The 72,089-nt window shown below is 34.6% G+C and overlaps 2 protein-coding genes and 1 pseudogene across 2 annotated transcripts; 2 read left to right on the top strand and 1 right to left on the bottom strand.

The window, feature by feature from the left end:
* LOC133325760 (uncharacterized) overlaps positions 1–9,976 on the bottom strand; it is a 58,122-nt pseudogene extending 48,146 nt beyond the window's left edge.
* A 7,004-nt stretch (positions 9,977–16,980) lies between these two features.
* LOC133325759 (protein FRA10AC1) lies at positions 16,981–43,385 on the top strand. The gene is made up of 3 exons (XM_061534483.1): positions 16,981–17,337; positions 18,527–18,601; positions 42,582–43,385. Exons 1-3 carry the CDS (start codon positions 16,981–16,983, stop codon positions 43,383–43,385), a joined length of 1,236 nt encoding a protein of 411 aa, XP_061390467.1.
* Positions 43,386–55,399: 12,014 nt separating this feature from the next.
* LOC133325758 (nucleoprotein TPR-like) lies at positions 55,400–60,076 on the top strand (the record flags this gene model as incomplete). The annotated part of the gene is made up of 2 exons (XM_061534482.1): positions 55,400–55,638; positions 57,637–60,076. Coding segments are annotated over exons 1-2 (2,667 nt in total), but the record flags the coding sequence as incomplete, so codon positions are not given.
* Positions 60,077–72,089: the final 12,013 nt, after the last annotated feature.

The following is a 72,089-nucleotide window of genomic DNA, read 5'->3' as shown; positions in this document are numbered from 1 at the left end:
CATTTTCGATTGGATTTAGCATTGGAGAATAAGGCGGTAAGAATTTAAGGTTGCATATTTTGGATTCGATAAAATTTTTATGTCATGTCGCTTGTGTATTTGAGCGTTATCGATTATCAAGAACGAATTTTCCAACTCTGGATTGATTTTCTCCAAAAGACTTTCTATAAATAATTTAAATCTGTCTGCATTGACACTGGAATTAGAAATGATTGTGTGATGTACAACTCCCGCGTTGTTTATTGCTGCAATTAGAGTGACATTACGACCTCTGACCGTATGCAACACAATGTGTGATCTTGTTCATTGTCTTGAACGGGCTTGTGTTCTTCGTAGATGAATATTAATTTTTCTCGTTGTTGGGGTATCCATTTGTAAAGTCTTGAGCATATTTTTGTCTCAAACCTTCAGCATTTATTCTGGATGATTTGCAGGCATTTGAGATGTGTTTTTGCTGCTCCATGCAATGACACATTTATATAATGAATGTAGTGATAGCTTTTCTGCACGAGTTTTCAATGTGTGAACGGAATGTGAGTTTTTTGTCAAAAATAACGCCGAGATATTTCACTTCATTAAATATTTGAAGTGAGTTGTTTTGGAAAGATACATTTCTACAAGTAACTCTTTTGGGTGATTTATTCCAAGGAAATATTATACTTTCTGCTTTTTGATTATTTATTTTTATTTTCCATTTGAGGAAATATTTATTAATGGAAAATATACTCTTTTCCATTTTTTAAGTAATGCACTCGTAAGTTTACTTGTAGCAATAAGAGCTGTATCACCAGCATAGTATGCCACGTCTATGTGTCTTGGTGGTATAAAATCTGATACGTATATTGAATATAATATGGGGGAGAGGATAGATCCTTGTTATTTATTGAAACCGTAAAATATCTCGCGGATAAAAAATCAGCTACTAAGTGGCAGATATGTTTTGGGACGTGAGCAGATATTAACTTAAATAGGAGCCTATTGTGCCAAACAGTGTTGAAAGCTTTCTGTATATCCAAAAGTATGAGTCCTGTGGATTTATAGCATTTCTAGATTAAATGAAACCTTTTACAAATTAAATGAAACATTTTCCAAATTAAATGAAACCTTTTCCAAATTAAATGAAACCTTTTCCAATTGAAATGAAACCTTTTCCAATTGAAATGAATCCTTTTACAAATAGAATGAAACCTTTTCCAAATTAAATGAAACCTTTTACAAATGGAATGAAACTTTTTCCAAATTAAATGAAACCTTTATTCTTATCCAAGGAAATATAATATTTCCAGTAATTTTAAATCAATATTTGAAAATTAAATCAAAGAATATTAACAACTATAGTTGTATGGCTATGTAATTAACATAAATATTCTTTAATTCGGTGTGATTTTATTTTATATCTTTACTAAATAAAATTAAAAAAATATTAATACAAACTGTGGTATTTCTTGACATTTTAATAAAAAAATGTTTTAGAACAATTATTGAATACCCGGTCCTAAATGCGAAACACATATTTGAATTAATAAATTGTTGATGATAAGGTAACTGCTTATATTAATGAAGGGGTTCCCGACTTGCAGCTTGTGGGGTTTTCAAAACCATGTAAATAACGTAGTTAGAGTTATCTTGCCTAGTAAGCCGTTGAATACTTCGCTCGATTACATCAACAATGTTATGTTCCATTGAAACGTCACACAGCTCAGCTCTTGTACATAATTTTATTTAAAAAAAGCATTTTCGATTGGATTTAGCATTGGAGAATAAGGCGGTAAGAATTTAAGGTTGCATATTTTGGATTCGATAAAATTTTTTATGTCATGTCGCTTGTGTATTTGAGCGTTATCGATTATCAAGAACGAATTTTCCAACTCTGGATTGATTTTCTCCAAAAGACTTTCTATAAATAATTTAAATCTGTCTGCATTGACACTGGAATTAGAAATGATTGTGTGATGTACAACTCCCGCGTTGTTTATTGCTGCAATTAGAGTGACATTACGACCTCTGACCGTATGCAACACAATGTGTGATCTTGTTCATTGTCTTGAACGGGCTTGTGTTCTTCGTAGATGAATATTAATTTTTCTCGTTGTTGGGGTATCCATTTGTAAAGTCTTGAGCATATTTTTGTCTCAAACCTAATGTTCTGGAGTCATTCATTCGTTCTATTTCACTAGAGGCCATCTTCAACGTAATTTTTAATTTCCGTAATCCATTTTCTATGCAGCTTGTGGAAATATTTATATCATTTTCTCTCAACAGTTTAGTTTTTATGTCTTTGATGGTAATTCCAGGTTGACTTTCTAGATATAACTCGATCAGACTTTAAACTTCTTGTGTCAAAAATTTAGTTCTATTTCCTCCACGCTTATTTTCCTTCCAGAATTTCTTTTTGTATCTTCTTATTAATGCTTTTGCTGAACTTACTTTTATGCAGGTTAAATTTGCAGTCTCGGAAATTGTTCCACCCTCTTCATACAATTTACATAATAAAAATTGCATGTCTTTTATTATTTTGTTATACTGACCCAATTTGTTTCGGGGTCTTGTAGATGTAGCTTCGGTAGGTTCTGGAGCATTTCCACTTGCAATACTTGGCGAGGTTATAGATTCTTCTTCAGATTCCCAATTATCAGAGGTTCCCGAGCAAAAATCAGGTTAGCTCATAATTATTTAATTGTGTATGGCTACCTATACAAAACTCTACTAAATGAATGAACATTAGGTTTGAGACAAAAATATGCTCCAGACTTTACAAAATTGATACCCCAACAACGATCAATGAATATTGGGGATACCCCAATCACACAATAATTTCTAATTCCAGTGTCAATGCAAATAGATTTAAATTATTTATAGAAAGTCTTTTGGAGGAAATCAATCCAGAGTTGGAAAATTCGTTCTTGATAATCGATAACGCTCAAATACACAAGCGACATGACATAAACAATTTTATCGAATCCAAAATATGCAACCTTAAATTCTCACTGCCTTTTTCTCCAATGCTAAATTCAATCGAAAATGCATTTTCAAAAATAAAATTATGTGCAAGAGCTGAGCTGTGTGACGTTTCAATGGAACATAACATTGTGGATGTAATCGAGCGAAGTATTCAAAAGCTTACTCGGCAAGATTGTTCTAACTACGTTATGGACATGGTTTTGAAAATCCCACAAGCTGCAAGTCGGGAACATCTTCATTAAGATAAGCAGTTACCTTATCATCAGCAAGTTTTTAAATCAAATATGTATTTCGCATTTAGGACCGGGTATTCAATAATTGTTCTAAAATATTAATTTATTAAAATGTCAAGAAATACCCTAGTTTGTATTACTATTTTTTAGTTTTATTTAGTAAAGATATAAAATAAAATCACAACGAATTAAAGAATATTTATGTTAATTACATAGCCATACAACTATAGTTGTTAATATTCTTTGATTTAATTTTCAAATATTGGTTTAAAATTACTGCAAATATTATATTTCCTTGGATAAGAATAAAGGTTTCATTTAATTTGGAAAAAGTTTCATTCTATTTGTAAAAGGTTTCATTCTATTTGTAAAAGGTTTCATTTCAATTGGAAAAGGTTTCATTTAATTTGGAAAAGGTTTCATTTAATTTGTAAAAGGTTTCATTTAATCTGGAAATGCTATATTTAAACGCTTGTTTTTATATATGATGTTTTTGATTCTGCTCACTTGATGGACTGTATAGTTGTTTATTGAAACCAAACTGTTTTTTGGATATAATATTATGGTCTGAGATCAATTCTGATAATTCTGTTGCTCAAGAGGCAACAGAACAGAAATACTACCAAAGGAATTTGCTAGTAATTCTGTTTTGTCGATATCAGTGATTATCTTTGTATTGTTATCCATCAGAAAATAAATATTTTGACGACGTTTGCCTCTTAACGATCGACTTATTTTCCAGAATTTTTTATCCCCGGGTTTTAAATTGTTAAGTATGTTATTCCAATTCTTATTTCTTTCCTCATTGATTTTTCTGTCAATAATATGTGTTAAGAAATTAACATATTCTTTATAGAAAAGTTTCTGTTGGATGTTGCTGGAACGTTCTTTTCTTTTAAATTTTCTTCTTTGTCCAATTAAACGAATTATATTATAAGGTGAATGGTTTTCTTCTATTACTTGAAACTGTTGAGATGAGCAAATCGTTAAAACAATCGATTTCAAGATCAATTGCTAACTTGGTCGTGTATAATTCTGTAGATGGTACAATGCTTCTGTTAATTATAGTTTTTTAATTATTCCATTGAATTTTCTTTTTTGAGGAATAGTTCGTATTATTAGATTGTAAGGAAGAGCATCGAATAGTACATTCAACTGGCCGGTGATCTGATGTAAGCTCATATTGCAGTGTCTCTAATATAAGAGGAAGAGCTACATTAGTTAGCATTATAGTTTGCATGATGAGGGTATAATGTGTGTTCTCTTGGATGATGGATAAAAAAGTTTGAATGATATTGCATATCATTTAGGACAACTCTGGAACGATTATTAGTTCCACAATTCCAGTTGACATGCTTAGCATTAAAATCACCGAGCACTATAAAATCTTTGTAACATAGTGTCAAAGCCGAAATACCATTTTGAAAGAGCCTATTATATTTGGGAGAGTACGCTGAGGTGGCAATTACATGAGCTCCATTTATTATATCAACAGAAATATTCTCGATATTAGCTGTTCTTGTAATAGGAAGGAGCGTATGTTGAAGTGTCTTTCTTACGATAATAGTGACACCTCCCTCTCTGCAATCTAATTTGTCATTACGGTAGGTAAAGTAACCATTAAAATAGGTTTGGTGATTCTTCTCGATAAAAGTTTCATTCAAGCAGGCTATGTCTATACATTAGGAATGTAAGAGATTTTCTAATTGTTTTTGAAGAGCGAAAGGAGTATTGCCATTAGCATTTCAATGAAGCGATTTAAGTTTTTTCGACTTACCGAATGTCATGGGCATGTTTTATAAGAGACATAACAACATGTATTTGTTGTGTTTTAGTGATACATCTGCTTAACTCATCGAGAGCAGGCGTAAATATATTAAACAGTGTATCAATATCAAAGAGAGAACTGTTCTCATTATGAACAGCATCTGCATAAAAAGTGTTCCCACGTCGCTGGTATGTTTTGTTGTTTGTTAGAACACGGGCGGCGGAGTTGGATGGGGGATCGTCATTTTTTGTTCTCCAACCAGAAGTAGCATTTGATCTAATTTGTAAACAATGAGAGGGCATCGGGCAATTAACGTCGTTAGCCGAGTGATCAATTCTCTCATACCCGTTATTTCTGCAATTAAAGCAAGTAAATACAAGAGGTTTCTTATTGTTTTGCGTGAATGCAATCCTTAAATAAATGTGGTGTAGAGAGATTATCTTCTTTCGCATTGAATGTATGAAACTCAATTTTTGCTTCTTTTAACGAATTAACGCAGAACTCAAATTTGTCTTTATAATGTGAAACTTTTGCAATAAATGGCAAGCTCTTGTCGTTATGTATATACTTTATGTATTGAATTGTTTTTGGAATTTGTATTAATTTTGTTTGCTACGAATAATTGAAGAAACTGTATATATTGTTAAAGGAAAATACGAAGCAGAGAACACGTCCACTCGCGATCAAAGACAGTACGAGACTGAAGATAAGTATGTAGAGTTAGACCATGTTATCTGTTATTTGGTTTCATAAATAATGTTCATTACTTCGTTATTATGTATACTTAACCTATCTACAAACTTCTTTAAATTGAAAAAATATTGAACTCCGGCTATATTATAGATATAGGTTTTTTACTTTGTTGGGAATTCATAATTCCGGCTGATACATTTCCTCAGGATCTTTCTCCCAAAAACGTCCAGTTCGTTGGCTACTACTGGAGAAATAACAAACCAGATTGGAAAACCGCAAAGGAGTATAGATCTTAAACGGCATATGCATTAGAGCTTTTTACCGGGTTAACCTCCTTTATGAGGATTTATTTGACATATATGCAAAGGAATTGACAATTGAAACCCACTGGGTTAACGAAATCCGGTTAAATGTAAACGTACTATTACAGTCACTTTGTAGAGAGGTAATTTTGTGTGTTTGAGGAAGATATTTATTGTTGAAAAGAAGCGCGAATCGCCCAGCAATACGTTTTGCTTTCTGAAGTGATAATCGTACATGGGCGTTAAATTTCATTAGGACGTTAAAGTTGATCCCAAGGTACTTAAATGTGGAAACAAAAGGAATCTCCGTTCCATGTAGCAACTTGCTCATAGGAACAACCGTTCTATGGTACTTTCCTGATGCGTTTCGTATACAAATATCTGTACTTTTGGCTGCATTTATTTTAATTCCCCATGTTCTATAATAATCATCAATGGTTGCAAGATGTGATGCTGCTTTTTTGTAGTGCTTTATCTGGTGTCATATCATCAGCAAAAATCTAGCAACCGTCAGCATATAGTATTGCCTGGGATTTGGCCGAAAGATGGCATAGACTCTTGGATTTGGACATTAAATTGTCTACTGTGGAAAAAAATCTGTGTCAGCTTTACAATGTATAGATCAAGTCAGAAATCTATAAATTTGTATAAGATTCCTTAATGTGACGCCGAGTCGATATTACATATAGCACATTTTTGATGATGAAGATTGTTTATGACGTCAGTATGAAACTTTAAATGTGTTGTTTAATGCTGTGTTGAGTGAAAATTTTTTGAAAGGAAATTGGAAATCAGATATTGGCTTAATTATTAAGTCTTTTTAAATTTTTTTCTTTCAGCACCATCTCGAAAATATTAGACAGGAGTGATATTGGACGGAAATCGGAAACAATTTCGCTATTTGGCTTTTTTAATTGGAATTACCTTCACCACTTTCCAATCCGAAGGAAAATATCCGTTATTGTTGCACTGATTGAAACAGAAACGTCGTGAGTAGTTTTACGGTTGAGTCTGGAAAATTCCTTATGACATAGTTGGATATGACATCAATTCCACTTGTATTTTTATTGTTGATTGTGAGAATTAAACTTTTAATACTTTTAGGATCTGTAAAATGATGTGAGTCTTAACTAAACTGCTTATTGCGTTAAAACTAGCATCAAATGAATAAATACGAAGAGGTATGATCCAAGATCTTCAACTGGACGTTCTGGATCTCTATGCCTGAAGGTTGACGTATAATACTTCTGAAATTCATACGCTATCATAGACGTGTTTGGGATGGAATTATCGTCGTGGAGAATATGATGGCAAAATGGTTGTTCATTTTTTCCATGATAAAACTTTTTTGAAGTCTGTGGGACCATATATTAACATTTTGTAATTTGGAATTAAAGAGGTTTGCTTGCTCTATATTTACAGATTCTTAAATTATTATTTTCAAAAGTTTAATTTGCTGTGATAGCCCTATTTCCAGAGCGGTGAAATATGAGCTTCAGGTATTTTTGTCATCGATGTTTTATTTTATAAAGTTCTTTCAGAAAGTGGAAATTTGCCATCGTTAACGGTAAGTTGTTGAGAGTGAGAATTGTAAATCGACTTAAAAGGATTATTAAATTCACTTATTAAGCCATCTATTTCACAATTTTCCAAATTTCTGCATGCAGTAGGGATGATGTGGCGGGATGGAGTGTCCATGTCGCTTCGAAAGCTCGCCCAGTCTGTATTTTTATACTAAGTGTATTTTCTTGGGATTCTCAATGAAAAATTTGTGTCATCCATATCAATTGATAATTTTAAAGGGAAGTGGTCGGAAAATGTCGGTAATGTTTCCAGATTAATGTTGTTTCAATTTATGTTTAATAATTGTGGACTTAATAGATAGTGGTCCAGGAAGGAGGCACCATTTGGAAAAGAAGGAGACGAATCACATAAACGCGAAACGTCCAACGAATTTTCATCCAGCCAACTAGCAAGAATTTTTCCCGTTAGAGTTGTATTTTTTGCGTTTAAATTACCTCCCAGGATAAATAAGTCATAATTCAAACAAAATTGCAGAAGTTTATCCAGGTCACTACGCATTCTCTGCGCTTGGTAATTGCGAGGGATATATATGTATATATAGAACCAATAAGCCATTTCTGTTGGGTGCCATTGGAAGATGAATCTATGTGAACAAGTGAGCTGCAAATCTGTTAAAAGACGTGTTTTAATATTGAAAACAAGCAAACGAATGAAAATTTTATTTTCTGTATATACATACAAAACTTATGTATGACAAATATTATATCAAAGCATTCTACAATAAATAAAAATAAGGTTTATTTTATCAAAGTACAATCTTCAATCTCAACACCCCCACTAGATTGGTCTTTGATATCAAGTAAATTGCAGCAGTGGATATGTTTAGAGGATGGCAATGCTTTGGTCATCACGTCTGCTACCATACCTCTGTTTTTATACAGGATATCTTTATTTGATCTTCTTCGATTAATTCTCTAATAAAGTCGATGTGTTTAGATCGAGCATGAAACTTGCTATTTCGAGATAGATAAATTGCACTCTTGTTGCCACATTTGATTTCAATAGATTGAAATTCATTAAGCTCTGTGAGAAGTGATTTCAACCACATAGCTTCTTGTGCTGAAGTCGATAGTGCCATGTACTCGGTTTCGGTGGTAGAAAGTACTGTGGTGTGTTGCTTCTTTGAGTTCCAGGATATTGACACGTTTTGGAATTTGAAAACATTGTTTCAATTTATGTTTAATAATTGTGGACTTAATAGATAGTGATCCAGGAAGGAGGCACCATTTGGAAAAGAAGGAGACGAATCACATAAACGCGAAACGTCCAACGAATTTTCATCCAGCCAACTAGCAAGAATTTTTCCCGTTAGAGTTGTATTTTTTGCGTTTAAATCACCTCCCAGGATAAATAAGTCATAATTCAAACAAAATTGCAGAAGTTTATCCAGGTCACTACGCATTCTCTGCGCTTGGTAATTGCAAGGGATATATATGTATATATAGTACCAATAAGCCATTTCTGTTGGGTGCCATTGGAAGATGAATCTATGTGAACAAGTGAGCTGCAAATCTGTTAAAAGACGTGTTTTAATATTGAAAACAAGCAAACGAATGAAAATTTTATTTTCTGTATATACATACAAAACTTATGTATGACAAATATTATATCAAAGCATTCTACAATAAATAAAAATAAGGTTTATTTTATCAAAGTACAATCTTCAATCTCAACACCCCCCCTAGATTGGTCTTTGATACCAAGTAAATTGCAGCAGTGGATATGTTTAGAGGATGGCAATGCTTTGGTCATCACGTCTGCTACCATACCTCTGTTTTTATACAGGATATCTTTATTTGATCTTCTTCGATTAATTCTCTAATAAAGTCGATGTGTTTAGATCGAGCATGAAACTTGCTATTTCGAGATAGATAAATTGCACTCTTGTTGCCACATTTGATTTCAATAGATTGAAATTCATTAAGCTCTGTGAGAAGTGATTTCAACCACATAGCTTCTTGTGCTGAAGTCGATAGTGCCATGTACTCGGTTTCGGTGGTAGAAAGTACTGTGGTTTGTTGCTTCTTTGAGTTCCAGGATATTGACACGTTTTGGAATTTGAAAACATAACCAGTGGTTGACTTTTTTTCGTCCACGTCACCAGCCCAATCAGCATCGGTAAATCCATTTAATTGGATTGAATCATCTTTGCTAAATTCCAATGCATAGTGCTTTGTGCCTTTTAAGTAACGAAAAACTCTTTTGACGGCTTGTCAATGTGCTTTCCCCGGATTTTTATTAAATCTTGAAAGAACCCCCACTGCATATGAGATATCTGGTCTTGTTACCTGAGCTGCATGTATAATACTTCCAATTGCTTCCTGATATGGTACATTTGTCATTTCAATTATTTCTTCTTCCCTTTTTGGACACATATCTTTAGTAATTTTCTGATTGATGTCCATTGGAGTTGAAATTGAGTTGCATTGATCCATGTTGAACTTTTTCAGCATATCATCTATATATAGTTTTTGATCCAACCATAGCTTTCATTTTTCTCTGTCTCTTGTAAGTTTCATCCCCAATATGTAATGCGCCGGACCAATGTCCTTCATCTTGAAGCATTTTGAGAGACTTTGCTTTATATACACTTTTCGTTTTTGATTATTCGAGAAAATTAATATGTCATCGACATAAACTGCAACGTTTGAAATAAATACATGGCTCGGTTTTGGATTGTGTAAGTCCAATTTTCTTAAGTTCTTCGTCCAATTTTCTTAATTTCGAATATGCGATTCCAACTTCATCATTCATTTCGTTTGTCAAATCAGTACATTCTTCAATTTCTTCTTCAAAATTTTCTTAAGTCCAATTTTCTTAAGTTCTTCGTCCAATTTTTTATTCCAAACCCTACATGCCTGTTTCAATCCGTATATCGATTTCTTTAGGCGGTAAACTTTTCGTTTGACCTCTTTGCACCTTTGTGGAATCTTCAAGTATATTACTTCCTTGAGATCACTTTGTAAAAATGCAGTCACCACATCCATTTGATCTATGACCAAGCCGTAACGCACTGCCAAGCTCAGGAGTAGTCGAACTGATGAATAGCGCACAACTGGAGAAAAGGTCTCACTGTAGTCGATTCCTTCTTTCTGTGAGTATCCTTTAGCTACGAGTCTCGCCTTGTAGAGTTCAATTTCACCGTTGGAATTTCTTTTTATTTTGAATGTCCATTTGCTATCAATTGCATTCTTTCCTGGAGGCAAATTTGCTATTTCCCAAGTACCATTTTCAGATAAGGCATTTAGTTCATCAGCGATAGCTCTTTTCCAGTGTTCACTTTTTAGAGCTTGTTTCATACTTGCCGGCTCTTCAGAAGCCCTTCTTAATGGAAGACCTTCTTAATTGCGGATATGTGATTCCAACTGATTCCAACAAATCAGTACATTCTTCAATTTCTTCTTCGGAATTTTCTTCCAGATCAGTAATATTTTCAATATTTTGTACTCCCTGAATGATAGGACTTTCTTCCCCCACTGAATCACATACGAGATCAATTTTGTAAAATGAAAATCCATTTTCTTTAGGTTCCGATTCGTACATGAAATTTGTCTCAAAAAATTTCGCATCTCTACTTATGATTACGTTGTTAGTTTTGGAATCGTAAAATCTGTAAGAAGTCGGATGGTTTGAATAACCAACAAAAATAACCTCTTTGCCTTTTGGGTCCAACTTCTTGCATTTCTCCTTTGGAATTTGAATGACAGCTTTGCATCCAAAAACTTTCAAATTTTTCACATTAGGCTTCACACCATACCAGGTTTCATCAGGACTCTTGAAATTTTGGCTTTTACAAAGAGTACGATTCAATAAATATACTGCAGTATTAACAGCTTCTGCCCAAAAATCTTTAGACAGATTGGAATCTATTAAGAGGCATCTTGCTTTGTCGATAATAGAACGATTCATTCTTTCTGACTTACCGTTTTGTTGCCGTGTGTAAGCCACAGTAGTTTGATGCTGAATACCACTTTGCATGTGATAGATTTCATTCTGGAATTGCAGAACTCAGACCCATTGTCGGTCCTGAGAATTTTGATTGTTTTGCCGGTCTCGTTTTCGACATTGTTTTTGAATACCTAAAATTTCTCAGCCACTTCACTTTTCGTCTTTAAAAAATATACGAAAACTTTTGAAGAAAAGTCGTCAACAAAGATCAGCATGTATCTTGAGCCTGCAAATGAACGGCATTCCATTGGCCCGCAAGCATCACTGTGTATTAACTGAAGGACATCAGTGGTACGATTTGCCGATTCGTGAAATGGATGCCTAGAAAATTTTCCTTTGTAGTACGTAACACATTCAATGTTACATGGCTCACAAGTAATATCAGCGACAGATCCTTCAACCATTTGCTTTAAAATTTCACTACTGACATGTCCTACTCGCTTGTGCCACATTTTACCATCTTGCGGAATTTTGCCCATGTAAGCACCATAATGATATCCAGCTGCAATTACTTCCTTGTCATTGTTGATAACTTTGCAGCCTGTATTATTAAAATGAACTTCGAGACCATTTTGCACTATTTTTGACACCGACAACAGATTAAGGCACAATTCAGGTACCAGCAGTACATCTTTGGGCGTCAAATATATTTTATTTGAAAAATCGCTAACTTTGAATTGTATGTTCTGAAAGATATAGATTAAAGACTGCAATTGTATTAATGTATGTACACAGAGTTGGTATTTACACACACTCCAATATCGGGTCGATCGCTATGAGGCCGCATAAAGTTCAAAGATGTCACATTTAACATAGATGTGCAGGGTATACAAACATTTTGTTCTGATTGTGCCACATTTTACCATCTTGCGGAATTTTGCCCATGTAAGCACCATAATGATATCCAGCTGCAATTACTTCCTTGTCATTGTTGATAACTTTGCAGCCTGTATTATTAAAATGAACTTCGAGACCATTTTGCACTATTTTTTACACCGACAACAGATTAAGGCACAATTCAGGTACCAGCAGTACATCTTTGAGCACAACGCTTTCGGATTGTTTAACCTCACGAGTTGTCAATTCCACATTACCCATGCCTTTAACATTGATTTTTGAATTGTTCGCAATTGTTACTTCAGTAGTCTTGGGTTCTAGCTTCCCATTGAAAATTTTCTCGTTGGCGGACATATGAGCCGAAGCTCCAGAGTCAAAATACCAATTTTCCTTTGCAGTGCTAATTACAGAGAACGAACCAATCATAGCATTTGCCTTCTTCTTTGTATTGGATTTTTTGGACACTTAGCAGCTATATGTCCAAATTTCTGGCAATTGAAACATTTTGGACCTTTAGGTTTTTGCTTCTGACGGCTTGGAAGAGCGAGATTTTCATCATCGCGGATTCGTACATCTGCAAAAGTTTTAGCTTGATCGAATCGCCAGTGATTTTTATTCCTGAACTTTGTACGCCCATGATCATTGGTTTGTACTCCTCTGGAAGACCAGCAAGCATCATGGATCCGACCCATTCTTCATCCAACTTCAATCCAGCACTCCTTAGCTTATGCGCACTAGTCAATATATCGTTTACATACCCTTCAACGGACGCAAAATTATTGAGTTTCGCAGAACAGAACCTCTGGATACGGCCGACTCTTCTTACTAAGCCAGAATCAGCAAAAATATCGTTCAATGTATCTCATATTTCTTTGGCACTGTTGCACTCTCGAATATGAGGATACACAGATTTATCCACTAACATTATTAGTTCTGCTCTAGCTTGGATCTTCTTTTCCGGCTTGGTTTCCGTGCCTTCCACAGACGCCCATAATTCCTTCATTTGAAAATAAGCTATTACGGCAAACTTCCAATCCTCATGACATGACAAATATTATATCAAAGCATTCTACAATAAATAAGACTAAGGTTTATTTGATCAAAGTACAATCTTCAATCTCAACAAAATCCCGACATCATTCAGCACTACCTTGTTAAATTGTATTGAGGATTTGATTGCAATTGCTAGGCCAACGGATATACTATTTGATATACAGTAGTATTCCGGTATTTTCATTCTTCTGTTTCTACGTAGGTGAGTTTCTTGAATAAACCCAATGTCTATTTGGTTTCTCAAAAAATTGTGTAACTCTATTTGTCGACAGTGTAGGCAAATTTAATTCAACCAATCAGACACACATCTATGTTAAAACTATGTGTTGCCTCAAGAGTTTGTAGTCTGATTATCATGATCCGAATCAAATGGTGATTGAAAAAAATATCTTCTGAAAACACAACATCAGCACTATTTTGAATAAACGATTCATTTCATTCTGGAATTGCAGAACTCAGACCCATTGTCGGTCCTGAGAATTTTGATTGTTTTGCCGTCTCGTTTTCGACATTGTTTTTGAATACCTAAAATTTCTCAGCCACTTCACTTTTCGTCTTTAAAAAATATACGAAAACTTTTGAAGAAAAGTCGTCAACAAAGATCAGCATGTATCTTGAGCCTGCAAATGAACGGCATTCCATTGGCCCGCAAGCATCACTGTGTATTAACTGAAGGACATCAGTGGTACGATTTGCCGATTCGTGAAATGGATGCCTAGAAAATTTTCCTTTGTAGTACGTAACACATTCAATGTTACATGGCTCACAAGTAATATCAGCGACAGATCCTTCAACCATTTGCTTTAAAATTTCACTACTGACATGTCCTACTCGCTTGTGCCACATTTTACCATCTTGCGGAATTTTGCCCATGTAAGCACCATAATGATATCCAGCTGCAATTACTTCCTTGTCATTGTTGATAACTTTGCAGCCTGTATTATTAAAATGAACTTCGAGACCATTTTGCACTATTTTTGACACCGACAACAGATTAAGGCACAATTCAGGTACCAGCAGTACATCTTTGGGCGTCAAATATATTTTATTTGAAAAATCGCTAACTTTGAATTGTATGTTCTGAAAGATATAGATTAAAGACTGCAATTGTATTAATGTATGTACACAGAGTTGGTATTTACACACACTCCAATATCGGGTCGATCGCTATGAGGCCGCATAAAGTTCAAAGATGTCACATTTAACATAGATGTGCAGGGTATACAAACATTTTGTTCTGATTGTGCCACATTTTACCATCTTGCGGAATTTTGCCCATGTAAGCACCATAATGATATCCAGCTGCAATTACTTCCTTGTCATTGTTGATAACTTTGCAGCCTGTATTATTAAAATGAACTTCGAGACCATTTTGCACTATTTTTTACACCGACAACAGATTAAGGCACAATTCAGGTACCAGCAGTACATCTTTGAGCACAACGCTTTCGGATTGTTTAACCTCACGAGTTGTCAATTCCACATTACCCATGCCTTTAACATTGATTTTTGAATTGTTCGCAATTGTTACTTCAGTAGTCTTGGGTTCTAGCTTCCCATTGAAAATTTTCTCGTTGGCGGACATATGAGCCGAAGCTCCAGAGTCAAAATACCAATTTTCCTTTGCAGTGCTACTTACAGAGAACGAACCAATCATAGCATTTGCCTTCTTCTTTGTATTGGATTTTTTGGACACTTAGCAGCTATATGTCCAAATTTCTGGCAATTGAAACATTTTGGACCTTTAGGTTTTTGCTTCTGACGGCTTGGAAGAGCGAGATTTTCATCATCGCGGATTCGTACATCTGCAAAAGTTTTAGCTTGATCGAATCGCCAGTGATTTTTATTCCTGAACTTTGTACGCCCATGATCATTGGTTTGTACTCCTCTGGAAGACCAGCAAGCATCATGGATCCGACCCATTCTTCATCCAACTTCAATCCAGCACTCCTTAGCTTATGCGCACTAGTCAATATATCGTTTACATACCCTTCAACGGACGCAAAATTATTGAGTTTCGCAGAACAGAACCTCTGGATACGGCCGACTCTTCTTACTAAGCCAGAATCAGCAAAAATATCGTTCAATGTATCTCATATTTCTTTGGCACTGTTGCACTCTCGAATATGAGGATACACAGATTTATCCACTAACATTATTAGTTCTGCTCTAGCTTGGATCTTCTTTTCCGGCTTGGTTTCCGTGCCTTCCACAGACGCCCATAATTCCTTCATTTGAAAATAAGCTATTACGGCAAACTTCCAATCCTCATGACATGACAAATATTATATCAAAGCATTCTACAATAAATAAGACTAAGGTTTATTTGATCAAAGTACAATCTTCAATCTCAACAAAATCCCGACATCATTCAGCACTACCTTGTTAAATTGTATTGAGGATTTGATTGCAATTGCTAGGCCAACGGATATACTATTTGATATACAGTAGTATTCCGGTATTTTCATTCTTCTGTTTCTACGTAGGTGAGTTTCTTGAATAAACCCAATGTCTATTTGGTTTCTCAAAAAATTGTGTAACTCTATTTGTCGACAGTGTAGGCAAATTTAATTCAACCAATCAGACACACATCTATGTTAAAACTATGTGTTGCCTCAAGAGTTTGTAGTCTGATTATCATGATCCGAATCAAATGGTGATTGAAAAAAATATCTTCTGAAAACACAACATCAGCACTATTTTGAATAAACGATTCAGTATGTGTCGGCATCTTTCAATAATTTCCCTTGATGAATTCTGGAAATTTTGTATGTATATACGGTTCTGGCATAAGTCTACTTCTATTGGTTTTGGTAGTGTCCGGTTTATATTTAGAGGCCACAATTATGACCCAAATCCATGAAATTACGGAGATGGGGATCTGGCCTACGAATTAATATAACTGTTTTCATAATAATCGCTCAATATTTACGGCGTCAAATATATTTTATTTGAAAAATCGCTAACATAGAATTGTATGTTCTGAAAGATATAGATTAAAGACTGCAATTGTATTAATGTATGTACACAGAGTTGGTATTTACACACACTCCAATATCGGGTCGATCGCTATGAGGCCGCATAAAGTTCAAAGATGTCACATTTAACATAGATGTGCAGGGTATACAAACATTTTGTTCTGATTGGTTGAATTATTTATTTACAAACATTAATTCATTTTTTAAGGCGAATTAAAAATTACAACAATTTGTTTTGACATTCAATGTTACAATCAACTGGGTCGATGCGACTACCTAATACATCTACCTTGGGGGTGTTCTTTGAATACGTATAACCTTTCGTTTTTGTGGCCAAATTTTGTGTTTAACTTTTCGCGGTAATTCGTGATCTTGTGCTTTAAAAAGTCGTGTCGCTTTGTTGGGTGTGCTTGCTCTATCGGTGGAGTATCGATTTTCATCTGTAGCGCGAGTGGTGTAGCTGCTGTAAGCGGTTTTCATTTGGGCAAAACAGCCTCTTATATTGATATTTGGGAGTGCCTGTGGTGCAAGGCACTAAATAGAAAAGGAGTTCCATTTGCTAAGAGGTACTAATTTGAAACTAGCCGGAACTATGAAGGAGGCGAGTGAGATTTTTTTTAAAAATGGAGGGTTCGATGTTGGAGGAGATGGAAAATATGGCCGGGGATGGAAAATATGGCCGGCTGTGTTTCTTTGCGCCAGAGGTGCCGAATGCTGGTGTAGGAAAGAAGGTGAAGTCGAAGAGGAAGGTGATGTCAACCATGGAGGGGAAGGCGGGTACTACCGGGAATGATTGGAAGCGTTTTAAGCCCGGATCGCCGATCATCTCGGGTGCGGAGGCTGTTGGAAAAATTGTGAGTGGAAATGTTTTGCAGACGGGCAGTGAGGTTGATGTGCATGTGCATAGCCGTCCGCGTAATAGGAGGCGCTTGGCTAGTGGTGGAGGTGGGGAAGGTTGCATCTCCAAGATGAAGGAGGTGGTGGGCAGGCTGCTGGGAACGGTCCTGGGATGCAGCCTAAGTTTGCCGAGCTTGGATTGGAAGTATCTGTGAAGGAGCAGTTGGGTCCGAAGGTGGTGGTGAACCGGGTCCACTCTGAAATTAACCAGGACGTCTTTATGAGCTTTATAAGATAAATTTCGAGAAGCGATGTTTTCGTGTAGAGTGTGAGGATGGTGACGGCGCCGTGGAAAGCTGGCGCAGGACCGGTTAATGTCGTGTTGGAGTGCACGAAACGTGTGAGCGACGTGTATATATATATATATATATGTATATATCATATGATTTATGTTATACCATATGTTTTATGGTATAGGTTTACAGTGCGTGTGCATGAGGAGGTTATGGCGTGCTTCAGGTGCTTCAGTTTCGCCCATAGGTTTAGGCAGTGAAGGATGACCACTACGATCTGTCGGCACTGCAGGTTAGGTGGCCATAATGCGGCGACTTGTCCGGATCCGGGACACTGCTGCAATTGCGAGTTTAAAGGGCTTCCTGCAGACCACATTATGTTGTCTGCGAGTTGCCCCATATACTCGGCAATGGTAGAGCGTGCAAGGGCTCGCCATTAGAATGGAGTTGTACATTGTACAGTTCAATTGTCAGCGGTCGAGGTCGGTGATGTATGAGTTAGGTCAGGTGCTTAGTAGCTCCAGGGCGTCGGTTGCCCTCCTTCAGGAACCGTATACTAGGGATGGCTTAGTTCGAGGATTGCCGGGGTGGATGCGGGTCTTCACGGACGTGAATGGAGACTCTGCTGTTGTTATTTGTGAAGGGACGTTGACTGTACTGTCGTTAGTAGCAGCCAGTGGAGCGTTTGTGTCCGGATTGAAGGGGGTTTTGGGACGATGCTTCTGGCTAGCGTCTAATGCGGTTCTGCTGCTTGTTAGTGGTAGTCCGCTCATCGCTGCTCTTGATTCTAATGCGAGCTCGCCCATGTCATGTGGCCAGTTTCGGTGGAACTCAGTGTCTTAAATGAACCGAGTAGTGTATATACTTTTGATGGACCCAATGGTGCTAGTGGGGTGTCGCTTGATGTCACTTTGGGTACCGTGTACAAAGTGTGCAGAGGTAAAGGTAGAGTGACCGACGTGACGGCCCTCCAAGGTGGCAATTCATTGTCTTCTTGGAGTGAGTGTATAGGGACTTTACTTACTTCATTTTTCCTGAGGCTGAACGTGTCGGTGATACTCCACCTGTGGTGGAGAATGCTGATACGCCTCCTCTGGATAGTTTGGAGGTGGACGTAAGTATTGGTCGGATCAAGTGTGGAAAGTCGCCCGGTATGGACAGAATGACTGGAAGATGCTCAGGGCCATCTGGAAAACCATTCCGGCCCATATCGAATCAATTTTTGAAAGTTGACTTAGAATAGGATATTTTCCTTCCGTGTGAAAACTGGCATGCGAGTTAAGTAAATTGAAACACAACTTCTTTAATTTTGTCTTAACATATATTATTTATTTATTCTTCAAATGTACAACACATTCCTTTAAACTCCAAACTTGAACTAAACTCAAAAGTTGAATGTAATTCATATTTAAAAAATAATTTCTTTCAACTAAACATTAAACGTAACGGTTTATTTAAAAATAGAAACGATAACAACAAATTTAATTGGGTTAGAGAAAAGGAAAAGTAATGAAGACAAATAAGATGATAATTAAGAATAAAAGAATAACAATAAATTGATATCATAACGAAATATTTAATAAAGAAGTAAAACAAAGTAAATTTAACAGGGAGCAATCCCGCTCCTATCGTGGCATCAGTCTCCTTCCGGAGCTTGCGAAAGCTTTAGAGAGGGTAATGGTGGCACGACTTGGAGAACTATAGGGATGGTTTTGCCACAGAACAGTTCGGATTTAGGCAAGGCAAAGGTGTGGAGGATGCTTGGCTGTATGTTAGTGATGTAGTTAGTCATTCGAACGCCAAGTATGTGTTGGGCATATTTGTAGATTTCAAAGGTGCCTTTGAATATCTCTCTTGGGATAGAGCGCTCACGCGGTTGGAGGAAATTGGTTGTCGTGAGTTAGGTCTTTGGCAGAGTTATTTGAGTAATAGAAAGGCGTGTGTGGTAGGTGCCAGCGACACAGTTTGGAGGCATGTATCCCGTGGGTGTCCTCAGGGTTCCATCTGTGGTCCATATATATGGAATCTCATGATGGATATCTCATTGGCTGTATCTTTTAAGGTGTGTGCGTATGTGGATGACCTCATTTTATCGAAGGCCGGTCTCGTGTCGATCTGGAGAGTCGGGGTGAGCAGTTGGTGTGGAGGTGGCTTCCGACAATGTTCCTTAAAGGTAGATTGTCGCACAGTCGTCCGGCACTCATTCGTTCTGTTGGTGTTAGTATTGGCTTCGTTTCCAAGGTCAAGTATCTTGGGATCATGGTTGCTGAACGCATGAATTTCACTACTCACTTTGATTAAGTTAGAGAGAGGATGTTAGCATTGGCAGAGAGAGGATGTTAGCATTCGGAGCGATTGGGGCTTGGGCGCGTGTGCTGTCCGTACCATATATGGTAGACTTTTTGTTGCTTGTGCAACATTTGGTGCACCTGTGTGGTATAAGTCAGTGACCACTTCGTTGGGTTTGCGCAAGATCCTATCTATTCAAAGGATTAAGCTGTTATGCGAGGACTGTATCTACGGATGATTTGCAGGTTCTGTTAGGGGCAGCACCCCTTGACTTGGAGGTGATGTGTAGAGCTATCATCTTTAAGATCAAGAAGGAACTGCCGCTCTCTGAAATTGATTGGATTTCCACATCTGAGCTGGCCGGGGATATGAGGAGGAACAAGGAACTCGTAAATGAGCGACTTGTGTCTAGGTCGCAGACAAGATGGAATGAGAGTAGTAATTGTTGGGTGACGAACGCCTTTATCAGAGACGTGACCTTTGTACAGGATCGACCAGACTTTGGCTTTGGTCTTAGTCTGTGGTATTTACTGACAGGGCACGGTTCGTTAAATGCGTTTTTGCATAAGCGAACTTTGTCTGACTCTCCGGATTGTGCCATGCACGTACTGACTCAGTGCATGTTTTATGATGACGTTAGAGACTTGGCCATGGGTATTCGCAGTACCCAGGATGGTTGGGATCTAACTGCTTCGGTCGTGGGGAACGAGACATATGTGGCACTTGGCGTGTTTGCGAGGGAGGTGTTCACTAGGAGAAGGACTAGACTTAGAGGAGGTGATCCTCTGAGCTAGCCGTCATCTGGTGTATGGTCCTGTTCATGAGCTGCTTAACGTTTCTCTGTGCCAGCTCATCGTTCGCTGGCCTTGGGGGTAGGCAGTTGTGCGGTATTGGTGTGTGGCTCCATTCTGTGGAACTCATGCACCGACTCCGCTAAGCTGCCGTGGTGAGTGGTTGCTTGCTCGTGGTGTTGGTTGTTGCTGGTGCCTACTGCATTGTCATGCCTGTGGTGGTGTAGTGGCACTTGGGTGATGTGTGTGGTTGCGCTGGAGGTGGTGTTTTGGTTTGGTTTGTGGCTCTTTCTGCGTGTGTATGTGTATGGGTGTGTGCTGGTCGCTTGTGTCTGTTGGTGGTGCCGAACCGTCCGTATGGATGTGTTTGGTTATGGCCATTGGTTCATGGTTTTTCGGGTGTTTAGTCCGACGGGCTGGACATTCGTGAGGGTGTCTAATCACTGTCCTGAGTGTGGTGTGTGTGTTGTGCGGAATGCCCGTAAGGGTATTCTGGTGTTCCGGTTGTGCCTATGGGTTTACTAGTCCCGGATCATGGATCGAAACTAGTAGGGTTACCATTCCCGAACTTTGTAGGCTTATGGAATGATCATTGGGTGAATGATCGCGGGTAGAGCTGTGGCTCGGTGTGGAGTTGCATTACAACCGGGTGCCTGACCCATAGAAAAGCAGGAGTTTTAGATGGGCTCCGCTCTTCACCCAAGGAGATGATCGCGTCCAAATACGTGTGATCGATTGGTACCTGAATGTTGGTGTGGGGGCGTTGGTTGACGCTGTGTATTAACTGGTATTTACAGCACCGTGGGATAAAACCGCAAGATAGGTACCCACGTACTCTAAGTGTCTCTGTCAGGTCATCTATATTTAAATTTTAGGTGATATGACACTTTCCAAACTTAGCCTTTTATGGTCGTTTGTGGCGTTTGCTTGAACATCACCGATAATTGGCGGAGTTAAAGAGACTTCCTCTTCCACTAGATCTACGTCGATGTCGTGTAGGATTGGGCCAGACATCTTAGATGCAAGGTATTGCAAATAGGATGCCGGAAGATGTTTTTATTTATTTATAATGAAAATAATTTCTAAATTATTTGCGCTTAAAATTTTGTACGTACCATATTTTCCAACAACAGTATATGTATTTATATACGTTTGTGTTATCGTTTCCTTGTGGTTGTTGTATTTTCGATAACATATAACGCGACGGATGGCTCAACGCGAGCATTCTGCTTAGCCTTTTAAGGGCGCAGCGTAGATCAACTTCAAGCGTTTCTGGTATAGTTTCCTTATGGTTGTTGTATTTTCCATAACACGTAACGCGAACATTATGCTTAGCCCTTTCCTGAGTAAATGTTATTGGAAATGCAATTTTGTGTGTTTGACTGCTGACAATTTATTATCAAATTTGACACCATTGGTGTTCTGCCGATAATGGTTATCAAATTGAAAATATGTAGTCAGCTGCACATGCGTGAAGTTAGCAACGTTGCTAACTTTCGATAACAACATTTTTAACGAAACGATACACCAAATTGCTCGTGAGGATCTCCTCTTTCATTACCCTTCAGTAAAGGTAGTCGACTCTACGTCGATGAATTTACCGACTACCACAAAAATACATCGAATACCTGACAAACTACCCACCATGCTTTTGATTGGCGAATTGCCTCACCCTTTCAACTACTATTCGTTCATAAAGATATTGACTACCTGGCAAACTACCGACAATGCTTTTGGCGAGTTTTATATGGCGATGGCCGCTTTGTTGATGGCTTACCCTATTAGCTACCATTCGTCGATAAATTCATCGGCAACATTCCGAATGAGATTTCGTCTTTGACAAATCTAATTAAAAATTTATCATTCAATTTTTAAATTCAAATTTTAACCACTTTTAAGTAAAAAGTGGTCTTATTTCTAAACAAAGGCAAAAAACATAAAAAGTACAAAATTAAATATAATGACATAGTTCACGTAATAATGTAGTTGAAAACTTAACTAATAAATTTTTAAGGTTCGAGACACTACTTTACAAATTACCACTGAGTATTAATATAACCGATGTAGTCGATGAAAATTCGTCGTCGATGTAGTCGATGAAAAGTTGCCAGCCACGTTTTTGGAGTACGTTTTTATATTGAAGCTTCCAGATCCAATTTTCTAACCTTAGGAGTAGTAGCCTCCAAATTAAAAATTGGTCATATTTATAGCTGCTTTTACTTGAATATTACAGATTAATCTGTAAATGGATACCATGAAATATATTATACAACAATATTTGCAAATTTGTTCGTTATATTCATTCATAACTTTATTATTAAATTTATTTTTTTATTTCAACGACTTTAAATGGTATCACAGGTACTAAATGTAAAATTTGGTCGTTCTGTGTCACCCTGTAGTTTCGTTAATTAACTAACTTCATGCCATGTACAGACGAGTGTTGTTTGCTCTCTCATTTGTTGTTCGACCCTTATGCCATGTTCTCACGGTCATTTGAACGACGTTGTTCGCTCTCAGAATTACGTACACGAACTAATGTGTTCATACGATACGTTAGTAATTAACTATGACAGTGCTTCTTCTTTCTTTTATAAAATAGATATACACATTTTCAGTTGTGTTTCGAAAATTTCGTTTGGGTGTTAAAAATATAAATAATTTTTTAAATGGACAATTCGAAAAGTTTTAATTTTTTTCCTTATTTTAGGATGTCGAAAAACTCCAAGCCGATGGGATATTTCAAGTGAAAGAGCCCTATTAGAGGTACGGGACTCGTATATGGGGCAGCTCCGCGGTTGCAGAAAAAACACCCAGATTCTGCAAGAAATGGCTGATCAAATGCAAAAAAATAGGATTTATATACTCGGCTGCCGAGTTGAAAACTAAAATGCATAACTTGGCAGCGCGATATAGGCAAGTATAAGTGAAACAGCGTTATGTTCGGCCTAGCCGATTTTTTACCTTATACAATCAGGACTTCATACGCTTTAGACTGGTACCCACATTGCCTCAGTAAATTTAAAAATTATGAGAAAATACAATGATCCCAACGGAACTTTGGAGGCCTATATCTCCGGAAATACCGATTTCCGCAAGAAAAAAGTATACCATTGCAATCAGGGCTCCAATGACTACATGAGGTAAGATCTCAAAACGATCCGTGGGGATATACGGATACCCGTTATATGGGGGTTACCTAAAAGTGAACCGATATGAACAAGTGTATTAATTTTGAAGATATGATGAATACAACAGACGGAATTTTACACTGATTAAGAATATTTTAACAACATTTTGTAACAGGAAAGAAATGCGAAAAATTGGCACCACCGGAGGATCACCATCAGAGTGAGGTCTTTTTAAGGATGTTGAGGTACTGTTAGCAACGTGCAAGACCTTCAACACGGAGTTTCTGGTTATGGATAGCATTAATAGTAAGTACAAACATTTGCAAAAGCTTCACCAAATTTCAATTTGGTAATACAGTTTTGGATATACATTGTTTGTGTCTAGACATCTATGTTCAACTTCCTTTAGAGATACAACATACATCGTCACCAAAAGTGAAATCGGACGTAACTACAGAAAAAAATCGCAAATGAGTTTCTGTTTGATTATTGGTCGTTTAATCATCATGTTCACACAAAAAATTTACACATCTAACTTCAAAAAAGCAGCTAATTAAAGAAATTCACACGGACGTAACTACAATAGCACGTTTTTATTAATGCAAAAAAAACGTAACAGCACTGGTGCAAAAAATCCAACTCGCAATATTGAAGGTAGAAATTCTGAAGTTATATTAGTGTTATTTCTGGTATATTTGGTATAGAAAATGATATATATCGTTCCATATTTGAAGGTAGCCTGCATATAGCGGTACCCCAATCGGTATTTTAATACCTTCCTTCATTTTTTATAACTAATCATGTATAATTTGTTATTTTTGTTTATCAACGATTTTCAGCTCTTCCTGCTAATAATTATTAATATTTGTCCACTTTTTACAGTAGCCCTCATATTCTGCCAGGTATTTTAACCAAATTCAACTACTGTTTAAGTGTGATGGTGTATTCCCTGATGTTATGCAAAGTGCTATATCGTTTGCTATCTCTACATTGAATAATTGGATGTCTCTCAATAAATTATCGGTGAATCCGAATAAAACGAAAGTATTAAAGTTTGGTCCCCGTGATGGGGTTGAGGTAATAGTCAAGTTCGATAACATTGAAATTGAATTTGTGGAGAGCATTAGATGACTTGGTGTTGTACTAGACAGGGAATTGTTGTTTGAGTCTCATGTTAACTTGTTGGTTTCTAAGATAAATTGCATGTTGAGGAAGCTTTATAGTTCTGAGCTTTGTCTTGTTGTTGAAAAGAGGAAATACATTGTGAAAATGTTAATTATGCCATTAATCTTATACTGCATTGAAGTGTTTTCAGGGACACTTGGTTATGTTATCAGGAAGCTGCAGATCGCTTTTAATAGAGTGATAAGGTATATATACTCATTAAAGCGTTGGCAACATCTTACTCCATTTGTCATAGACTTCCTCGGCTGTACTTTGGCTGATTTCATTAGACTTCGGTCCATGCTGTTTTTTTATAAAGGCTATAAAAAGCAAGATCAGTTGTTTTTCATAAAAGAATTTCGTTTTTCCAGATCTCTAAGGAATCCACAGAAACACATTCCAATGTTAACAACCTTTTTGGAACGATCATTTCTCGTCAGAGCTTGCCATGGCTTGCCATGGCTTGCCATTGCCTTTAAGATCTTTTAATTTTTGATTATACACTTTCCGAATGAAACTTTTAGAATATTTTGTATCAAATTATTCTTAATGTTTCCTATAAATATAAAAATATGCCATCCTATTTATCAATTTATGATCAATATTTTCAAAATTTTTGAGTAGTTCCGATCCCTAAATTGTTAATATTTCCAATTAATTTAATTTTTATTCAACAACAACATGTATACAAACTATAAATATGTTAAGAGAGCTAAGTAGTTCCGACCCTTCACATTAAATTTGTACACCTAATTCTGTTTTTACACGAATTATTTTTACACGAATTTGAAATAACACGAGTAAATACGAAAAAATATTTCTATTTTACACGACATAATTTGAAATAACTCGAATACAAAAAAAAACAAAATTACTTTTTTTACATGAACTATTTATTTATTGAAGAAAATTCTGGAATGCTTTTGCTCAAACATCCCTGCCTTAATTAGAGTAACAACCCTGCATGGCATGAATTTCTGATATGGCAACATTTTATATAATTCTGGTGTGTACTTGGCCAGTATCTTTTTTACACGATTTTTTTTACACGAATTTCTCGGGAACCATTCTATCGTGTAAAAACAGAATTAGGTGTATTGCCCAATTTTGAGAAGTTCCGATCCCTAAATTGTTAATATTTCCAATTAATTCAATTTTTATTCAACAACAACATGTATACAAACTATAAATATGTTAAGAGAGCTATGTAGTTCCGACCCCTCACATTAAATTTGTATTGCCCAATTAATGTTAATATTTAAGAAGTTTGAGTAGTTTCAATCCCTCCCTTTTAAATAATATTTTTTTAATTTTATATATTTTATTATAATATTGTTTTGAAAAATAAATAAAAACTTCTAAGGACTTCTTGAGAATCGCCGAGAGCAAGAAAAAAAATTTACACATTTGATAATCATTTAGTAGGAAATCGCAATAACAAAAATGATTGTTATTGGTCCACGTTGCAGGAGTCGAACGAGAGCTACTCTATGATATCCTACATCGCTTTGGGTACATACAATAAATGTTCTTAAGATCGTTATATATTTTAATATGTTATCGATGGAACAGATATAGCATTTTTGTATGAAGCTTGATATGTAATATGTGATTAATATATTCTAAAAACTATGCAAAATTTCATGCCATTCCAGCAAGCTTACGATCTTTGGTGTACTATTAGTACGAAATCGAACAAAAGTATGTGTGAAGCTGTACGAATAAATCTGGACCAATTTGAATAAAGCCTTTCGGCGATGGAGCACAGCTCGTTGTTGAAAATTTCTTCTCATAGAACAAACCTTATTTAGTGCAATATATATATATATATATATATTGGTCTGTTCCCGTACTGCAAGAATCTACTACTTTTTACTACGATAACGAAATTTCCTTTATGTTATCGAAGAAAATAGTAAAATCTAGTAGATTCTTGAAATGTATTCTCTGTAAACAAAACATCATTTTAGACTCAATTTGATAAGTATTGTGTGCACATATTGAATAAAACAGGCAGAAAATATTTGAGATATATCTATATCAATTGTAAAAAAACTCAATAACCGTCATTGTAGACTCCATAACGTACGCTGTACAATGTTCTATCGCAATAGCGAATATATTTTATGTCTTGGTGCAGCTTTTATATAAAAAATAAATAAAAGTGTAGTTAATTTAATGTATTTTTTTAATATTTATAATATTTAATGTGCTATTAACAGTATATATACAGTCTTTAATTTAATTTTTAATTTGATGTATTTTTATAATATTTAATGTCCCATCAATAGTGTATGTCCACTTTTTAATTTAATTTTTTAATGTAATTTTTAATTTAATGTTTTTTTTAATTTTTTTAATACTTAATGTATTTAATTTACTAATAATAGTGTCTAGTTAAATAAACCATATAAATTAAAAAAAATATTCGTAACATCCAAAATGAAACGATAGTTGCTTTTAAGGATATGCTTGGAATCACTTCGGTTAATACATATCCGTCCGTCCATCTGTCCATGTACTTTTTTGAGAAAAATGCAGGTCGCATTTATCATCCAATTAGGATAAAACTTGACAAAGCCCCTATATATATCGTCAGCTAAAATGCAAAAAGGCGTAACTAACAAAAAATTGAAAATTGACTTTTTGAATGAATATTGTGAATGTCAATAAACTACATGTGTTGACAAAGTTTTACACGCAATCAAAAAACAAAAAGACGAAACTACAAGTGGGTTTATTTGATAAATGCAAAAAGGCGTAACTAACAAAAAATTCAAATTTTTACTTAATTTTTATGACTGCCATTAAACTAAATAACTAAATTTGTTAAAAAAAAGTATAGTCCATTATTCGTCATATGCAATAACACCCTGCCGGGCATACCTTTTCATTTCACATGACATGTTTATAGTTTTCATTCAAAACAGTTTTTTGCTTCTCCTACACAATTATGTTTTTGTTAAATACACCTTTTTGCATTTTAGCTAATGTTTAATTAAGAATATTATTCAGATTTTTATTTATTTGTCTTACTACCTTAAATTGCAACTTTGCGCATTCGGGGCAAAGTATTGTTGTCAAAGTCAAATCACTGACGTTTGTTGTTTACGCGCCCGCCTTTGCATCGGTCTGTCTAGAAAAAAGGGTCAAACTACGCTTGATGGATTTCGTCCACTAAGCTAGCACAGAGCACCAACACTAACTGTAATAAAAAGGTAATATTGTTTACGACAATAAAACGCCAATATTCTATTGGACAAATTCTAATATAATTGTGTTTTACTTTATTTGGGTTTTTGTTTTCATATTCCCCACTTAAACATTTGGTCCGATCGAGCCGGATTATACGATTCGCATTATTGCCTTTTCGAGGAACTTAAACATTGCAACAACAAACTCTATCTAACCTTCTACAAGGTATTGTCATCAAAACAGAAAACACTGCGCTCAATTATCACATATTCACATAAAGGTACGTACCGAACTTACAGTGAGTGTTTTGTTATATTTTACATTGCACATATTGAACTTAACCTAAGGTTGTCAACAGCAATAGTTACGCGATAGAATTTACTTCATTTCTCTTTAATAACATTCATTACGTACGACTCTCATCATTTCTTTTCGGGAATTATTTATTTTTATTTATTTATTAAGTTAATTAATGTTTTTCCTGTACAACAAGACAAAAGTCTTATAAGTGGCAGTACAGGATTATATATATAATCACATGTCCATAATTTTTTAATAATAAGTATCTTAGATATTATAAAAGTGGTAAGAATGGAAAAAGGATACATTATGGAAAAGGATACATTATGGAAAAGGATACATTAAGGAAAATAATAAATATGATTAATTGAGTTGAGATAATTTAAAAAAAATTGAACTACAATAAAAAATAAAAAAATGTTTCTATTACAATTGTTAATAAAAAGAACGATTAGTAAATCAAATAAATTGTATGATCAAACCTAACGTTTTCAATTATGAAAAATGTTGTACAAGCCGTTTTTTGAAATTACTTATATTGTTAATGCATTGCAAATCAGATGGTAGAGCATTCCAATCGCGTATCGTGCCAATGTAAAATTGTCTCTCAGAAACCAGGCTCTTCCGACGAAAAGGTATAATTTTTCTTCCCCTATGTGATCTTGCAAATGTAATTTTTTCGAACAGGTACGTTGGTTTTTGTTTGAGAATAGTTCTATGAAGGAGTTGTAGAGATTTGATTTTAAGAAGTGAGTCGAAATTTACTCCATACAGGGATTTAGAATACTGTGAGACATTTTGTCTCTTACTTAGGCCATACACGTATCGTGTTATGCTATTAAATGCGACATTTAATTTATGACGACAGAGGGAATCACAATTGGCAAACAGCTCACAACCATACAATAAGCTTGGAACTAGGAAAGTTTTGGCCAGCAGACAGCGAATATTTGGAGGTGTGTATGAATGTATTAGCCACAGAGCCCTTAATTTTGAGTAGGTTTGTCCTACGATAGCAGTGATATGGTTGTTCCAGCTTAATGATTTGTTACAAATTACTCCAAGATTTTTGGCGCTGGATACCAGCTCGATTTTTTCATTGTTGACAAGAATGTCAGTATGCTGCAATGACATTTTTCTGTTTTTGTGAATGATCAAGCATTTTGATTTAAGCGGATTCAATAATAGGCCATTAGCTTTAGCCCACTCGCATAATCTAGAGAGATCCTGATTAAGAATTTCTACACACTGACTTATATTGTTTAGGGAGCTACTCAAAAATACTTGCACATCATCTGCGTACATGTGTGCTTGACTATGGTGAAGTTGATCAGGAAGATCGTTCGCATATAAGGAGAAGAGGAGTGGACCTATGATGGATCCTTGGGGGACTCCTTTTTTTACAGCCATAGGTTTAGAGATCAAGGTTCCAGTGTATACTGACTGAGATCTATTTGAGAGATAGGACGAAATTAGTTTTGTAGAAGTTGTGGAAAAATTAAAAAAACGACGAAGTTTAAAACACAAGTTTTGATGGTCGACGGTATCAAATGCTTTTGAGTGATCAAGCAGAACAAGAAAACATATCTTATTTTCGTCAATCTCGCACCTTATAGACTCTGAAACTTCTATAAGAGCAGTGGTGCAGCTGTGCCCCGCACGAAAACCAGATGGAACATTACTGAGCAGTGAGTTTCTTTGAAGATATTCGGACATTTGTTCCTGCACGATTTTTTCGAATATTTTTGAAAGGAAGCACAGAATTGCAATTGGGCGAAATTCCGAATTTGATTTTGGTATAGGTATGAATTTTGCATGCTTCCAATGACTAGGAAATGTGCTGGAAGTGAGTATGGAATTAAAGAGATATGTTATGTATGGCAGTACAGAAGGGAGTAGTATTCGTACAAACTTAGGGTCAATTCCGTCAGGACCAATGGCGTTAGAAGTAACTTCTTTAAAGCATTTAAGAACTTCATTATTTGAAACACCGTGAAATTCAAAATTCCCATCACTAGATAGATCATTTAATGTCCCTGAGTTAAATCCATAGTAAGACGGGTCAGTGTCTAGAGAAGGTACCTTAATAAACTTTTCACTGAGTTCGTCCACATCACCATGATACGTTTCGCGAGCCATACATTTTCCTAGACCAATGTCATTGACAACTTTCCATTTACTTTTTGAATCAAGCGCAGATCTAAATTTTGTGTTATAATAATTGGATTTTGCGATGTTAATGCGGCTATTAACTCTTCTTCGGGCGGAACGGAAAACCTCACAAAGCTCTGGCGTTTTAAAACGCTTCCATCTAGAGTAAGCTGTATCTCTTTCGTCGATACATGTTTTAATAGACGAGTTGAACCAAGGTTTTATTTTAGGTGATATCCTCTTAGATATGACAGGAACAGTTTCGTTATATAGTGTAAGTATATTTTCTGTGAGAAATTCGACTTGTTGATCGACAGAAATGAGGCCGTATAAACGATCCCAGTTTACTTGGTGAACTTTCGCCTCTATGTCAACGAAATTCAAATTCCTATAAATTAGTGTGGTGTAAATCAGTGTGGTGATAAGTGTTTTTTACAAAAACAATTTGTTAACAGTGATCAACTACGTTGATCGCACAAAAGAGATAAGAAAAAGCAACAACAATAAATACACGTTGCCGCTGTAATAGTAACAAACATCAACACAACAAAAACCACACTGATTAGTGAAGTCAATTCTTGGTTGTTCGTTACATGAGTAGTCAGTAACCACCAACGCATCACATTAAAGTGGGTCGTATAAAAAATAAAATTTATAATTGAAAATATTTATTTATGAAAAAATACGTGTGTTTTACGACACACTGAGAGAAAATTTCGAAAATAAATTCTTATACTTTTTAATATAATTTCGCGTATTTTTATATTTAAATATATATTGTTCGTGCCGATTCCGATACACTGAAAAAATAGTTTACGGCTCAATTTTGAATATAGTAAATATATAAAAATTTTTTGGATTTTTTACGAAATCGTTTTGTCTCCGCTATTGAAATAAAATAATCTACGTTTTTTAATCGATCAATTAATTATAAAATTATTATAAAACAAACTTGCATTCCGTGCATAGATAAAAATATACAGTCCATTTACGTTTCTATTGAATTGATTTTGATATAATTCCATAAAATGCCGCTTACTCCTTTAGATTTCTTTATCAGAGCCACTGATGCTCTAATTAAATTTGATGCAAATTTCTCTTCTTCACGGGATGACGATTTAGATGTATATTCCCATGAAATACAAGGATCTGAATCAAGAGAATTATGGAGTAAAGTGAAGGACAGGTATGAACATTGTGTGAGTTACCTTAAAACTTCGGATGACGCATGCTCGGACGACATGACTTCAGCTGACAGCAAGTACGATGTCGCCTATAAAGCTTATGTTCACGTGTTGTCATCAATAAATAGAAAAATAGATAAACTTCGAGCTACGCAGAAACCCAACATTTCCGAGCATCCTAACCTCTTTTCAGGTGTTACGCACCAAACAGGAAATTTTGTAGAGATTTCGTCTCCAACCTTACTTCATAGCATAAATCTTCCGCCATGTGACATAGATATATTTAATGGTGATTTTCAGTCGTGGCCTACATTTAGAGATTTATTTTCCGCAGTGTACATAAATAATGCTCGGCTTAGCGACATAGAAAAATTGTGTCATTTAGTAATGAAAACTAGCGGTGAGGCGCGAGATATTGTTTCCAAATTTCCACTCACTCATAAAAGTTTTAATTTAGCATGGAAAGCCTTGAGAGAAACTTATGACAACGTCCGTATTCTCGTTAATAACCAAATCAAGTCTCTTTTTGACCTTCCGGTCATAGAAGCCGAAACTAGTTCCGATTTGAAAAAAATTACAACGCGGAATAAATGGATGCATTTCTGCTATGTCAATCTACGACATTTCAACTGAAAGCTGGGACCCTATTTTAGTTTTTATTTGCCTTCAAAGGCTTCCAAGATGCACTGTTACGTTGTGGGAACAAACTGTTAAAGATAAATCCGCTTTGTCAACTTGGAAAGATTTGGATTCCTTTCTTACGGAAAGAATTCAAACTCTAACATGCCTTCGTGATATAAAAGGCATAGATACCACGAAATTTTAGATAATATTAGTAATATTGCACATACTCCGAATGCTGCTAAATTTAATAGTCCACGTCTTTCCTCTCCAAAACATTGTTTTATCTGTCCCAGAAAAAATCACCACCTACGTGATTGTTCAGAATTTCGTAGTCGAGCTCTCTCCGATCGGTTTTCAATTGGACTTCAATTGAAAGACAAGTTTGTCGCCTTCAAAACCTTGCTCAGTAACAATTTTAGTTGTCTGATTAACTGTCTACGACATTTCATATGTAATCAGTCTAAATTGATAAAACCACATATACGATGGGTGGTATATTTGGCATCTAGGATATAAGGCAATTACTGATTACGTCGAAAAACGTTACGGGTTGTAATTGTCTAAACATGATTGACATTTTGACAGAGTGTGTGGTTAATCCATGACATGTACTTGATCCAGATTGCAGCACTACCAAAAAATCGCCGCTAATACAGACGGCTTATATCGAAGAATTGCTGCTCTAATAGTCTTACAGACAATAATTTGGTTTGGGATTCAAACATTCTACAATGGCCAATAATCAACTATATATTCAGTTCAATCACCTTACGGGTAAAATCCATGGCATATTATTATTGCGATACCATATGTTTTTAAACTGTATTATGTTTTTTTTATAAACGAATGCACGTTTGCTTTATTCATTTGTCTACATCAACTATCGGCACCATTAATAGTCAATCTCCTTCGGATATCGTTTTAGTTGATTTAATCATTATACTTCCGGTATAAAACGCGATATTGGAACGGATGATCTGTGGCACATCGACACGAACAACTTCCTGCCACTTCGTGGTTATTAGGCCGTTTTACAAATCTCGAAATACGACCTGTGGTTAAGTTGTTCCCTTTAAACCTTAAAATCTTTTCTCTTTCTCGTAGATAAGGAAATATAAGTAAGATTTTTAAGATTCCTTACTGAGGATGACGTCCGCAAGTCTAGGAATGAAACAATTTAAAATTATGATGCTCATGGTTTCTCTGGCCGATACCTACAACTAAATTAAGCTGCTGCATATCTACCACCGATTTTCGATACAATCTATAGCTTTGTCGGCGTTAACGGTGATGCTCATAGAGTGAATCGGCTGAATCCTTGCACCTTAAAATATTAACGGTGATGCTCATTGAGTGGATCAGCATGAATTCTTGCACCTTAAAACGTTGTCGGTGATGCTCATAGAGCGGATCACATTAGATCCTTGCACCTTACAATACTATAGATATATCGAAAATTGATTTCAATCGGCAGTCCACCGAAAATTACTAATTTTATGCTGCTTCGAGGTCAATCTTCTATTGTCCTCGCTGCTCTACGAGCGCTAATTTGCACAGCATAAATATATTTGAAAAAATTAAAAGAAAAAAGTTATTAAAATTTCCACTACTGATGGCAACGCCTTTTTATTTCAATATTTTATTAAAATCAATATATTTCTTTGTCTTTGCAACATAACTGGATGTTGCAAGGGCGGCGGCAATGTTTAATTAAGAATATTATTCAGATTTTTATTTATTTGTCTTACAACCTTAAATTGCAACTTTGCGCATTCGGGGCAAAGTATTGTTGTCAAAGTCAAATCACTGGCGTTTGTTGTTTACGCGCCCGCCTTTGCATCAGTCTGTCTAGAAAAAAGTGTCGAACTACGCTTGATGGATTTCGTCCACTAAGCTAGCACAGAGCATACCAACACAAATTGTAATAAAAAGGTAATATTGTTTACGACAATAAAACGCCAATATTCTATTGGACAAATTCTAATATAATTGTGTTTTACTTTATTTGGGTTTTTATTTTCATATTCCCCACTTAAACAGCTAACGATATATGACCCGTTCGTGTTTACACTGCATACATTTAAATTACACTTCCAGGCACATTCATTGTTGTTTAATAGTAAACTTTCCAACCATTTTTCATTAATTACATCGTTATGCTCATTGAGAAAATTATGGAGAGCACAGGCAGATAATATAATTGCGTTTGTATGCCTCAAGGGGCAGTCAATTCCCTTTCTGATTCGCCTAAAACGGGCTTTAAGTTGAGTTGATTTTTTTCTTTTCTTGGACTCAAACTAAAATAAAACATTATTGATAAAATAAATAATATAAAAATTGGACATCTCACCAGAATAACCAGAATAACGAAAAAAACAATAGAAAGCAGCAAAACAAAGCGTTCGTTTTTTTCTTTGAATCGTATCGTATCGATTAAAACACCGATAAATATTAGAGATGACACCGATTTCTTCCTTGTTCAGAGAGTTGTTCGTGCTGAACAATGTTCAAAAATCATCGTTCCCTCTAACAATTTTGTGTGGGGAATCAAGTAATTCGTTCTTAGTTAAAGGTCGAACAACGAACAAAAAATTGTATAGTTTTTATGGCTTGTTCCATCAAATCAAAATACCCCTGCAAGCATTTGTTGCTATCGCTGGCATTTTATGTTTTCGACGATTTTAAAATTTTTGATGCTAAACTTCTAAAAGAAGATGAAGTTCGGGAACAATTGGTAACAATATATATTTTTTATCATAATTTCTGTCACCGTTCTAGATACAAATTTATTACAGAAAAAATTAATAAATCGTGTTGGGGGAAAGAAATGTCATCATTTGATATATTGGCAATTAAAGCTGTTATAAGTGATCAAATAGCAATTGAAATAATATGGCTTGGAACTATTTAAAAAAACAGTTCCAGCGATTTTTTACATATAGTATAATAAGAGGCAAGTCAGCTTAATAATGTTATTTTGAAATTTTTAAAACAAATTTTTACTGTTATATGCCATCCTAAATTTACCCAGACATCGTTGTTGGAGCTAAACAAAGTTTGTCAACAACATATTTTAAACGCTTGGGGTAGAATACACAAAAAACTACCGAAGACTGTAAATCAATAAAATTATTGAAAAATTAACTATTAAAACAAATTAACTAAATAATTTTTTTTTAGCTTTGCTTAGTATTAAAATTATCTTCAATTTTATGTTTGTTTAGTGTTGATTTTTCTGCAAAATATGCGTTGTACATTATTGTTATTGCAATTGCAATTATTCATGCAAGTATTTTATTTACATTGGGTGTCAAAAAATCACTACCAGGCGATATCGTATTTTAACAAATACGGTTATTGAAGAAATGAAGCACGCATTCGTCAAATCTTAAACGTATCTTCTTAGTGAAAGTTGAAAGTAACTAAGTGCGATAATATTTAAGGGAATCCCCCTCCCCCTCTCGATTTTAATTTTTCAAAGGGCTGGTAAATCAATACCAATGCTTGTTAAGGTATGTAACTTTGCATATATATATATATATATTTGAAGATGTAAAATAGAAGAAAAGTAATTTACAAAAAAAGTTTGTTATTGTTTTGTTGTTGTTTTTTGCAATTAAAGAAAAGTCCTTATTTTTGATGGCGGGCATGATAACTCCTCACTGGAACATCGGAATCCGAAAATTCCAACGGTGTTAGAAAGAGTACATGTCTGGCTCTCGTATGAACTAGGATTATGCTTCGCTCTAAAATTAACAAAATGGCGTACCTTTAAAAAAATTTTAGGAAAATCGCCGATTTTTGACCAAAAACCAAGTTAAAAATAAGAAAGTTCTTCACCAATTGGCTTTATCCTAGTTCATACGATAGCTACACACTCACAGAGAAACGTGTAAAAATTTGGAATCGATTGGGTTATTAGTTTCTGAGTTATCGTGCCCGCCATTCGTTTAGAGAAAAACGCGTTTAAAGTTTGAGAAGCCCTTCAGCCTTCAATTGATTCTGACAGAATAAATCGGCTATATCTTCAAGAGTTCTTGAGATTTTCTGTTGAAATTTTGTAGGGACACGGCATATACATTAGAACTTTTTACCGGGTTAACCCATTTCTTCCCAAACGGTATAACTTATTTGTTAAAAATACCACATATACAGGCGAGGGAATAACAAAGAAAGAGGAATAACAACAACACATATACAGGCGAGGGAATAACAAAGAAAGAGGAATGACGTTTAACAAGAATTGTACGACAATAACAAAAATAGAAAATGAAAGAGGAAATGGAAGGATGTAGAAAAATCTATACAGTAGTTGTTGTTGTGAAGTTATTCAAATAAACTGCGTAGTAGAAATTTACGTTACAATTCAAATTCTTAAATTAACGGAATTCATCTAAATTAACTTAAATCTAAAGTTATATTCGTAACATTGCCCCCCGCTTAAGCCTGTTCGTCCGAATAGGCACAGTTCCCGTTCCGTAGGGGGTCAGCCGCTCCAAATGTACAACTTTCATCTTCGACCTGGGACTGTCGCTCCTCTGGATGCGATAAACGACGTCATTTATTTTCGTGACAATCTTGTAGGGTCCTTCCCAGTGCGTTTGCAATTTGGGGCATAGTCCTTTCTTTCGTTGTGGGTTGAACAATAGTACCAGTTGCCCTTCTTGAAACCCATCGGTATTTGCCGCTCGATCGTACCTTGCCTTCATGCGGTTGCTAACCATTTTTATTCGATGTCGGACTGCATCGTGGACTTTACTAAAAGAGTTTTGACTGTCTTCATCTTGGTTCACATCGTTTGGGGTAGCACCGAATATCAAGTCGCCAGGTAGCTTTAATTCATTTCCGAACAGAACTTTGGCTGGGGTCCGGGATGTGGAATCATGAATGGCCGATCTGTAAGCCAGTAAAAACTTGGGAATATGCTCATCCCAGTCTCGTTGGCCACTGTCCACCACTTTCCGTAGATGTTCTTCCAGGGTGCGATTGAATCTTTCCACCATGCCATCTGATTGTGGATGTAGGGGCGTCGTTCTGGTTTTCTTGATTCCGTAGGAGTCACACATTTCCTTGAAGATCGCTGATTCAAAATTCCTACCTTGATCGGAATGAACCTCAGATGGAACACCATAGCGACAAATCCAATTTTTGCTGAACACATCCACAATTGTCCTGGCTTCTTGATTTGGGATAGCATAAACCTCTGGCCATTTACTGAAGTAATCCATGACCACTAAGACATACCGGTTCCCAGAGTCGCTTGTTGGGAACGGTCCAGCTACATCCATTGCTATTCTTTCAAAAGGGGCTCCTGAATTATACTGCTGCATGTAGCCTCGACTCTTCCGTGTTGGACCTTTAGCTCTTATGCACCTTTCACAATTGGCGATCCAGTCGGCAATGGATTTTTGACAGCCGACCCAGTAGAATCTCTGCTTTACCTTTTCAGCGGTTTTTGCTATGCCAAGATGTCCTCCACTTGGCCCATCGTGAAACTCCGACAAGACATCTCTTATTTTGGAGTCTGGGACGACGACCAAGTTCCGGTGAGATTTACCGTCCTCACTTTCCCATTTGCGATATAGGCAACCATCTTTTATAAGTAGGCTGTCCCACTGGGCAAAATAGGATTTCGACAATGTCCGGCTGTAGTACCCGATGACTTTTTCCTGTCCATCGATTTCCTGGGAAAGGACGCCACCGATGCCGCACGCACTTGCGTCTGTGTCCAGAACAAACTTGCCGCCAGGTATAGGGTATGCCAAAATGGGGGCTCTGCATAGCATGTCTTTGAGTTTACTGAATGCCTCTTCTTGGTCGTTGCCCCACTGAAACCTCTGGCCTTTTTGCGTCAAGCGGTGTAGACAGGCGGCGATGTTGGCAAAATTTGGGACAAATCGACGGTAGTAGGTGCAGAGACCCAGAAAGCTTCGCAGCTCATGGAGATTTCGGGGCTGCGGCCAATCTCTGACGGCTTGAATCTTCACCTTATCCGTCGATATGCCCTCCGGCGTCACGTGGTGCCCCAGGAACTTCACCTCTCGTTGGAAGAGACTGCACTTCTTTGGGTTCAGCTTGAGGCCTGAAGACGAAAGCTGCTGTAGAACATCCTTTAAATTCTTGATGTGTTCGTCGAAGTTGCGTCCCATGACTATGATGTCATCCAGGTATATGAGGCACGACTTCCACTGCAGCCCTTTTAACACACGCTCCATCAGCCTTTCAAATGTAGCCGGGGCGTTGCAGAGTCCAAAGGGCATGACATTGAACTGCCAGAGACCCCCATTAACGCCAAACGCTGTTTTCTCCTTATCTTTCTCGGCGATCTCTACCTGCCAGTACCCACTCTGCAGGTCGAGGGTGGAGAACCATGACGTCCCGGCTAATGTGTCCAGTGTGTCGTCGATTCTTGGGAGCGGATAGCTGTCTTTCTTGGTGACATCATTCAGCTTTCGGTAGTCCACACAAAATCGGGTGCTTCCGTCTTTCTTCTTGACCAATACCACTGGGGAGCACCATGGACTTGACGATGGTTCTATTACACCACTCTTTTCCATTTCACTTATCAGCTTCTGGACCTCGTCTCTTTTCGCCAGGGGAACACTTCTTGGAGGTTGTTTAATGGGTCTCGCGTCTGCTGTATTGATTTCATGCTTCACCACTGATGTTCTTCCTTGGTGCTCTTTTGTCAACGCAAATGTAGAGGCATATTTCCATAATAGCTGCTTAGCCTTGTTCCTCTCGGAAGGTGATAATTGGTGTGTCCACTCTTTTATGTAGCCGTCGAGGTGCTTCTTCTCCATGGCTGCTGGCTTTTCGGTGCTAGTTTCCAAATTAACTACAGCTTCAGCTGGTGTGCATTGTCCAACATCGGAAAATTGGCAAATTTGCTCTTGCTTGTTTGACAGGTTCAAAACTCTAACAGGAATTAATCCGTCCTTGTTGCTTTTCACCAGGGCATTCGCTATTAGGATGTTACTGTTTCTGTTTTCTGCTGGTTCCACCACCCACAACTTCTCGGCTCCACAATCTCCATTCATTGGTACCCATATTATTGCTTCGGCACAGGGCGGTATTATCTCTGGATGGTCCGTAGTCAGACGTCTAATGGGTGTACTTTCATCGTAGCCCACGTTTAACGGAATTTCGACGTTAGACCAGGTCATCACACGTTCTTTCATATCCAGATTGATACCGAAGGCAATCATAAAATCTGCGCCTATTATCACTTCGTCTACGATATCGGCAACTATAAACTCGTAATTCACCGATTTATTGGCAATAGTTAGTCTCAGGGTAATCTTGCCGTGTACTGCAGCGGGCTCCCCCGTTGCTGTGCGCAGTCTGACTCCATTAAGTTGCGTTATTTTTCCCTTTACCAGATCTGATCTTATGATGGACTTTGATGCGCCAGTATCTAACGTCAGAACTCGCTTGTCACCATTGATGTACCCAGTTGTTGTTAGGTTGTGACTTTTCTGCTGTACTATTGCTATGGAGATTGTGGGGCCATCGTCAATGGGAGCCAGTTCATGCCCCGCTGGACTGGCTCGATTTAGTTTAACGGTGACTCATTGGTGGACTGTTGAGCCATTCTTCTACCATCTTTCGTTGGAGGTGGCGACGATGACCTGGATCGTTTGCGCTTAGCTCTGCATTCGCGCGCAATATGACCTGTTTTATCGCAGTTGTAGCACCTAACCCTGGGCTTAGTCATTCCAACTAACTTTGTTTCTTCTATTACCCGCCTCATAGCGTCTTCGATCGAGTTAACGAGAAATTTGGGATCGCAACCTTCGGTCTCCAGTTGGCGAATCTTGTGGGTCTGGGGCTTAACAATTATTCTTGCCGTCTCTTGGGCAAGGGCAAACGACACGGTTTCGGCAAATGACGCTTTTGGTGACGCATATGTTGCACATTTAATCTCAGGGTCACGTATGCCATTCACAAAGGTTTCGATTTTAATACGGTCCACCAATGGGTGATTCTCTCCTGGATACGCCATTAGCACCAAACGTTCCACCTCAGCTGCAAAGTCTTGCAACGTCTCGTTTGCCCTCTGCACTCTTCCCCTTAATTCCATAAGGTAGATGTTTTGTTTATGTTCGCCACCGTACTTACGTTCCAGTGCAGCAATAACATCTTCATAGTTGTACCTAGAAGCGACAGGAATACTCTGTATAACATCAGCAGCACTGCCCTTCAATGCCAGAAGTAGTGCAACCGCTTTGTCGCTGTCGTTCCACGAATTTCTAGAAGCCACTGTCTCGAACTGTAACTTGAAAACATTGAATGACGTAGAGCCGTCGAATACAGGAGGTTTGATTTTTAGTGTGTTATCGGGAACTCGCACCGGACCACCTTTAATTTCCAGTTCCGACATTTTCTTCTCCAGATTCGTAACCCTGTGGCCGTGGACCAGAAATTTCTCATCCACAGACAGAATCTTCTCGTCAACCGACTGCACTTTCTTATCCAACTCTTTAATTTGGACCTCCACGGTTTCCACTCTACTTCCAATAACTTCTGTAATGTTCTCGAGTTTATCGTTCATTCTACAATTCTCTGACTTGAGTTCATCTAACTTCCTGGAATTCTGTTCGAACATTCGTCTCGTGTTTTCTACTAACATTCTGGAATTTTCCGCAAACATTTTAGCCAGCATTTCTCTGAAATCGTCACCCCTGGTAGCTACTGACGAGTCTTCTCCACCGTTGGATTCGCCCATTTCCGATAAATCCACTTCATCCTTACTGTCAAACTCGTATGTATCGATGTTCATACCACGGCGCTCGAACTCATCCAACAGACGTTTTTGTAGTTCAGCCTTGTTGCCAGTAGAGGACAATTCCAATTTATTGAGCTCCTTCTTCAAGTCTTCCACTCGTAGATCCTTAAACTTCATCGTAGTATTATCGTAATCTCACTTCCGACACCAATTGTTACGTTCTTGGATTTTAGTTAATCCCGTGTAGTCGTTGTTTTATTTCCCGATACAATTCGTACCAAATAAAACGCGGGTTCTTTCTGATTACGATTATTACAGTGATTTTATTCACACAACTTTACTTTGCACTTTACTTTACTCGACGGTTTCAATTCGCGATCTGATTCACAACTGACTCACTGCCTTTCCATTTCCCCTATTTATATGAGCCTAGCTTGTCGCTACAGAAGTTTCTAGACGATCTGGTAACACCTAGATCACGAACAATCTACCAATGCAACAAACACACATACAAAACTTACATTGAGTAAACAATAACAACAACACATATACAGGCGAGGGAATAACAAAGAAAGAGGAATAACAACAACACATATACAGGCGAGGGAATAACAAAGAAAGAGGAATGACGTTTAACAAGAATTGTACGACAATAACAAAAATAGAAAATGAAAGAGGAAATGGAAGGATGTAGAAAAATCTATACAGTAGTTGTTGTTGTGAAGTTATTCAAATAAACTGCGTAGTAGAAATTTACGTTACAATTCAAATTCTTAAATTAACGGAATTCATCTAAATTAACTTAAATCTAAAGTTATATTCGTAACAATACGATATCGCCTACGAGTGTTTTCATCGCCTGGTAGTAACTTTTTGGATATTATTTGGATAGAAAATGCTTGCTGGGACAAATTTTGTGTATGTATGTGTATTGTTTTTAATATTATGTCAAATAAATTCAAAATAAATTGAAATATATTCATGTTTAATTGAAATGAAAATGATGTTGTTAACACGTACTTGGTTACGTATGAAACAAATATTTTATGGTGTTCCCTACTGGGAACACCATAAAAAAATTATTATTTGGAAAAATGTCAAATAACTTGTTGCGAATATTTATTTTATTTTTGGCAGAAGAAGCCACACGTGCATAGTTGCTTTTTTGTTATTCGCCTCAAGCTGCCCTGCCTTGTATTATTGTACCATGGGTAGTACACACAAATAAGTTGAAATTTCGGTGTAAAAGGAGAAACAACAAATTTGAAAAAGAAAATTCTGATGTTAAATGAATTAGGAATAGTGTTGTATGAACGGGTTAATTAATGTACGTAATCCTGAGAGCGAACTACGTTGTTCGAATGTGGTCAGAACATGGTCAAGAAAGGTACTAAATGTAAAATTTGGTCGTTCTGTGTCACCCTGTAGTTTCGTTAAAAATGTTATCGAAAGTTAGCAACGTTGTTAACTTCACGCAGGTGTCAGCTGCTAATTATTCTTAACAGCTGTTGTTGATTTACATATTTATGTATATACATTTACATACATATATATATCAACAATAAAAATGTTTCCTATATCATTGAAAACGTTGAGTGACCAGGAAAGACACAATTACATATTGCAAACCTTTATTTTAAATAATAAAAGTTTTTCCGAGCAGCGGAAGCATAAACGCGATATTGATGTTATAAGAGAACATCACCGATTTTTATGGCATGAAGAAGCAGTTAATGATTCGTGGGAAGTGCGACTTGCCAAACGATACTATGACAAATTGTTCAAAGAATATTGTATAGCGGATCTCACGAGATACAAAGAGAACAAAATTGCTTTACGATGGCGTACCGAGGCTGAAGTTGTAGCTGGTATTGGCCAATTTCAATGTGGCAGTCGAAAATGTTTGGAAAAGGATAATCTTCGCAGCTGGGAGGTTAATTTTGCATATAAAGAACAGGGGGAAATAAAAAATGCTTTGATAAAATTAAGATTATGTCCGGGGCATTCAGAACAGCTGAACTACACGTCAAAGAAACGAGAGGTGAAACGGCTTAAACATGTAGAACGCCAAAAAGCAAAGGAAGAAAAGCGTAACCAGAAGAAATCTTCGAAGCCCGATAAAAATCACACAATTGCTAACGAGGACCAACAAGATTTGTCTAACGATGTCAATAAAGATTGCGATGTGATGTCAACGTGCCCTGTCGTTGAAAGTAATGAACAAGAAGAGGAAGTTGTGGAAGAATCTGATGAAATATGGAATAGAAACACTATCAATGATGTTGATCCCGTCTCCAGGGAGAGCGAATTTGAACGATACCTTGAAGATCTTCTACTTTAAAAGCAAATACGAGTTAAATATTTCTCTAATTTATAGGTACAATTTATTTTTTGACGACAATTCAATGCAAAAGGAATTTATAAATAAATGCCTAATTAACTTCAATTCAACCAGTACTGTAATAGATATGGTGCCCAAACCTTGACATTTAACATATTTTCTGAGAGAGGACATTTTAACAAGGAATTGAGACATAATTCTAGTTTAGTAGAAATGATCCATTTTTGAAATTTTTTGTTTCCAGAGGTAGGTATTTTTAGCTCAATTAAGGAGATATATTTGTTCGTGTTTTCTATACATTTTTATACCCACCACCTTAAAATGGAGTGCATATTAATTTTGTAATCAGTTTGCAATACCTCGATATCTTCACCTGGAGAACTCTTGGCAACAAGTACGATAGCGGCATAGTTGGGCAGACGTGCACACCAGCGTTGATGCGTTCTCTTAACATTTTTTGATGTTAAAACAAAAATAAACCTTAATAACAATTTTTCCGGAATTTTTTAATAAATTTATTTTTTGAACTTCCTAAGATGTTATTTATGTTTTAAAAATATTAAATTAATTAAATTCCGTAGAATTATTTATGTTTTTATTTTCCCTTAACAATTTTTTAAGATAAATTTTGCCCATCATTGGATAGCGGTGATGGCTAAACATCAATGATGGGCAAAATTTCTCTTAAAAAATTGTTAAGGGAAAATAAAAACATAAATAATTCTACGGAATTTAATTAATTTAATATTTTTAAAACATAAATAACATCTTAGGAAGTTAAAAAAAAAAATTCATTAAAAAATTCCGGAAAAAATTTTATTAAGGTTTATTTTTGTTTTAACACATAGTTGGGCAGACTTACACACCAGCGTTGATGGGCTCTCTTTACATTTTTTGATGTTAAAACAAAAATAAACATTAATGCAATTTTTTCCGAAATATTTTTAATGATTTTTTTTTAACTTCCTTGGATATTATTTATGCTTTCAAAATATTAAATTTAATAAATTCCGAACAAAAATTCATGTTTTTATTTTCCCTTAAACATTTTTAAGAGAAATTTTGCCCATCATTGTTTTAACATCAAAAAATTTTAAGAGAACGCATCAACGCTGGTGTGCACGTCTGCCCAACTATGCTAAACATGTATTCTCTTTCATTCTCTTTACGTCAGTTGTTTTTATTAATGTACTCTCAGTACCGCTCCCACACATTTACTCTTAATAAAATTCTGTTCAACACTGGTTTAGGGGCTCATCTCGGATTTTTCTGAAATTTTTGCCACAGGTAGGGCTCGTCTCCCTGATCACGAAAATATATGACTTTCATGGGAGAAGTCCATAATTCCCGAGGTATATACCTCTGAAGATCCGAAATTCCTATGCTCACAACTTCATTAATTATGGATCGATGAAGGTAATATTGGTATGTTTGTAAAGCGTACACATTATATTTTCACTTAAAATCGTCTTAATTAAAAATTATTCAAAATAGCCGGCCTTCGGCAGGGAATTTAAGATTTTCTCCTATGGACAGGCGAATTCGGTTACGCTATTAAAATTTCCTTTATATAATTTTTTTATATAGCCGGCCATCGGCCTGGGATTTAAGACTTTCACATATGGACAGGCGGATAATTCGGCTAACGCATCAAATTTTTTAACTAATTTTTTTTCTAAATAGCAGGCCTTCGGCCGGGACTTTAAGACTTTCTCCTATGGACAGATAGAAAATTCGGCTATACGATTGAAATGTTCTTTTAAATAAACATGTTTCTCCAAATATCCGCCAATATTACCATAATCGATCCATAAATGTCGAAGTTATGAGCATATGAACTTCAGAGGTCCATATCTCGGGAAATATGGATTTCCCCCATGATTGCCATATATTTTCGTGATCAGGGGGACGAGATCTACCTTTGGTAATTATATAATTTTTTATATTTTTCAAAACATATTGTATACGACTGCATATTGTATACGACTGGATAATGAAACTGGAACCTTGAAATACCGCAAATGGTACCCTTAATGGGAGCTATTCCAAAATATCAACCCATATATTCGTGCATTCATTGATACCCATGATTGATATAAATAGAAATTTGTAACAGGCAATCCACAAACTGGTTTTTATGTTACTGGTTCACACAATCCGCATTTACTGGTACACATTACCCGCCAAGTTATTTATTTCGCAGTTTTGAGTTTTTTATTTTAAATGTAATGCAAAAAAACTTGTATAGGCAAATATATATTAGGGGAGAACAAGGCTTGACATTTTTGAACGGCTTGGTTTTTTACAGTGTTTATGTTAAAACATAAATGTATTTTAGTCAAACATATCAGAAATGCATTTATTTATTAAAAAATATATGCAAAAATTTTCGAAAAATAAACAATTCAGATCAAAATTTATTAAAAAATAAAATGACATAAAACAAAATTTAATATGGTGAAAAATACAGTTAATTTCGTAGTCTTATTATCCCATTTGAAATTTTGAGAAATCGAATATGAAAGAAATTACATTAGTTATGTTTGAAATGATTATTGGAATGCAAAAATTTGTTTAACGAAAGAAAACTTTCACAGAACTCTTCCTGTGTTTACAATTACACTGCGAAAACATGGTCACCCATGTACAATTTGTCGACAACTGAAAAAGCTAGCCAAAGTGGTTTACGCAGATAAAGAACAAGATTGTCATATACAAAAATGTGGGTCAGAAAAAATTTAAACCAAGATTTTATGAGCGCTGCCCCCTCTCTCCTATATTTGATCTGAAATATATTAGGTCGAAAATTTCGATAAAATCGGAGAAATTATCGAAGTTGAACGTCATGTTTGCAGTCGTAACATCGCCCGGAGAAATGATCGAAGTTGACCGGCATGCTAGCAGTCGTAACATCGCCCAGCCGTAAAATCGACCATAAAACTATTTTAAACCAGGAAGGTTCTGCTATGCATTTGGTGGGACTGGAAGGGGATTATTTATTATGTGTTGCTTCCATATGGCCAAACGCTAAATTCTGATCTTTACTGTCAACAACTGGACCGTAGGAAGATAGCAGAAACGGCCAAAATTGCCCAACAGGAGTGGTGCGTGTTCCATCAGGACAACGCTAGGCCACACACATCTACAGTGACTCTCCAGAAACTTCGGGAGCTTGGATGGGGAGGTTTTAATGCATCCGCCATACAGTTCGAACTTGGCACCAAGCGATTATCATCGTTTTTAATGATAAAAAAAATTGGTATCTAGGGAGGGAGTTTTTTGTAAATTGAGAGCAGGACTTCTATGAGAGAGACATTATGAAGTTAGCTTTAAAATGGCAACAAATTATACAGCAAAACGGTGCATATTTGGCCAAATCGAACATTTCGAAGCAGGTTAAATAAAGTCCTATAGTTCATATAAAAATAATGGATTTCTTTTTCCCCAACCTAATATTATAAAGACGAATTAAAGTTGTTACTGTTGTTGTGGATTTTATTATAATCACAATAATAAATTAATGTTTAAAAATAAATAAAATATATTTGTGTATATGAAACGCACACCGGAATACAGACATTGTTCTCATATGCTTATAATATTATTATTCTAGACATCTTATACAGTCCTCGAAATATATCTATAAATTTTAGATAGATTAGTGAAGTTATGTTCGTGTTAAATCTGATGTTGATATAAATGTATGTGTCAATGTACAATTTGGTTTTAAAAGTGTGTATAAAGCACTTTAGTGAAAACGAATGATTATTTGAGGGTGATCAATGTGATTGAGATTCTTTATAAAGGTCTTAAAAAGGGATAATACAAAATAGCAAAGGGTTTATAAAAAAATATGTCTTTTACGCTGTTAAAATATTCTGATATTAAATTTGACATATTCAGATTGTTGAATAAATACAAATGTCATATTTATATTTACACAGGAGAATTGCATATATTAACAAGGCCATTGCTGTTGCTGTTTCTTTTGTGGGCTTTGTCATATTTGAGAAATATATCTTCCAATGTTGTTTCATTAACTGAATATTCTTCTACAAGTTCACCGACAATGCTTTGAAACTGAGCACATCTATTAAAAACATCAGACCACACAATTATATCAAATGCTTTGATGAAATAAGTCAAAATGCCAGCATGGTTCTCTCGCAGTTTACAATGTGGAAATATTTCTTTTAAATGGTGTGTAACCGTTTGTACTTCAATTTCTGTTGCTTCGTCATTTCGAAGTTTTACACTAATTGTGAATCCGGCTCCGTATAACTGTTTGAGTTCGGGAATGTGTCCTAAGCATTTAAATTGTCCCTCTGCCATTATGGCTAGTCGATTGCACAAATGTTCACATTCGTCCATGCTGAAAATATATTAAATATATTAAAGTTAGAATATTTAACTTACTAACATTAAAAACCCAAATGTGAAAAGTATGCAAACTTTTTGTTTTAACATTTACCTGTGGGATGTAAGTACGATGGTTTTGTCACGTTTTTGGAAATCTTGTATTGTTTTCCATAGGAAACGTCTAGATATTGGATCAACACCAGTTGTTGGCTCATCCAACAGTACTAATGATGGGCTGCCAATCTACGTTTTCAAATACAAAAAAAAAAAAACTAATATTGAAGAAAACTAACAATATTTATAATATTAGTTGAAATGACATACCATGGCAGTTGCAGTCTGCAGTTTTCTTTTTGTACCTCCCGAATAATGCTTCACCTGAATATTTTCGAAATTGGTTAAATCCAATTTTTCTATCCAATACATTACTTCTTCATGTACATATTGGCATTGTATTCCTCTTAGCAATGCCATATACTTAAGCGTTTGATATGCCGTCATAAAATCATTGAGACTATCGTTTTGTGGGCAGTAGCCAAATCGGTATCTATACTCGGGCTCATTATGTACTATATCAACCCCGTCAATTTTAATGGTACCGGAGGTAATAACCTGATTTGCTGCAATCATTTCGAAAGTAGTGGTTTTACCGGCACCATTTACTCCAAGAAGTCCAAAACATTCCTGTTTGCGAACTACAAAATTTAGATCACTCACGGCGATTTTTTGATTGTATTTTTTGTACAAATTTCGCACTAAAAGAGGATATTCGGTCTCAACATTATCTAAAAAAACATTGTTTGCAAGGTGTTCAATTTTAATAATTTGTCTTTTCTATACATATATATATATATACAGTGGTGGTCACGAAATTAAAGCATTAACTGTGGCAACATTTTTTTCATCAGCCCTCGATTCGTTTAAAGTATTTTTAAACATTTTTTAATTCAGAACACTTAGATATACTGCACTTAAGAGATTTAATGTGAAAATTATAACATGCAATTTTTCCATAAATAACGGTTTTTATAAAAAAAAACATCGACATTGAAGTGACCACATAATTAAAACATTGTGTGATTTTTTACTTTACTGCAGTTTTTTTAAAAATATTTAAAAAAAAACTTATTAAATTTGTTAAATTAAGTAAACTAACCACCGATAAAACTATTTACAGATATATATATTTTTTTAAATCTGTAAAATTTATCAAATTGGCAAAAAATTTGTACAGTACACCTAACATTTTGAAAATTACCGAATTAATAAAGAAAATAGAGGTCCGAATGTATCACAAATTGCTAGAATTAGTAGAAAACAGTAAATACTTTCTAAAATAAATAAATAATTGAAATAAAAACTTAAAAAAATTGGAATGAACCTAAAGGGACGATTCGATTTCGAAAGCCTTTACTGAAGTAGGCCGGAATATGTTTGCAGTATTTGAGTATAATAAAATAAGTAAAATTATAAATGTAAATTGAGTAAAAAAAATAAATTGAGTAACATAAATTCATTCTGACAAATTGAAATAACATTACTCAAAAAGTTGATGTTAAAGATGTTAAACTGCTCAAACAATATTATTTCATTTTTTCCATTCATTCATTTATTTAGTTTACATCAGTGGTAAATACAAATATATAAAGAGTTTAGGAATACATTTTATTTTCTACTTAATTATTATACTTAGTTATAACATTTGGAGTTATGATTTTACATTTTAATATTATTTATGTAAGGAAAAAATTAAACCTTACGATTTGAATGACTAGATGTGGTGGGTTGTTAAACTCATTTATGAAACGATTTCATTGATGTGGGCGTAGCACGAAGATATACATCGAGTAACAAAATTGGATCTAGATATTTCTAGCTGGTCTTTCACTAGTAGGAACCCAGAAAGGGTATGCAGTCTTTGGGTGGAATAGTGCCAGGGCAAATCAAAAATCATTTTTAATAACTTGTTTTGAGCCACCTGTAGTTTCATTATGTGGCAATTTGCTGCCTCCGCAAATAATGGTGCACAATAATAAAATAATGGTAAGAAATTTGATTTTATAATCAATTTTTTGTTTTCCTTGTTAAGGCCGGATTTTCGATTAATTAATGGGTACATGATCCTGGCGACCTTATTGATTTTATCCACGACGTATGAAATGTGGTCATCAAAATTTAGTTTTCTGTCCAAGATGACTCCCAAATATTTAACTTTTTCTTCCCATTCAACGTCATGATTTAGAAAACGTAGTGGGTGTTGAGGCAAATAGCATGGTTTACGTTTCCGTGAAAAGTATATTGCTTGCGTTTTATCCGGATTTACAAGAATTTTCCATTTTTTAAAGTAATCATTTGGTTATAACAAGAGCTTGTTGCAGATTTGCTGATATTGTGTTTGAGTGTAACCCTTTACTAATTATCGAAGTATCGTCGGCAAATATAGACACAATACATTCATTTAGTACAGGTATGTCGGCAGTGTATTTATTGTATAAGATTGGTGACAAACATTATCCTTGAGGACAACCATTGGGTATTTTAACAGGCCTCGATTTTGATTTTCCGATATGTACACAGAATGATCTATCACTTAAGTAGCTGTGCACGATTTTGATAATTTGAAGTGGAAACCCAAATTTTTTTCATTTTAAATATTAAGCCATTATGCCATACTCCACCAAACGCAGCTTTGATATCTAATAGTACCATGCCTGTAGACTCTGATTTATTAAAATTGGTTTTAACCATATTCCTGATTTTAACGAGAGGGTGACAAGTGTTCAGATGTCTACGAAAACCATATTGTTGTTGTGGCAATATCTCGTGCCCCTCAATAAAACCGTTCAATTTTTCTTTAATTATTTTTTCGAAAATTTTGCTGACAGATGGTAGTAAGCTAATTGGTCTGTATGATTTTGGATCATCATAAAGGGCCCCATACACTATAAATCATGCCGCCATGCCGATGAACCCCTTTTTGTATATGTGAGATTGACTAGTGTATGGCAAACTATTCAATCACTATTCCAAAAAATCGATTTTTGTCCCAAAAATTGCATTTTGAAAATTCAGTTGTTTTTTATGTCACAATTTTATTATTTTTGTACACAAAATTATTTACTGACAACTTTGAATATTATTCACCAGATTGATAGGGGTTCATTTTCAAAATCATAACTATTTTGATTTTCTTCATGCATTGTGTGTGTCACACATACATAAATAAACTTTCAAAAAATAACACATACTATTATAAATGCTGTACGGCATGATGTATAGTGTATGGGACCCTTAAGGTTTGCTAATTTTGTGAATAGGAACTGTTTTAGAAAGTTCCATTTTCTCGGAAAATAGCACCGTTTTAAACAATCATTCATTATTTTTGTTAGGTATTTAAATTCATTTATTGGTAAAATTTTTAAGCATTTAATATTTATTCCATCGACACCAGGGGACTTTTTGTTTTTTTTTAATTTTTTAATTAAACTTAGCTGTAGACTTGATGGTTCAGGCCAAGACGCATTTATGTAGACGACAGTACGGTTTACTTCAAGCGTTGTATTTATATCAATGAGTGATTGAGAAATAGAATGGTTTTCAAGAAACGTTTCTGCTAGAACCTCACATTTTTCCTCCTCTGCGATTTTAGTGGTGGTATAATATTATTCCTTTTCTTCAACACTTTTGATATTTTCCAGAATGGAGATGAGGCTTTTTTCAACCCTGTTAGTGTTTTATTCCAATTTTTGTTTCGAAATTCGGATAATTCCATATTTATCTTTTTATTGAGTACATTTATTTGGTGTCTATCTATCATTTGTATTTTGTTTTTGCAAAATAGTCAGGCTTAATCCCAGTTTGTTGTTTTTATAAAAAAAAACACTATTTATTAGTGGGGAATGTATGGCAATGTTTTTTTTTTTATAAAAACAACAAACTGGGATTAAGCCTGACTATTTTGCAAAAACAAAATACAAATGGTATCCCAAATAACCCGCCAAACACTACTGAAGTTGTAGACGAGGCACGGCCATACTGTTTGGTTTATTGCTTTAACTAGCAATACCAACAACAACGTTATGTGCATTCGTCACAAAGTGACGACACATAGCAGTGGGAAATGTATTGTAGTTGTCTGTAAATGCCTTGTTGACCACGAAGTCAGGCGCCAACGAAACGAACTTCTCATTGGGGTCGTATCGCTGGTAACGTAAGAACTTCGAATTGTCACAAGAGACATTTGGGTTTGAAAGGTTTTTTGTAAAGAAGCTATTGATAGCTTCTGGGGAGAATATCCCAACAAAAAACTAAGGGAACTGATGAGGATCAGTGGCGAGATCCGAAACTATAGTCTTCCCTGCCTTACCCCTCGGCGGACAATGCCATACATTCCCCACTAATAAATAGTTGTTTTTTTTATATAAAAACAACAAACTGGGATTAAGCCTGACTATTTTGCAAAAACTTATTATTTATATTTATATATTTATATTTACACTTCGGAAAGCTAACATCAATAGCCTCGTTGTTGTTGTTGTTGTATTGCTTTTACACAATGGGCTGAGGTGACAGACGTTGGCCGAGTAAGACTCGGGTCGTTTCGGATCGTAGACCCCTCTGTCGTGGAATCGTCGATAATGTTGGTGAAATTGTTTAATAAATAATATATATTTAATTCAGTTGTGTCATCCAAATTGTTTAATTTTAGTTCCCTGCTAACGTACGATTTAAATCGACTCCATTTGGCTTTCTTGAAATTGTAGAAAGAATGTTCAGTTTTATCAATGGAGCTGTTTATCTCTACTTTAATTGGGAGAAGGTCAGATGATAAATTATTTATTGTTTTTACAGAGCATATATAATTTGGGATGTCAGTCAGTAATATATCCAATGTAGATGCTTGTCTTCTAGGGTCTGCAGGTATATAAGTAACATCTTGCGGGTATATAAGCTCGAATGGACTGGTTTGAATCTTGTCTTGGAGTAGATTTCCCCAAAAATTACTTCTTCGCATCTCCAATTTTGGTGTCTGCAGTTAAAATCTCCTCCAAGGATGATGTTTTTAGTATTTGTCATTTTTTGAATATCCGATAAAAAGTGTTCTTTTCGTTGCAAATTTCGTGAACCTCCCGGGAAATAACAAGCATATATTTCTATTGCAGTATTATTTAAATAAACCTGTAGGCCTATTCTGTAACTTTTTAACAACATTCGACATTGTTCATTTTACAACAATTTCATTTGTTTGTTTTGTTGTTTTTACAATAACAAAAAAAAAATAAAACAATATCGAATGTTGTTAAAAGTTACAGAATAGACCTACTGAATACCAATATTTTCAATAAGTTTTGTATTTAGAGGTTTTAGCATCTTATATTGGATATTTCTTTTAATTAATACAGCAACGCCTCCACCCTTCTATCACGGCGATCATTGCGATAGCATGTGAAGAATTGGTTCTTGATAGAAATACTGGAATTTAGCCATGTTTCACATATAAGACAAATGTCAATCTCATTTATGTTTCAAAATTGAATAAGTTATTCTTGTTAATTCCTTACGCCTCTGGCATCCCAGGAAATTATTTTTAAGTTATTGCTCAATTTAGAAATTTAAAAGCAATGTCAGTTATGACATCAAACAGCAGGCCTATTCTGTAACTTTTTAACAACATTACTCATTGTTTATTCTACAACAATTTCATTAGTTTGTTTTGTTGTTTTTACAATAACAAAAGAAATTTAAACAATATCGATAGTTGTTAAAAGTTACTGAATAGACCCACAGGTCAAGTTTTGTTTTAAAATTTCTTAATTTAGAAATTAATTCGAATGTTAAAATTTTTAATTGTTTAATATTTGCCCAAATATTGTCAGGAGGTAATACTTGATTTTGTTTGTTATGAAATGTATTGTATAGTTCTGTTACGTTGAATAATTTGTTTGAAAAGGAATATTCGTTTCTTTTTCGGCTTCATTCTATCTCTTATTTCAATTTATATTAATCTATTGGGACATTGAGTAGAGGTTGCCACCACAATTTGCACATTTTAAAATATTTTCATTACAGTTTCCTGTAATATGATTTCCTGCAGCATTTGCGCAGAACGATTTAACATTGCACCTACTGGATCCATGTCCGAGCATTTGACAGTTCTGACACTGGGTGAGTTTCGATTGATTCGGTTTTTGGTACACCCATTTCACTTTCATATACTCAATAGCTGAATGGAGTTCATTAAGCTCTTTCAATGTTATTGACTTTCTCTCAAAGTAGACAACATAGATAACTTTCTCATCGTTATTTTGCTTTCTAGTAACGAGTTTCACATCAGTGCATTTCAGGCCTTTTGCTAATAGCTAGCTTTTAATTTTTTGAGGACCCCTTTTTTCTAGATCCAAAAGAATAGCTTCTCGTCTTTAGTGCCATAAGTAAAAAATTCGAAATTAAATTGCGGTGATGCTCTTTCGCAGACCAATTTAAAATCCTCTTCCTTGACGCAATGCAGTTTAAGTCCAATTGATATTTTTTTGATGGAATAGTCCGTTACTTTTAAAATTCTGCACATTTCATGCAACTGTTCAGTTTTGCACTTGAGAAGTGTTATTGGAGGTATTCTTACATTTTTTATCGAGTCATCGATAATTTTTTCTTCTCCAACATTGTCACTATCATCATCGATCGTTTGCAGAGGGTGAAAATAGTTTTGATTTTCTTACTCATGCTGGGGCCATGAGTAACGCCGTCTTCTCCGCGAGAACGTTTAATTTTGTTTTTGTTTTATGATATTTAACAATAACTGTGTGATACTGTGAATGCGAACGACACTTGCTAATCAGAAAAAAACACGTCTTAACTCGAGTAGCAAATGAACAATAGTGATGAACAATATTATTATATAAATGTATAAAATTTAAAAATATTTTTTGTACTATTTGGGTTTGTTAGCACCCAATTAATAATAACAGAACTAAAATTAATGTAAAAGGGAGGGATTGAATCTACTCAAACTTCTTAAATATTAACATTAATTGGGCAATACAATTTATGTGAGGGTCTGAACTACTTAGCTTTCTTAACATATTTATTGTTAATTGGGAATTTAATAATTTAGGGATCGGAACTACTCAAAAAATATATCAGTCACAACAGAACAAACAGAGATAAACGCCTATATTGACCAGTATAGTTTGTGGCACACAACAAAATTTTTGATCGCATCATTCCTTTAGGTGAATTCCCAACTTTTGAGTCTTTATTTCAAATATTTATTTATTTTAGGAATTATTTATAGTTTTCTACTAATTCTAGCAATTTGAACCTTTATTTTATATATTAATTCCGTAATTTTCCGAATGTTAGGTGTACTGTACAATTTGTTGCCAATTTTGATAGATTTTACAGATTTTTTTTTTAATTTTTATTCGTAAATGGTTTTATTGGTGCTAAGTTTACTTAATTTAGCAAATTTAATAAGTTCTTTTTTAAAAAAAAAAATCAGTTTGCAAAAAAATCCTCATCGTGTAGTCGCGTTTTTATCTGAAACAAAAGGAAGCTAAGCTCCGTCGTTTATTGTCCAATCGAAAAGAAAAGAAGCGAAAATATATAATTTAATTGAAAGTATTTCATTCCATAAACATTTCCGCAACAACATATTGTGTGCCAACATGACAACTGCAATGGATCTAGGCGGTCCGCAAGAAGTATTAACAAATATACTTACACAGGAGGAATTGGAACAGACACCGAAAAATGTACAAGACAAATTGAAGAAATATCTAGATGAGTTCTTCGATGAATATTACAAGGATAAAGCAGCTGCAAATCGACTACACGATTATGAATTAAAAACGGATGAATTGCAAGCCCAAATACAAGACTATGAAGTTAAATTTTGCATATTTGCATATTTTTTAATAATGAAGATATTTTGCGAAATTCTGATTGGACACAAATTCGTTTCAAAGGATTTAGAATTATTTGAAGGGTTCATATTTTTTAATTTTTTGCATATTTGCATATTTTGCATATGCACGAGATATGCAAAAAATATGCAAAATATGCAAAAAATATGCAAAATATGCAAAAAATATGCAAAATATGCAAAATATATGCAAAATATGCAAAAAATATGCAAAATATGCAAAATATGCAAAATATGCTAGGTCGATATGCAATAAATATGCAAAATATATGCATAAAATATCCAAAATATATGCTAAAATATGCAAAAATATGCAAAATATGCAAAAAATATGCACGGTATGCTAGGTCGATATGCGATAAATATGCAAAATATATGCAAAAAATATGCACGGTATGCTAGGTCGATATGCTATAAATATGCAAAAATATGCAAAATTTGCAAAAATATGCAGAATATGCAAAATATGGAAAAATATGCAAATATATGCAAAATATGGAAAAATATGCAAAATATATGCAAAAAATGCAAATATGCAAAATATGCAAAAATATGCAAAATTTGCAAAAATATGCAGAATATGCAAAACTATGCAAAATATGGAAAAATATGCAAATATATGCAAAATATGGAAAAATATGCAAAATATGCAAAATTTGCAAAAATATGCAGAATATGCAAAACTATGCAAAATATGGAAAAATATGCAAATATATGCAAAATATGCAAACATATGCAAAATATATGCAAAATATGCAAAAAAATATGCACGGTATGCTAGGTCGATATGCGAGAAATATGCAAAAAATATGAAAAATATAGGCAAAAATATGCAAAATATGTGCAAATATGAGCAACATATTTCACATATGCAATCATTTTAATCAAAAAAAAAAAAAAAAAAATTCAGGGTAGTTTTCGAATTTGTGTGCTTTCTTTATTTTTAACCTATAGAAATCTAATTGTGTATGTATGCGTTTCATGGATCAACTGTTAGATTTTTGGGGCATTATGAAAAATTTGCTAAATATATGTATAAAACATGCAAACATATATAACCGTTATATGGCGATATACTAAAACGTGGACCGATATATCCCATTTCCAATACCAAACATCCTAGGAGTAATAATAATATATGTGCAAAATTTCAAAGTTCTATCTTTAATATTCTAGCATACCGTGCATATATTTTGCATATGTTTTTGCATATTTTTGCATATTTTGCATATGTTTGCATATTTTTGCATATTTTTGCATATTTTGCATATGTATGTTTGCATATTTTTGCATATTTTGCATATGTTTGCATATTTTGCATATTTTTGCATATTTTGCATATTTTTGCATATTTTGCATATTTCTGCATATTTTGCATATTTTTGCATATTTTGCATATTTTTGCATATTTTGCATATTTTGCATATTTTTGCATATTTTGCATATTTTTGCATATTTTGCATATGTTTGCATATTTTGCATATTTTTGCATATTTTGCATATGTTTGCATATTTTGCATATTTTTGCATATTTTGCATATATTTTGCATATTTTGCATATTTTGCATATTTTGCATATTTTTGCATATTTTGCATATTTTGCATATCGACAATGCATATTTTGTATATTTTTTGCATATATTTATCGCATATCGACCTAGCATACCGTGCATATTTTTTGCATATTTTGCATATTTTTGCATATTTTGCATATTTTTTGCATATTTTGCATATTTTTTGCATATTTTGCATATTTTTTGCATATTTTGCATATTTTTTGCATATTTTGCATATTTTTTGCATATATTTTGCATATTTTTTGCATATATTTTGCATATTTTTTGCATATTTTTTGCATCATTTTGACATGACCCCAAATATCGATCAATTAAAGCATGAAACGCCTAAATACAAAATTTGAGTCCAATCGGATAAAGCATAAAAAATATGCAAAAATCCGAGGTCTAGCAATGACAAAAAAGCCGTATGCGATGAACGTGATCATTTGTTGAAGGTGATCGAACGTCATAATAGTGAAATTGAACGTCTGCAACAGGATCTTAAAGCATATCAACAACAATTGAAGTCAGCAATTGCAGCAAAATGCGAAGCGCTGGCCCGTGTCGATGAAATCGAAAGCAAAGAAGTTACGCTGGATTTCAAAGAACGCCGTATGGAACAAGAACGTGATATGTTGCACAAACAGATACAAAATCTAACACAGGATTTGAATCGTAACATTTCCGAACTGCAGAATATACGTCGGGAAAATACCATGAACAGTATGCAGCTGGAGGCACGTCTCTCGGAAAAGACTGAAGAATTGAAAATTGTACAAATCCAATGTACCCAATACAAGGAGACGATAGAGCGTTTAACGCAAAATGTCCAGGAGTTGTCCCAGAAAATCTTGGCCCAAAACGAGGAGGCTCAGAAGATGATGGACTACTACAAGAAGGAATTGGATGCTAAGACCAAATTGGCTGATCTCTATAAGAGTAATTGTGAAGATACCGAAATGGAGCGTACCGAATTGACAACAGCCATATCCGATTTGAAGAGAATGTTGGCTGAGGCAAGTGATCAATATGGGGAGCTGGAAACTAACTTCAAGGCCACCCAGTTGCGACATGAACAGGAATTGGATGAGAAACAGAAGAATATCGACGAGCTAAAGGAAGAAATCAAACATGCCAATGAATTACTCAAGGAATTGAAAAATGAAAGTGTGGAGAATGCCATTTCGAAATTGGCACCCACTGCTGTGGCATCACGACTCATACGTGCCGATATGTCTTTGACCGAGTTGTATTCCTTGTATGTAAAGACCAGTGAGGAATGTGAATTGCAGAAACGTGAATTGGCACGTTTGAATTTGCAGCTCAAGACCATATTAAGTGAGTTGAATGAAAATGCTCCCATGGTCAAGAAACAGGAATTAGAATGTGAGAAATTGTTGGAGACGAATAACATTTTGGCCCAACAAAGAGATGAAATGTTAGCCAAGAAAACAGATTTGGAAGAATTGTTGGTTGAGGCTCATGCCAAGATAAGCCACATGGATAGAGAGAATCGTAAATTGAAACATTCCCAAACTGATCTTAGTCGCCAGGTGTGTTATCTACTCAAGGAAGTGGAGCAATTGCGTATTGGTCTCACCTCGGAGGGTGCTTATATGAGTGGTTCTTGCGGCAATCTTAGTACCACTGATGAAGTTATTTCCAAGAAATTGGTTACCTTCAACAACATCACCGAACTGCAGGAGAATAATCAGAAGTTGTTGCTATTGGTAAGGGACTTGAGTACCAAACTGGAAGAGGCTGAAACCCTTAAACAGGAAATAGACGAAGCTTCCTATCAAGAGAAATTGGAAAATTATGCTGCCAAGTTCCAAAGCATGCAAGACACCTTGAATCAGCAAAAAAATACTGTAGCCACTTTGGTTTCGAAGTGTGAACGGTACAAGAAATTGTACTTTGAATTGCAAAGGAAATTGAATAAACAATCCACCTCGATAGTTGATGATATTAGCGATAATGATGAGGAACAAATGCAGGATGATGATGGCAATGAATCCATGAATGCCACTGGACAATCAACAACCATGAACAAGAGTTCCCGAGCGGGAAGCAAAGAACAAGAGAAACGCATTAAGGATTTGGAACAACAGCTACATGAAGTCAAGGAACAATATAAGACACTGAAGGAACAATATGAATACTACTCCAAGGAAAAGAAGAATAACGAGAAATTGCTCAATGAACAATTTGATTCGATGCGTTCGGAAGTTCGTGAATTAACCTCAACCAATTGTAAATTGATGTCTTCGTTGGAATATACCAAGGAACAGATTAAACTGCAGCAAAAGAACATTGCCACATATAAACAGCAAATTACTGCTTTGGAAGATCGTAATAAGAACTACGAGAATACCATTGTGAAACATGAAAAGACGGTACTCTATCTCAAGGATGAGATAATGAAATGCCAACGCCAACAATCTGCCGCAGAATCCGAAGCCAGTCGTGTTAGACATGAAAATCGTATACTCAAGGATTCAGTGGGTCGCCTGCAGGCCGAAAAGGAAGCCTACCATCGTGAACAACAAAGTCAAACTTTGTTGCTTAATAATTTGGAATTGATTAAGGCCAATTTGGAAAGATCTGAGACAGAAGGCAAGGCGCGTCTTGAGCAACGTTTGGATGAAACCGTACGGGAGTTATCTGCCCAACGTAGAAGATTCCAAGAGGAAGAGGATCGTTTCCGTGAAACAACCAACGATTTGAAACGTCAAACCGAATCAGCCAAGAAACTAATGCAAGAAGAAAAGGAACAAGCCGATAAGCTGCGTATGGAATTGATAAACGTACGCGAAGAACTCACCACAAAGACCCATCAAATCGAAAAAAAAAAATATTTTCAAAAAACTGCAATAAATTAAAAAACCACAAAATGTTTAAGGCCACATCAATTTCAACACTTAGATAAATGTTCTGAATTTTGCCACAGTTAATGTTTTAATTACGTGACCACAAATGTATATATATATATATATATTTTAATTACCTTTTATAATTTTTTCAACAGTAGATTTTTCTTCTTGTATAAATCTGTCTTGTTCGGTGTCATTGTTATCTCTTAGAGGTTTGGTTTTAAACGTGGGTATCCTAAATACTTTGCTGATTTTGTGGCGACGTCTATTGTTCTCCACCACAAATAGGAGCACACACTAAAAGTAAAACCAATGAAGTTTATGTTGTTGTTAAATATTAGATTGGTTACCAAAATATGAAATAAATTAAATATATATAACATTGTGTCACTTCATACCATAAGGATAGGAAAAAGCAGGAAAACGTAAATGTAAAAAGTGCCCAACTGAAGGAAACTTTTGTTATTCAGTTCGTTGCGAATGTCTTCTGGTATGTGGTCCGCTCGATTATTAATAAAACGTTCATTAATAACACGTAATTGGTGGCACAAATTAAAATCGGGCAAAACACGTAGAAATGTTATGTAGTTTTCGTACTTTATCATATCTCCAACAGATGTTGATATTATAAATGTGGGTATGACTAAAAGTAAGTAAAGACGTCAACAACAGTTTTATAGACAAATACGAAAGAAACACTTACTTGATATATAATAAAGTGTAACTAAACAAGTAGACAAAGCAGACATAGTGGTAACGATATTTGTTAAACTATATAGCAGTGGCAAATATGTTAGGCCATAAAAAAATATTGCCGTCATAATGCTATTTAAGTCATTCGTATTATACAGTTCAACTGGCATTATTAGTATTTGATAGGCATAGAGACCCAAGCAAACAATCAGCAATAAAATTAAGTCGATAATTAGACTATTGCACCAATAAACATATGGCGATGTTGCTTGTAATCGCTTGAATCCAGTCCTATTTTCCTTAAATGGCAGCATACCGAAGTAGAACATCATCATAAATACACCTAAAGGTTTCTAAATGAAATAAAATTCAGAAACAAAAAAGCACATTTTGTCCTTACCCATGGGCACAAATGTTGCATAATACGCTAATCGTAGGGAGCCAGGCGATGAGTTTTGTCTAAATATTTGAGACCTTTGTATAAATTTCCGTTATATTTCAATGCTATACAATACTTACACGGCAACTGGTGCATACATTGTCTTTAATATTTCATAGTTCTCATTTGTGGCCCACATATATATTACATTGTCCACTAAATTTGTCAGAATTGCAGAGCTATGAATCATATTTGAAGAGTATAAAATTGTCACAACGGGAGAACTTTCGCCATCTACTTGAATAGTTCCGATAGCGTTCTGTTGAAAATTATAAAAGTCTTTTCTCATTATATCAATTAATTCTGCAAAATAAAAACACACAATATTAATCAAATAATTATACTTTATGATTGCTTTTTGTAAATATTAATTTACATACAACCAACATAAATGACAAACGACGCCTTTTTTTAATTGAACAAAAACTTCTGGACAACAAATTGTAGACCAAGGCCTATATAAGGTCGGCCAGTAAGCGAATTCACAGAGAAAGCTTAAGTTTAACGTAAATTTTTTTTTGCCAAGGCGAAAACTAATTGTTTCGCCTTTAAATAAAAAACACAACACAATCTATAATTTTGTAAGATAATTTACTTGAAAATGTTCTTTAAAATCGTAAAATAGCCCAGTTGTGTTTTTAAAAGACGATATAAATTAAAATTGAATTGAATATTGACAAAATATTTCTAACGTAATTTTGTACGTTTGTATGATTTATATTAGGCGAGTTTTAAACTTGCTTCATGCGTCTATAGGGGTAAGGCGTCAGAGAGGGGTAAGGGGAATAGAAATTGAAAAAAATTGCTCGTACCGGCAATTTGCTGGCAATTCGTTTTGTGAATTTTGTTTGTAATGTCAGTAATTTAAAATACCAATCCAGAAAATTGTAAAAAAAATATTTTTGAAATCGAATTGCCTTGTATAGACGAATGAAGCAAGTTCAAAAGAGAACGATAAAAACTGCCGCATGTAAACTCGCCTAATATAAATCAGGACCTACCTAAATGACACTACAAAAGCCATTTTTTCCATTTCTATTCCCCTTGCCCCTCTCTCCTGCAAAGAAACACTTGCCCCAAGTAAACTCGCCTCATCTAACTTGGGACTACGTATAGGTTTCAAAATATGGTTTAACAACAAACTTTATACTATGCTTACTGTCCGACCTTATATAGGCCTTGTTGTAGACAATACGAAATGCCAAATTATGCTTAACTTCATTTTCTGAGATTGAACTTTTTACGACTTAAATCAGCTTGATGATTGTCAGTTATGTATTTTGTACATTAGTTGTATGTCATGGTATAATAATAGAAGGTAACAGCAAGTGTCGTTGTACAACAAACGATAAAACAACCACACGAAAATTTGTTTTTGTAAGTTATACTAGTGTCAACGTCATTTGACAGAAAAATTTAAACAAACAAATAAATTATATTTAGTTTGAAAATGAAAGATTTTCGAATCCTCAAAATAAAATTTGAAAAACATGAATGAAAATCTATTAAATTTATATTTTAATCGCTTCCACATTTTTCCTATAATTGAGCTATTGCCACTTATATGTGTAATACATATGAAAACGCAGGGAATTTCGAGTTATTCAATGAAGAAAGATTTGCTTCCTCAAACTTTCCCAGCAGGCAGATTGAGTAAATTGAATACGGGATCATATTTAAAAAAGAACAATTTCAAATTGTATGCGTTCACAATTTTCCCTTTGGGTGATTTTTAAAAACATAATTTGTCATCATATTCATATTGACACTAGTATTACGTTGGAATCAAATCAGTTGGGATTTGCTGTTACCTTTTATAATTGTACCATGGTTGTATGTATAATAAAAAAAATCTATTACCATCTTCGATATTTGAACTGGAATTTAATGTTAAATGTTCGACTTCAATTCCGGGGTGGGATTCTATTTGTGACTTTAAAAGATCTGCGAACTTCTTCACATCCGGCTGAGCATACTCAGGGGAGCTTAAATAAATTCTGCCATTTTCATAATGATTCAGAGATAGGTCAAGTCCAGTACCAAAATTAAGAATTGTCGATGAATGTATTATTATAATAGCTATTGTCATCAATAAAAACGGTGTGATAATCTGCAAAAATAATTATTGTTTAAGAGTAAAACCTAACACATAGTTATATATAAACATAATACCAAAAACAATGCTAGAATCCAATCGTTTTTCAAAAATAACCATTTTTTATAGGCAATGGCAGCAAACTGATGTATGAAGTCTACTGTTTTTAACGAATCCAAACGTTGATAAGGTACTCTAACGGTAGTTTCACCGTGACAATTAACAGCTCCATCTACTTCGTCTCCAATATCTAATTTTGGGGCAGAACTAAAATAATAAAGAATTATTGCATTTTTTATTTTTTAAAAACATAACTTGTTGAATACAAAAAACTTACTTCAGAAATACATCTTCCAACGTTGTATCGGTAATGGAAATAGTGTTAATACCCAACTGAATATGCTGTCGTTCCAGTTCTTTTAACATTTTTGAATAATTACTTTTATACTCGTATGGTAAACTAATCGATATTGTCGGCGGAACAATGTTCTAAAATATAAATAAAAAAAATTATATATTATATAATTATATGATGATGTTTTAATCCACATTTTACTTAGAACAATAGTATTGGTAATGTGTATGTAGATTTTCGCGATATTGATAGACAATAGTACACTTTATAATTTAATTGTGTTTTTGAAACAGGGGGGTTACTTTGTATTGCGTTGCGAAAGCCAGTGCGATGCGAAAGCTAAATGCGTTAAGAGTGCAATTTGGTACTCTGTATCGCTCACGCAAACGCATTCGCAAAATAAATCCAAAATAGGGCAACACTGGCACCACAAAGTAAACAATAACGAAAAATGACAAAAGGAAACGTCAAAAAATTGTAAATAAAAACATATTTTTATGTGGTACGAGTGTTTTTTTTTTTTAACATTAAACATTTAAAAACATATTTTTATGTGGTACGAGTGTTTTTTTTAAACAAAAATGACGAACCAACTAAAAAAAAAGAATTTTAAGAGAAAATAGAAGTACGAATAATGTGTCAAACGTTTTCAAATATTTAATTTTTATAAATTTGTACAAAATGTTCGTCTCAATAAAGATGCGTTTATGTTTTTAATAAACGCTATTAAAAATGACCTCGTCGTTCCAAATAGATCCACAGCAATTCCAAATCCAATAAAAGTGGACGTTGAAATTGCTTGGACAAGGTGGTTATCAACACCAACCTGTAAATATGCACACATAGTTTCACATTTTATATATAAAATATAAAACATTACTTTTTCCCAACCAGCGACATCTCTTACAGGAGGTCCATCTGAATTAAGGTCATCATCCAGTTTTCTCTACAATTTTTTGGCGCGTCGTTTCGCATTTGAACTCTACAACTGGCCCCTTGCCAAATCGCTGTGTTGCACCATAAAATCTACTAAAGTTTGGAACTGACGGTGCTGAGTCGTCAACTGTAACTTTTTTTGGATTTCACCCAAAATAATTATCAATTTAGATGTAAATAAAAACTTTAATTGTTCTTATTTACATGTTTCGCTTCATTTGCGTTTGCTATTTTGTTATTGCGTTTAACGAACGAGTTTGACATGCGTTTTCGTATTACAGATTGCGGTGATGCCACATTTGCGTAAAGTAGATGCGAAAGGAGATACGAAAACGAATTAGAGAGTACCAATTACGCGATGCGATACAATTTTTCTTACGCATCGCAATACAGAGTAACCCCCCAGGTGTTTTAAAGCTTTCAGTGGATTTAATTCCATTCTGTGGGTATAGATGGTAACCCTATTAAATTTTTATAACTGATTTATCCATACATTTTGAGGCATTTGACCTAGCTAGAAAGTTATAAATAGTAACCAATATGGTTTCAGGATTGGGCTCAGCACTACATGTCTCATAGTAGACTTAACGGATCTTATTAGAGAGACAATTGATGGAGGTGGGAGCAGTGTTCTCGTGGCCCTGGATTTATTTAAGCATTTAATTGTGTAGATTATTCGAGGTTAAACCAATTATTATGCATCTGATGATACAACATGCAATTTAATGTTTTCCTATTTGTCTGGGCCTTCCCAGTATGTTTTATTAAATTTCAAGATTTCTAACAGACTTAATATATAGAGCAGAGGGGGCACATTTGAACACTTTTTCCTTTCCTCATAAAATTTCTTATTTTATATTTTTCTTTTTTTTACAATTTTTGTTTTTGTTTTATAAATTTTAACTAATAGGTGCAAATGGAATCTTTACACTTAATACACATTTGATATACTTCAAAATGGTTTTAAATATTTTATTACTGTTACTGTTTGGATTTTTTTAACGGCATTGTTTTTTACAGTGATTTTGTTCAAATATTTATATATTTTACTCATACATATCAGAAATACATTGATTTATTAAAAACATTAACGATTCTGCAAGAAAAATGTAAATGACGGCCAAATTTTTAAAAACTTTATTAATTAAATTATTTTTCAACACTGATTACGAATGTGAAACCAGATATTGAAAATCAAATTAAATTAATCGAAAATGGCGGATCAAACTTAAGAAAAAATTTAATATTTTATTTTCTAGCAGTATTTAATACGAAAATAAAATGAAATCGTGGTTTTATGTATTAAGGGCTTAAAAATTTGCCACACCTTAATTAAATTTCAAATTTAATTAAATTTGAAATTTAGTAACCGTATATGTGGGCTACCCAAATAGTGGACCAAAATTGATCATTTTTTGTTAGAATATGTGCTGCACAATGCGCGAGCCCAGATACCAAATACCGCCAATTTGTTTGAAGGTGAGAATAAAATCTTTCAATTTTATCTTCAGAATGCTTTGTTATTAATAGTCAATTTTTATTATTTACGTTACCATATTCAACGACTATTTTCAAAATATTGGCAATAACTCTTAAATTTATGAATGGTCGGCGACCATTGGTCGCAGACGTCGCAAAATAGAGAACATATTAAGGCAAAGATAGGTGTTATAACCATTAAAATATCCTCTGACACTGTTTGGAACTAGGTTCTGGAATTCAAATATTTTGAACATGTAAATATTTTGACCAACGTATATTAAGAAGGTAACCCTATCAAGCCAGCTGATGTTAACATTATATGTCATAGCAATTTGTTGTTTTTTTTTTCAAAACCTTATCTAAATAAAAATTTTAAATATATTTGGAAATAAGAAAGACATAAATGAAAGGCATAGCGGTAGGCCATTGAGATTGAGATTTCTATAAAAAGACCATGGAATCGACAACAAGATCTTGGAATTGAAAAGAAAATTTGGTTCGATGATATAAATCAGGACTTAGTCTTGATTAGATTAGGCGAGTTTACTTGCGGCAATTCTTGTCGTTCTCTTTTGAACTTGCTTCATGCGTCTATACAAGGCAATTAGGTTTCCAAAATATGTTTCTATTTGTTGTTTTTTCACATTTAAATATATATAAAACGTCAACAAATACGAAATACACAAAACGAATTGCCAGAAAATTGTCGGTACGACAATTTTTTTTTCATTTCTATTCCCCTTGCCCCTCTCTCCTACAAACAAAGACTTGCCGCAAGTAAACTCGCCGACAATTTTCTGGCAATTAGTTTTGTGTATTTCGTATTTGTTGACATTTTATATTTATTTAAATGTGAAAAAACTATTGACATCAAATGAAAAAAGAAATATTTTCGAAACCGAATTGCCTTGTATAGACGCATGAAGCAAGTTCAAAAGGGAACGATAATAATTGGCGCAAGTAAACTCGCCTAATATAAATCAGGACTAATAGCAGATGTCGAACATTTTTATATGATGATGATATTTATAGGCAAATTTATTTAACTATTGGAGTTTAACATTAGCAATACCTTATCCGATGTGTCGCGTTGGTTATGTAATAATAATCTAGCAATAAATAATAGAAAGACACAATACCTCTTCTATATCTATCTATATATATAAATCAATTTCTGTTTGTTTGTTAGTTTGTTTGATCAGTGTTAGCTATAGACTCCTAAACTACTGAACGGATTTTCATGAAATTTTCAAAGTCGATTTTTGAGTACATTTGTGGTAACATAGGGTATTTAATTTTTTGATGGGGGCAGGGGAAACAGTAGCCCACATTCAAATTGCTCCTTTAGATCAGAATTGGCCATTATAGCAAAGAATTGGAATTGGAAATTATAGCAAAGTGTTAGTAAATATACAAACCACAGATTTTTACTAAGTTCACAAACAACCCTTATGAAGATGATAAAGGTGGAAATATCTGAATCAAAAAAAGTGATACTGATGACAGAATTGGTACAATTCGAGTACGAAGCGATTTAAATAATGTGGACTGTATACATAAATTAGTACTGTACACATTACTGATGACAGAATTCGTACAATTCAAGTACGAAACGATTTAAATAATTTGGACTGTATACACAAAATAGTACAGTACACACATTTGACCCCTTTATACCCTTTACCACACTGTGGTTCAGGGTATTATGGCTTTGTGCATATGTTTGTAAAAGGCAAAAGAAATCGAGATAGACCTATGGTTCCTTTAGAAAATAAGGATAGAATAACTTTCTGAGTCGATTTATGCATGTCCGTCCGTCTGTTGATGTTAAATTTAAACTAAGTACAAGTCGCATTTATAATCCGATTTGGATGAAGTTTGGTACAGCTCATTTATTTGGCCAAGGGCCCTATTGAAATTGGTGAAAATCGGTTCAGATTTAGATATAGCTCCCATATATATATTCGTCCGATTTAATGTAAATTGTGCGCAAGAGTCCCTATATATCTTTATATTTGCACGAAATTTTACATAGCGTACTGAATTAAGTCTATAATGATGTTCGCCAAGTTTGGTGAAAATCGGTTCAGATTTAGATATAGCTCCCATATATATTTTTGTCCGATTTAATGTAAATGGTCTCTATAAATCTTTCGATTTGCAAGAAATTTGGTACAGCTTACTAAATTAGGTCAAGAATGATACATGCTAAGTTTCGAGAAAATCGTTTCAGAATTAGATATAGGTCCCATATATAGTTTCGACAGATTTTAGGCAAATGGTGCACCAAAGTCGTTATATATCATTCGATTTACATGAATTTTGGCATAGCGTACTGAATTAAGTCTAGAATGATTTGTGCTAAGTTTCGTGAAAATCGATTCAGATTTATATATAGCTCCCATATATAGTTTCGGCCGATTTTAGGTAAATGGTGCACCAATGCAAATCATTCGATTTGCACGAATTTTGGCATAGCGGACGGAATTGAGTCTAGAATGATTTAGAATGATTTCGTGAAATCGGTTCACATTTATATATAGCTCCCATATATATTTTCTTCCGATTCTATGTAAACGGTGCACTAAAGTCTCTATAAACGATTTGCACGAATTTTTGCATAACTTACTGAATTAAGGGAACCCCCCATTCTCGATTTTAATTTTTCAAGATTTTCAATGGGCTGGTAAATCAATACCAATGCTTGTTAAGGTTTGTAACTTTACACATATATAATTGAAGATTTCAAATAGAAGAAAAATAATTTACAAAAAAATTTTGTTGTTGTTTTTTGTAATTAAAGCAAAGTCCTCCTCACTGAAACATCGGAATCCGAAAATTCCAACGGTGTTAGAAAGAGTACATGTCTGGCTCTCGTATGAACTAGGATTATTGACTTCGCTCTAAAATTAACAAAATGGCGGACGGACCTTTGAAAAAATATTTTTGGAAAATCGCCAATTTTTTACCAAAACCAAAGTTAAAAAATAAGGAAGATCTTCACTGATTGGCTTTATCCTAGTTCATACGATAGCTATACACTTACAGAGAAACGTGTAAAAATTTGAAATCGATTGGGTTATTAGTTTTTGAGTTATCGTGCCCGCCATTCGCAAAAAAATGTTTAGAGAAAAACGCGTTTAAAGTTTGAGAAGCCCTTCAACCGTCACTTGATGCTGTCACAATAAATCGGCTATATCTTCAAGAGTTCTTCAGATTTTCATTTGAAAATTTGTAGGGACATTCTTTAATTAGTGTAGATTCGAATTATATCAACAAAATTTTTAACCCCGAGAATGGGGGGGTCCCCTTAAGTCTAGAATCTAGCAAAGTCTAGCAAAGTTTCGTTTGTTGAGATTTAGATGTAGCTCCCATTCTCCCATTCTTTGAATTCGGTTCATGCTAAATTTACACCATGTAATCAATGGATGTCTGATTAAGATTAAATTTTAAACCGAGCAACATACCAAATAGCGTGTGTCAAGTTTGCTTTAAATCGATTTAAAAAATTTAGCATAGGTTGCAGAATGACATGTGTAGGGATTGATGTTAGTCGGTTTAGATATAGATAAATTTCACATATTTAATTTCGTTCAATTTCATGTCAATGTTCCTTCAAAATGGCGACGTCTGTTAGAATACATATATAGAATATACCCAAAGTGGTGAAGGGTAACAGTAAGGAAAGCCGACTGGCTTTCCTTAACTGTAACTGTACCGATTTCACACACGTTTTCCTTCGGCTGTTTGTAGTTACATTGGGAAGGTTTTTACGAAGAAAATGTTGAGAAAAATATCAAAAAGTCGGGAAATTGGAAAAATCGAACGTTGTGTTAGTTACATTGTTTATAACTAAAGAACGTCTATACCGATTTTGACGATTCAGTGTACTTATAAATCGTATATGGTCAGAAGAAAATATGCAAACTAATTGTGATATTCCGACAAAACAAATATATTAAGTAATAATTACAATTCCCCAATTTTTTTTATCGAGCTTTAATGTTTAAATAAATTGTTTTTTTTTAACATATGGTTTTTTGAGATAGATCAAAACTTCTAATTTCATAAAATATGTTTATGTTCTAATACTAATAATGCGATCATTAATATCGACGAAAATAATGGTAATGATAGCATTATTAGTATTCCCGTCAGATATTTGAAGTTTTGTCTTATTTTCTTTAGAGCCCAAGCTGTTGGATATGAAATCTCATTTTCACATTTGTCAAGAAAGTGTATTATTTTTTCGACAATGTTTCTTTTTTGACCGACAACTTGAAGTTTGGATGTGAACCTATGTAACCTTAAACAACAACATATTCAAATGTTAAAATGTTAAAATCAAGTTGTTAAAAAATATGAGGATATAACAAATGCGATTACAACATTTCACGATTTAGAGTTAAGATATAAAACAGACATTTACAATTAAAAGAAGGTATACCGCGTCAACACTGGCCAGACTTTTTAAATATACAAATATATAACGGCAATCTGAAAACTAATTACAATTTGTTTAAAAAAAAACTATAACTGAGCGAAAACCACAAAATTTCTATGCCAAATCTAAAATTTTTGGAGTTATATACTGATTTCAATATAAAAATCAAAAGGACAGTTGGACATGAACAAAATGATAATGTAATTAAGACTCCTTCAAGAAGGGACAAATAAGATAATGTAAAAACGTTGGAGCAATAACAAAACATGATCTTTTATTAAAAAAAAATATCCTGATAAATTTATGTTCACTTTACATTTCATTTTAAATATCTGAATATTGAAAATAGAAAACATTTTTAGATAGACTTTCACGAAACGTCATGGCAAGCCCTGAGAAAAAACATAGGTTATATAAACTTCACTTTCACAAAACGTGATGGCAAGCCCTGAAAAAACATAGGTTATATAAACTTCTAAGATTCCGAGTGGATCCGGAGTTATAACATCGAATTGAATCGATTTTACTAAAATGTTCACAGGGCGTCAAGCGATCCCGTCGAAGTAACAGTTAGATAAACATTTAAAATCCGCTTAGACTTATAGCATCAGAAGTATTCATATGTATGAATGTATGTATGTACATATATCTGAAAGAATGTATGTATGTTCATTTTCTAATTTAAATAACATGGAAGCAAATACGCTTCATCCGATGACAATATATTTTGGAACAATGGCGATATATGTACATATATGGAAATAAAAATTGTGTAAAATTAAAATAAATGATTGACATTTTAATTTTCTATTTTTGTCAGTTTGTGAAAATTTATTTATATAAAATATATGGGAAATTTTAAAATTCCATTAAAAAATTATTTTTTTAATTAAAACAAAACGATTTTTGAAGTTTCGATTTTTTAGTCTGGTTAAGGGCATGTCCTATATAAGGTCTACCAGGTGGCGAATTCATGGCTTAATCTTCCCTTGCTGTCAACATTCTAATCGCGAAATACCAACCAGAACAGGATAAAAACACAAAATATCTTTTAAAATAAAAAGTAATGATCAAGGCACATATATTAGGTAGTCGCATCGACGAATTACTACAACAAAGTAATTGTTTTCGTAACATTATATGTCAAAATTTGTAAACAAGGCAAATAAAATTCAATTTGCCTTGACAGTTCTTGCTTAAGACGACTTCTCTCAGACCACAATTATGACCCAAATAATACGCAGAAGGGGATCTGGCCAACGAATAAGTAGGGATGTTTTCATGATGAGCGGTTAATATTTAGCGGGTCAAATTGACCAAGATTTTGTTTTAAAAATCTCAAAAGCAGAACTGCATGGCATACATGTTTACTACCTAAAGATAAAGGCCTATATAAGGTCGGCCAGTAAGCGAATTCATAGTTTAAGTTTAACGTAAATTTTTTGCCGTGGCGAAAACTAATTGTTTCGCCTTTAAATAAAAACACAGCCAAAACACAACACAATTTATAATATGTAGGATAATTTGCTTGAAAATCTTCTTTAA

This window comes from Musca vetustissima, unplaced genomic scaffold (genome assembly GCF_032173495.1).
Source record: "Musca vetustissima isolate MV318-11 ecotype Yass unplaced genomic scaffold, APGP_CSIRO_Mvet_v1 utg24037, whole genome shotgun sequence".
Classification (NCBI taxonomy): domain Eukaryota; kingdom Metazoa; phylum Arthropoda; class Insecta; order Diptera; family Muscidae; genus Musca; species Musca vetustissima.
Note: the sequence above shows the minus strand (reverse complement) of the source record. Positions and strands in the feature narration are given on the sequence as shown.

Excerpts from the sequence above, each read along its gene's own strand:
- LOC133325759 (XM_061534483.1), top strand. The coding sequence starts at position 16,981 with ATGGAGGGTTCGATGTTGGAGGAGATGGAAAATATGGCCGGGGATGGA. Across the intron at positions 17,338-18,526 it reads TCTCCAAGATGAAGGAGGTG|GCTGAACGTGTCGGTGATAC; the intron begins GTGGGCAGGCTG and ends ATTTTTCCTGAG. Across the intron at positions 18,602-42,581 it reads TGGATAGTTTGGAGGTGGAC|TTTACATACATATATATATC; the intron begins GTAAGTATTGGT and ends TATGTATATACA.